The 72,089-nt window shown below is 42.4% G+C and overlaps 1 protein-coding gene across 1 annotated transcript; it reads right to left on the bottom strand.

The window, feature by feature from the left end:
• Positions 1 to 29,438: 29,438 nt before the first annotated feature.
• Positions 29,439 to 71,857, bottom strand: csf1a (colony stimulating factor 1a (macrophage)). Its single transcript, XM_047025990.1, has 5 exons — positions 71,696 to 71,857; positions 57,872 to 57,985; positions 55,899 to 55,961; positions 33,120 to 33,290; positions 29,439 to 29,736 (listed from the first exon to the last, which is right to left on the bottom strand). The coding sequence occupies exons 1-5, from the start codon at positions 71,714 to 71,716 to the stop codon at positions 29,536 to 29,538; spliced, it is 570 nt and encodes a 189-aa protein (XP_046881946.1). The 5' UTR covers positions 71,717 to 71,857; the 3' UTR covers positions 29,439 to 29,535.
• Positions 71,858 to 72,089: the final 232 nt, after the last annotated feature.

Here is a 72,089-nt window from a genome sequence, read left to right as displayed (position 1 = left end):
ACAGCCATATGTTTTGGTGTGTTAAATTAGTCAGCTCTGTACCCAATATGAATGAAGACATTAAAACAAGTGATTTAATGTATGGGAACCGTAACCAACATTATCAGAGAAGTGTGAACAACAGAGTAGGATGAACCAGTGAAATTTGAAACAGTAAATGGTAATGACATACAAGAAATATAACACTTTTGTTATATCTACCACTCAGATCAATGTGCCAATCGATTATTCTGTATTCTAACATATTACATATTACAAGTAGGTAGAATCTTAAATATTTGTAAACTATGTTTTATGTTACAGAAGCTGTAGAAAGACAAACCATAGGGGCCAAATTCATACTGACATGTGTTCTATGGTACGAAGTTATTTGAATTTTGAGTTTAGAGATTTTATATGGAGGTTTATATAGATTTAACCTTTGTATTTGTTCATGTTATGCCATAGAAACAGTGCTTTAATTTAAAATAATGTTACAATTTACAGAGTGAAGTGTCATGTTTTTCTTGGTAACATAATCCAAGTTTGTGTTTATTGGATGGAAAAGGGAATGGACAGTTGAAAAGGATATGGTAAGAGCCTGGTAACACCACGGAAACAATCACAGCTTCCTTTTACAGTACAGTTTCAGCTTATGTACCGAGTAAATTGCCATGTGTTACCTGGTATCACTGTGGAAGTTCATAATAAGGGTAACGTTGACAAAGTAATATTCGGTTACAAAGGATATGGTAAGAGCCTGGTAACACCATGGAAACAAACACAGCTTCCTTTTACAGTACAGTTTTAGCTTACTTACTGAGTAAATAGTCCAAACATAAGCATGAACTTACCGAGTATCCAAGAAGATTTACCATGATAGTAGAGGAAAACTTATCCTGCCGAGGTTGTTACCAGCCAAGTAAATGAGTATGGCCATCCTCGATAAATGTATCTGAAAAGGTATTTTATTGGAAAGCACTATCTTATATTCTAATTAGACATGGACTGTTACCGACATCAACCTTAGGTAACTGCAGGGTAATAGTAGAGCTTTATTCTTTGTAATTCTGCTGGAGCTTGGCCGTCTTTACCTACTTAGTAGCAGTGGTATTTACCCAATAACACATAATAATTTACCATATGTCCTGTAGTTACCAACTTAATACCAGCGGTATTTAAATAATAACATTTATACGTTTCCAGTTTAATACTAAGTTTTGTTTTCTGTCTTTACCTAATTATTACCAGTGAAAATTACCCAGTAATAACCAGCACGTTAGTATTTAGTTAATGGGTAAATACTTCTAATTATCTCTGTATTTACCACCTTGGTACCAATCGGTAATACCCAATAATAAACAAATCATACCCTTTATTTTCTACGTAAATACGTAAAAAACTACGTAAAAAAACCTAGTACTTAAGGGACTGTAAAAAGAAGGGTTACCGTTGCCTGTCCAGTGTTAAGGTGTGTCAAACTAGGTGGAGAAGGATACAAGTTAAATGCCAGACCAAGTTCTTTTTAGTTTATTAATAAGAAATGATGCAATCAACAATGAATACAACACACAAGGACCAGCACAGTAAATCAGTCGATGATGCCAATGCAGTTTCTTAGTTGTTCTGCCCTGTCCAAATTCTGTCTATCTGTCCTGGGAGACAGTAGCCTGACGTTGTCATACTCATAATTCTAGTCAGAATATGAGTCTGAGAACTCTCCGTTGGGCTTTGACTACAGGGCGTGTTTCAAACGAGCCTGGAAAACAAATGCCTCTTCGTTCAATTGGATAGATCTACAACCAATCCGAGCAACAGAGTATGTGACGTATGTTAAGCACCGCATAGTTGTTGTCAACAGAACTACACTACAAGCAGACTTGAAGTATGCTTGAAGAATGAATACAAACAATTTTTGCCGGTGTTGTAAAATTAATTTAAGGGTAGGGAGAGTACTTGTTCACACGGTCAACCTTTTTGAGCGAAACAATAAAGGGTAATGCATATACGAAGTTCTCCGTTTAGAATTACAACTCCATAGGGGCCAGCTGATAAATTAAACTTTTACCGAATCCCGTAGGAAGGACGGCAAAAACATATTTTCCATCGACAAATGCCTTGATTGCGTCTCTCTGTTCCTCTTTCAAAATTAATGCGCTGTCGATGTCTTCTAAAACAGACTCGATGGCAGAATCACAACATCCCAAATCTCCAGCGGTAGCCATGTTTGTTCAAAACGAATTCAACTTAAGCGCTCTTTTGTGACGTGGGTGATTACGTTACTGTTGATCATCTGTCCATCATTGTATAAAGCCCGCCCTGGCAATTTCATTGGTTCGCCCAGATTCTGGTTTTCTGTAGTTGGTCCCCAATTCGAGACCCTCCAGACCCAATTTCCCGAACAAATTTATTTTGGGCGGGGAGAAGTTGGGCTGGCAGCCAGGCTAGGGAGACAGGTCTTGTACCCCTAAAGCTGCGATTTCAACATGTTCAAGCATCCAGAATTACAACCAAGTTAATAACGTTTGTAAGAAACCAAACCATTTGTAAATCTGTCAAGATTTCAGCGAGATAAGAGTAATAGTGTTTGTGCAGATCACTGACCTTACCTCAGGTACCAAAGATCCGGCCATAAAGCTTACCTGTGGCAAGATAGCCACCATGTGCAGACGTTCTAGACTCCGCCGTAAGACATCTAGCCTTTATATATATCTATGGGTGCAACCCCCTACTGTTTCTGTAGATGCTGTTGTTTCAGTTATTCCCCATTCAGTGAAGATGAAACCAGATGGACAGAACACTGTGTTGCTACAAACGGCAAAGGCATGGGTAGAAGGTCCATCGGGCAGGATGCTTACTAGACGGAGGTAGTCAGAGAAGCTTCCTACATTAAAATCTTGTGAAGGGCTTGAAGCTACCAGTAATCAGACAAGAGGCACTCACTCGTCACACGCTCCTCGGCTCCAGCAACGCCCCAACGCAACACAGTGAAAGTCATCTTGGAGAATGTCTGGGACAAACAGCAGAGAATAGAGATAGAGATAGAGGCAATTGAAACTCCATAAGTGTGCACAGCTGTGATGAAGGTTCCTGGTGAACAGATTCAACATGAGCTCAATAGAAAGGGACTGCAGCTCGCAGACTTTCCAGGAGATGACAATGATCCTGAGATCTCTGTTCTGAAAGGAGCAGACTACTACTGTCAGATAGTATCAAGCAGAGTGGAGCGACTGACGGAGATTCTGGTTGCTTTAGAGAGCACTTTTGGATGGTTGGTGCAGGGACCCGTGTCCATATCAAGTGTTGCAGAGGCAACCTGCATGTTCATCCCACTTGATGAAGACACACTAGTCTCCAAACAACTGCATGCATTCTAGGAGCTTGAGTCTCTGGGTATTATAAGTGAGAAAACAAAGTTCCCAGAGGAAAACAAGGTTCTACAGAGGTTCGAGGAAACAACCACCTTCAAAGAGGGGAGATACCACGTGGAGTTGCCATGGAAACAAGAAATGCCAGAACTCCAAGACAACTATAGAATCGCCAAGAAACGATTTGAAGGTCTGAAGAAAAGATTGAAGGATGTGACGTTGTACAGCAAATACAATGAAGTAGTACAGGACTACTTACAACGGGATATGGCTGAGGATGTACCCAAGGACAACACACCAATCGCAGACAATGTAAAATATTACTTACCTCACCATGCAGTACTCCGAGAAGATAAGGTGATGACAAAACTGAGAGTGGTGTTTGATGCCTCGTCCCATGAAGATGGCTGTCTATCCTTCAATGACTGTCTACTCACAGGACCGAACCTGAATGCAGACATCCCTAGCAGAGAGAGACAGAGACACCGTGAGATTTCTATGGCCAAGGGGAGAAAATTAAGAGGAGCTGCCTGTCGATTACAGGCATGGACCTCTGCAAGTGGATGACCAACTCTCTGACCAACTGAATTGAAAACAAAATGGGAGGAGAGCACGACAACTACCACCCGTTGATGCTAGAAACTCAAGGAGTACTGCTGAAGGTTTTAGGTTTAGTAAGGAGACCGGAAACAGATGACTTTGTGTTCGAACTCAGGCCGCTACTGAGCATTCTAAAGCAAAAGGAAAACACAAAGAGAAGTGGTCTGCACATATCTTCGACCCTCTTGGTTTCCTGACCCCCTTCACCATCAGGATGTATGTTCCAGGAAATGTGGGAGAGGGGACTCAACTGGGACGAAGAATTACCACCTGATCTGACACGAGAATGGCAACAGTGGTGTTCAGAACTACCCCAGTTACACCAGCTCACCATACCAAGGTGGTACAGAACAGACATGCTGCCAAAAAATAGCCACACCCTGAAACTACACGTGTTCTGTGATGCAAGTGAAAGGGCTAATAGTGCAGTAGCTTACTTGCTAAGTGAATAACAAGACAGGGAAACAACAAGTCTAGTCGCATCCAAGTCCAGGGTAGCTCCACTCAAGAGAATGAAGCTGCCACAAGACTAGCAAACAATCTAACGACCACACTGAAAATTGAAGTAAAACAGATAAAAATGTGGACAGATTCGATGATCGTGCTGCATTGGATTTGTAGCTCAGCTCAGAAATGTAAACAGTTTGTCGCAAACAGAGTGACGGAGATCCAGTCCTTGACCAATCCAGAGTCATGGTCACATATTGAAGGGAAAACAAATCCAGCTGACAAGAGGACAAACTGTTCTAGTTTGTTGACACAGAGCGAGCTATGGACTTACTTGGAGTAACTTGACCTGTTACTGTACAACTGCAGCAAACAGCACAAACATCACTGAACCTGTGTTGGAGCTTGAAAGATACAGCAAACTGAAGAGTGTTCAGAGTAACCGCCTGGATAAAGAGATTCATAGCCAATGCTCGTACAAACATAAAGATGCAAGGTAAACTGACTGCTGACAAACTGTTCGAAACTGTTCAAAAAGTACTGGATTACGGTAACACAACAACAGAGTTTTGGCCAGGAGATCAAACTACTGAAGGCAGGAAAAAGCCTAAACAATGACTTTAAAGATCAGAGAACTGAAACCGTTCTTAGGCCAACACTAACTACTCAGTGTAGGGGGAAGACTGTCCAACAGTCCAACTTCAAATTCAGAGAGCAGCACCCATGGGTTCTGCCCAACAAGTGCAGCTCAGCATTCAACACCATCATCCCCTCCACCCTTGTGGACCTGGGTCTAAGCACCTCTCTATGCAAGTGGATGTTCCACTTCCTGACGGGGAGGCCACAGGTGGTGACCGCACCTCATCCACACCTCTCATTGGATTTGGATTTGTGGATTTGGCAGGACCACTATGTGAAAGAAAATTGTTCTCTGAAGAAGTCGTACGTTGCAAAATGTTCACTCTAAATTGTGGCGTCAGATGGCTGAGCGGTGAGGGAGTCGGGCTAGTAATCAGAAGGTTGCCGGATCGATTCCCCGCCGTGCCAAATGACGTTGTGTCCTTGGGCAAGGCACTTCACCCTACTTGCCTTGGGGGGAATGTCCCTGTACTTACTGTAAGTCGCTCTGGATAAGAGTGTCTGCTAAATGACTAAATGTTCAGCTGATCGGCCAAATGTGGCGAAGTCTACTTCATACGTTACTTTCTAAAGAACAACGACCCCTGCGCCCAGCTCAAGCTTTGACTAGCATCGAAAATCAGGAAGGTTACCTTTACAGGCGTCTCAAAAAAGGGTCAGTTTTACATTTCAACACGAATGGCTTGATGAAATTGTTCAAAGGGACACACGTGATGGTCCAGGTAGGCTGGTGAAGCTTTCTGATATATTTAGCTACGAAGAAGCTAGCGGGATTCTCTGCAAACTTTGAGTACTGAGTTTTGCACTCAGACAGATTTCTATTTGCTCAGTGCTGATTTTTTTTTGAGGGAACATTGCATTGCACTGTTCACTTGTGCTATAACCAGAGCAGTGCATTTGGAACTGGTCTCAGATCAGTCAACAGGGACAGTCCTGTTAGCTCTAAAAAGATTAATCTCAAGGAGAGGATTATGCAAGGTAATCTATTCAGACAATGCAAAAACGTTCAAGAGAGCTGATCAGGACTTGAAAGAGCTGTGGAAGGCAATCGAAGAGCCCCAACTCTTGGCGTTCTTTTCAGAAAGGGGCATCACCTGGAGGTTTATCGCCGAGCGAGCAGCCTGGTGGGGCGGATTCTGGGAAAGACTCGTCAGGTCAGTGAAAACATGCTTGCGAAAGGTTCTTTGGAGAGCTTCACTGAACTTTAAAGAGATGTGTACAGTCCTGACAGAGGTTTAGCTATCCTTAATTCTAGGCCTCTGACCTTCGTGCACAATGAAGTGGATAAACCACATCCCCTGACACCAGCACACTTCCTGGTGGGTAAAAGAATAACCTCTTTGCCTCCAAAGCCATTTCCAGCTGACACTAAGCACCCAACGCTAAACAAGGAGGAAGGGACACGCAGATGGAAGTACAGGCAGAGACTTGTGACCAGCTTGTGGAACAGTTGGCGAAGAGACTACTTGCTGGATCTAAAGTTAGCACACTGTTGTGACACACCACAGCCCACCCCACTGAAAGCGTGACGTTTTACTCATTGGAGAAGATACCCAGACAAACCTGGAAACTAGGAAAGATTGAGGAACGGTTTCCAGGCCAAGATGGCCTAGTTAGGCCATGTTCAGTTCGTACTGCGGCACCTCCCGGAAATGAGTCTCTGCAGGTTGGGATGTCTGGATATACTGCCTAGATATTTAGATGAACACAGTTGTTCAGGATGTTATAACTTTAATGGATTACAGAGTTCATGTTTAAGTTCATTCATTGAGCTGTATCTAAATATATTTTCTTTACAGTTATTATTAATGATATGTAATTGTATAGACCAATTATCACCCTACGTCACACAACTGTCAAGCAGGCTCAACTGCGCATGTCGGTTGGAGTGTCGATCAGGTCATCTTATATCTCTGGCCACTGGATTGCAGGGCTTGATATTAACTTTTTGAGGCTCTTGGCCTTTGGACAAATACATTTACACGTTTCACTTGTCTATGCACAAAAGTCACTTGACCCCGGATACCCTTAAATAGCCTGACCAAAAGATCAGGCAAAACTAGCCTGGCTAACGGAGGTCGCTTTCTCAGGCAAATGACAAATGAAACAGGCTCGGTTAAAGAAATCCGAGATGCTGGCTATCTTCATCAGGCTTGTATCTACAATAGGCAGTACTCCCTGACTTTTCTGGTGTAGAATGGAGTGAAATACAACATTGTGCACACTGCCAGTGAGCGAGTCTGACTGAAGCTAACGTCAAAACCAGAGAATGTCTAATAAAGAGAGAACTCCCACTCTAGGGAAACTTCCGGGTTCTGAACTGGTTGCAGTTCCACTGAAGTTCCATATGAGGGCGCTAACGGTCGAGTGCAGAATGAATGGAGGTCTATGGAGCTATACCCCTCAAAATCCACTTTTCTCAGGATATAATTTTTTGTCTAGTGATTTGAATTCTGAAATCGAAAGGGGAGGAAAAAAAAATACACACCACTGGGTGTTAGATTTTTTTTAAAGTCGCCTTTCTGTTCTAAAAAGCCTTTGAAAATGGCATTGACGTCACACACATCGTACGACCAGAGCTAGTGCTTGACGGCAAGCTCTGGTTACTTCCACTTTACTCTCGAGGCATCGACAACACAGCTGACAGGTTAGGCTCTCCCTGTCAATACACATGCTAGAAAGAGTTTTGGCTTGCTAATGTTGTTGCTAATGTTGCTAATGCTCTGACATTCTGGTTCTGCTTCGGATGCCATCAAACGGGATCTCTGGTCGTAGTCAGTCCTTCACTAACCAATCAGCATTCGTTAGCAGAATGCTAGCATGTTATGGGCCACAACAACTTACCATGTAAGAAATCAAAAGGACATAAGTACTCGTTCATTCAACTTTTGACCTGTAATCTATGTTGAACATGCAAAAACTACAATCAAATCTGAGATTTATCAACAACAATCAGGCGAAAGAGACAAATTTAGCCGTTTAGCTCCATAGACTCCCATTCATTTTGCACTCGACCGCGATCACTCCCAGTGGAATCCTGGTGGAACTGCTACAAAATTCGGTACAATGGGGCTTAATAGGGAGTGGGCAGGCTCTCCTTAAACAGGCTCTGGTCAAAACAATGTAATGGGGACGCAGCAGCGGCGTAACAAGTACTTGGCGGGCCCGAGTGCAGATCTCACCAACGGGCCCCTTACCGACCTATCGTCAAGCGAAATTATTGACTGTTGACCTTAGCGATGCGCAAGGAAATTTAGGCTACTTATGATGTACAATTAAGGGTAACGACTGCTCCTTCTATGTGAAGATAGATGACGGTTTAAAAAGTGAACGTCTCTGACTCGCGAGTTTCTGGCTCTAGATTATGCTTGCTACAACACGGAATGAGCATAATGGAACAGTCAGTCATGAGCCGACGTATCTGCGACGTTTAAATAGAGCACAGAGATGAAAAGAAAATCTGATCATTTACCGAGGCTTATCCGACGTTATGAATGACGTTTCGATCTGTCATGTGTGCTATCTGGGTACTAGTAAAAAAAAAAACAGTCACTTCGATGGTGAATATTTGATTTTATGTTCGTTAGATATGCTAGTTTACATTTAGTCTATCTAGCTTTAGCTATTTTCCGACTACATCCTGCACATAGTTTACTATATCTAACCTGGCTGCTGCCTGGTATGGCCTCGGCCTATATGTGAATTTTTATGACGTTTAATAGCCATGTCAACTGCATACACCAGACAGTAAACGTTATGTAATTATTAGCCTACCCTGGTGGCTGAGTTTCACACTCATTGCTGTTGCCGGGCTGGGGGTCAGACGTAGTGTCCTCTTCAACACGCTTCGACACAAATCCAAATGAGGATAGTTTTGACAGCTTTGCCACCCTTACATCTTGCTCTTTTCGTTCCTGCCGCTTTCTGGAGCCACTTTTATGTTAAAGGGAATGGCATGGGGTAGCCTAATTCGCTTCAAAACGCTAATGCAACACAACTGTAGTATCCCAACAACAACTGTCTGTGGTATTCCAACAACTGGATGGGAACAATCGTGTGTGGGTGGGCGGGAATCTTTGACAACAATATTACCCAGACATCCTTGCTATTTTTCGAGGGCAATATTACTTAATAAAAACGAGATTTGTGTCATTCAGCAAAAGGCAAATGAGAAAAAATGAATTATTTGCTGTTGTTAACACTGACTGTTTTTAAAATGTTTATTGGGCAGGTGATAGCTCAAAATTCTGAATAACTGACACCATAATTGAGAAATGTTTGCGAATTCATAAGAGTGGATCACATGTGATCTACAACTTGCGGTTTTAGAGCGGTGCAAGGGGCCCGGTCAGATTGCCTTAAGGGGCCCGGTCAGGTTGTCTCACTTTTACATCGAGGACGGGCCCCCTTTCGCCACGGGCCCTAGTGCAGCTGCACTCCTTGCACTCCCTATAGTTACGCCACTGGGACGCAGTCTCACTCAGATTGCTAGTTTAAACAAATCAGAAAAATAATCGGACCAGCTGGCTAAAAGCAGAATTCCCATATCTCTTGAAAGCTGGCCTGCTCAACTTTTTAGATGTACAATTGACTGTTAAACTGTAAAATTATGAACTTTGTGACATGACGTGCATGAAGACATGGTTGGCGCTCGACTATGCGGTCTGTACCGGCCGACATTCTCACTCAAATTTCAAGACTTTTGTGACCCAAATCAAGATTCTGATGCGAGACATCAATGGGTAATCGCTTTCTCTCTTAAAGGCTGTCCTCCTCGACCTATTTGGTCTTTTTAAATCTAACTATGTGTATTATCCGTGTGGTCCTTTTGCCATTTTAAATGCTATCCTTTCCCGTTTTTTTGCAACCACGTTGCGCGCGCATCCCGAATGTTTACAAACAAATAATTGGTCTATTAGAATTGTGTGTTGGAGATTGAGACAACTACATACAATATTTTTTTGCTTTCAAAGCCGCAGCTTGTACCCCGATTTTACAGTTTTCTTCTGGTTGTACGGCTTATATTTAGAAGTTTTAGAACAAACACTGTCCCAATATCTCTACAGACCGTGCAGGTAATTTAATGCTCAACAATTACTTGAAAGATTACTTATTTTTACTGTGTCAGTTACACTTACACTATCAGGGCTTGGAAATACAGTGACTTGCAAATGGATAGTAGAACATAACATTTCATAATTATTTCAGTAAATCCAACAGCTGCAAGACCCAGTGAAATGTTATATTCAACTAGCAAACTAACACTAGCATCGCTAATGACATTGGCTAATTGAACTTCGGTAGTGTAACCAAGCTCTTTGTAGGTTTGTTTTAGATATAATTGTTTATGGTCGTGTGGACAGTAAGACACTGGGGGGTATTCGTCGTAGCTCGCTAAGTGGTTTAGCGAGCTAATTTTCAGGCGAAAAACGCCCTTCTTTTTTGGAAACGTCATATCAATTCCTTTTTATGTCTTGACATGTGAAGAAATTGACAATAAAGCTAATTGAAACTTTTACTGTGCTTCAGACTCTCTGCATAGCCTTGAGGTTTTTCGTGTCAGGTACATTTTTATACAGTATGAGCGATGCAGAAAACTTTGGCAAAGCCACAGCATGCGTTGCTGTAAGAAAAGTGTACTTGGCGTTTAACCAGCTGATGAATCAATTCATCATATTCCCTGGCCATGTCCCAGTCAATGAAATCAAAGAGGGATTTACACATAGGCCTATATGCATATACACCTACATAGAGTGATATCAGGTAAAATGGGCCATCACGTCAAATGGGACATTTAAGGTTTGGGGGTCCTAGCCCTGACAAGTAACAGGGGATTTGATTGCTTTATTGTTGCTATGGTGGGCGGGCCAACAATTCAAACAAGACTGCACCAGAAAGCTACATGGTAAGTACCCTGGCATACCAAATCTAACTAAACTATTATAAGGATGATAAATCTATTATTTTTTTTACATGCGCATTAAAAAACGATGCATAATATCTGTCTTGATGGCATCAATAAAAAATAATGTTGTTAGTTTGGTATATGAACATATTTATTGAAAAAGTGAGGTTTTTCTTGGTGGCCCAATTTACCTTAACCCAGGGCAACATGGTTTCAGCTAAAATGGGCCATCATCTGTGTCACTCACAAACACACATACACATGTGTTGGAGTGTGTGTGTGTGAGGGTGTGTGTGTGTCACACCATGACCCCCCCAACAGTAACAATGGTAGTAGATATTTTATGTACAGTGAGTATGGCGAACGAGAAGGAAGCGAGAGGAGAGGAGACAGGGAGAAGGAAAGGGAGAGAAAAGAGAGGAGGAGCAAGGACCAGAGAGGAAAGGATACAAAGATAAACAGGGATGGAAAGGAAGGCCAAACAATTACAATCTGTGGAAATGGGAGAGGATGAAGGGGGCCTTAGATAAATACATGGAGGGAGAGAAGAAATAAATTACAGTGAGTGTGCACCTCTTATCAAGAGCATGGGGTGTGCCGCGATCCGAACTGCAAAGACGCATCAGTGGAAAGGTGACTGGCAGTGAACATGTGTCAGGGCGGAAGCCCTGCCTTCCACAGGAGGCGGAAAGGGAGCTTGCTGCCACCCTCAAGACATTGGGGCAGAGGGGGTTTCCCTTCACAAAACGTGATGTCCAGCAAGTGGCCTTTGATGTTGCAGCCAAGAACAACATATCTGGTTTCTCCAAGACAGCAGGGAGGGCCAGATATTACTGGTTTAAGAACTTTATAAAGCACAACTCAGAGCTTGGGATGCGAAAGCCAGAGGTGCTGTCTGCAGCACGGGCTAATGGACTCAACAAAGAGGTGGTTAGCCAGTGGTTTAACCAGTATGAGAGCCTTTTGGTCGAGTTGGGTATTGAGGACATATATATGGAACTGTGACGAGTCTGGGCTTCAGGATCATTTTTTAAATTATGGCACATATGAATAGTTTGTTTGATGCAGTTTAAATGTTATGTGGCTGTATAAGCAACTGTGTTTTAAAATAAAAATTGACGATAAATTACTATTTCCCTTTGCAGTTTCACTGGCCCATTTTACCTGAACGGCTGGTCCATTTTACCTGAAACTGCTCTGCAAAAAAAGTTGGCACAGCTAATGTTTCAAGAACTCTACGGCCTAAATAATTATATTTTAATACATAATTTCAACCAAAAATGATCAAAAACAGTCATTAGTAATCATAAAAACACATGGAAAAGGCATATATGGTATTGTATTATTGTCCCAAACGATTTACCAAAAAGTGGACCATTTGACCTGATATCACCCTAGTACCACCCTAGTATCACGCTTTCAGTAGGCCTACATATAACCTCATGTCTATGAATTTGTATCAATTAGATATTCTTTGGCCTTGTTTTTATACTTATTCTGATTTTTGATATCAGTTGAGTTGATATCATTATTTTCGCTAGCAAGATCTCATTCGATTATTAATTTCCATTAAGCCTACTGCCAGCAGGCACATTTAAAGAAATGAGATCTGATTGATTGGGGTAACAAGGCACCTTTTACAAAAATACGCATTTAGTTCATCAGCAATTTTTGTTGCCAAGCTGCCTGTCTTGCTCTGGCAGCGGTGGCGGTGTTTGACTTAGCCATGAAAACATGCTTATTGTCTTCGTAGAGACTCATTATAATTGTTTGCTCAGATGGCGAGAATATCACTGCTCTCTCTTTCGTCTTTTCCGCCATCATACCGTTAGAAAATCACGGTTTTGGTGATCGACCTTTCCTGCCTTTTGAAGTAGGACGTGCTCGTGCACTTGCCCTGATAAGTTTAGCCCGATTGAAATTAACCACATGATTTGGATGCGGATCAGCCGTCCACGAACCGATATTTGCGGTTCTCAGTTAGCTCGCTAATGTTAAGGGGCTAAAGGGACAATTGATTAACTTAGCTTCAACCCTTACGACGAACGGGCCCCTGGTCTCTTCACAACTTGTATTTTCCCACTGCTTACTTGACATCGCCATTCAACAGCCCTCACTGACTTCACGTAATGCTTACATCAGCATCATGCCTACGGCAACTTCTGAGGGACAAAACTTTCTTGTCCGTTGGACATGGAAAGGTCTGCTACAGTAGGCTATCAGGATTTGCAAGCTAGCTAAACTTGGACTATATCTAAAATAATTTTGCAGACATAACAATAGATTTTGCCACTAAATGAGTGACTTGGCTTTATTTCTGGACATACTATCCACAACCTAAGTGTGTTACACAATGCTGTAAGATGGCTTATACTCGTGCATTGCTTGGTATTGTAGCGACAATAGGTGCAATAGGACCGGGAGGAATTAAAAACGCCTCCTTAAACTCGGACATTCCAGCTTCTCGTGGTTTGCTGCGTTGACGTCAGTCATGGCCGATCAAGCGTTTGCTTTATCGCTGATGAACTGCATGGTTGCGAATTAATTGTTTTTGCATTAGAAATTGCACGAACCAGTGCACAGAAATTCAGTGGCGGCTGGTGCATTTATTTCCAGGGGGGGCTACAAGTATATTTAGGCCGAATCCCAATATTCCCCCTTACCCCTTCCCCCTAGCCTAGTATCTCGCCTTTCTGGGGGGGTCCGGGGGCATGCCCCCCCGGGAAAAAAAATGCTATCAACACCAGAAAGCAGTATTTTGGTGCATTCCTAAATGTATTTACTAATTTGTCAATTGAAGTGATGAAAACGACCCGGTGTATTGTCTTCCCCTGGCATTCGACTGTTGGTGAATTAACAGACCAATTTTTGGTTTGTAAACATTCGGGATGCGCGCACAATGTGGCTGCAGAAAACTGGGAACTGATCGAGATGGCGCCGACGATGGCAGCCGCGGTAGCTCGGTGTGCTCTGTTTTGTCTTGTTTTGTCTGTTAATTCAGTGTTCTGCCAAGATTTCCGGGGTTCTCTAACAAGAGAAGCACTTCTTAACATCAGGACTACAACTCCTGTGGATTTATTTCCCACTTTTCTGCTTCCAGCGGCAGACTTAGTGGGAATTATAGTCAAAGCCACTCTCGGCTTTGTCCTAGCAGCGAAGAATCGTAGGAGAGGTAAACGGGCCGGTGCTTTGGTGCGACTTCATCGGCGCGGAGTGCGCACAGCGTTACCGGGGATATTTCTCTCCAACGTTCGTTCGCTGAGTAACAAACTGGATGAATTTCAGCTACTGGTATGGAAAGACAGAGACTTTCGTTCATCTTCCGTTTTATGCTTTACAGAAACATGGCTGAGTGAAATTATCCCAGACTCTGCACTACAGCTAGCAGGTTTCAAACTGCTGAGAGCGGATCGTGACTCCCTGCTTTCTGGCAAAACAAAAGGCGGTGGTATTTGTTTTTTTATTAACAGTGGCTGGTGTGAAGATGTGACAGTGATTCTGCAGCATTGTTCTCCTGATCTGGAAACATTTTTATTAACTGTAAACCTTTTTACTCGCCACGTGAGTTTGCTTCATTCATACTGGTCGGCGTCTACATGCCCCCTCAGGCTAGCGCCAACGAGGCTCAACGTGTACTCGCAAACCAGATATTGTGCGTGGAGCATGAAAATCCAGATTCCTTGGTTATTGTGCTAGGCGACTTTAACAAAGGCAATCTAACTCAAGAACTCCCCAAATACAGACAATTTATCAAATGCCCTACCAGAGAAGAGAACACTTTAGATCATTGCTACTCTACTATCAGTAAAGCATACCATGCGGTTCCCCGAGCAGCACTGGGTCACTCAGACCACGCCATGGTCCACCTGATTCCTGCATACAGGCAGAAGCTTAAACGCTGTAAGCCTGCTGTGAGGACATCAAAACAGTGGACCAGTGAGGCTATGGAGGAACTGCGGGCGTGCTTGGACTGTACTGACTGGGACATGTTCATGACTACTACCAATAGTCTGGATGAGCTTACAGAGGCTGTGACATCATACATCAGCTTCTGTGAGGACTGCTGTATACCAACACGCACCAGGGTGAGCTACAAGAACAACAAACCCTGGTCAAAAAAAAGGCTGGACAAAGAGGCAGCGTTTAGGAGTGGGGACAAGGACAGACTCAAGGAGTCGAAGAACAGGTTTAGCAAGGCGGTGAGAGAGGCTAAACGACTGTACTCGCAGAGACTGGAACACCAATTCTCTGCTAACGACTCTGCTTCTGTCTGGAGAGGCCTCAGGCAGATCACCAACTTCAAGCCCTGAGCCCCCCACTCCACTAACGACTCCCGCCTGGCCAACGACCTGAACGAGTTCTACTGTAGATTTGAAAGACAATTGGACAGTCCTGAACAACCCCTTTCCACCCGTGAGCCCCCCCCCCTTCCCCCATCTACAGTGACGACCCTCTCCATTCAGGAGAGAGAAGTGAACAAACTGTTCAAGAGACAGAACCCCCACAAAGCAGCTGGGCCGGACTCTTGTCTCTCCAGCCACCCTCAAGAACTGCGCTGACCAGCTGTCTCCGGTGTTCACCTACATCTTTAACACCTCCCTGGAGACATGCCATGTGCCAGCCTGTCTCAAATCCTCCACCATCATCCCTGTGCCCAAAAAGCCCAGGCCAACTGGACATAATGACTACAGACCCGTCGCCCTGACCTCTGTGGTAATGAAGTCTTTTAAGCGCCTGGTGCTGGCACACCTTAAATCCATCACTGACCCTCTACTGGACCCCCTGCAGTTTGCCTACAGAGCCAATAGGTCTGTGGACGATGCAGTTAATTTGGCCCTCCACTTCACCCTACAGCACCTTGACTCCCCAGCATCCTACGCCAGGATCCTGTTTGTGGACTTCAGCTCAACACCATCATCCCCGCTCTGCTTCAGGACAAGCTCTCCCAGCTGAACGTGCCTGATTCCACCTGCATGTGGATCACAGACTTCCTGTCTGACAGGAAGCAGTGCGTTAAGCTGGGAACACAAGTCTCTGATTCCCGGTCCATCAGCACTGGATCTCCCCAGGGCTGCGTCCTTTCTCCTCTGCTTTTCTCCCTGTACACCAACAGCTGCACCTCCATCCGTCCGTCAAACTCCTGAAGTTTGCGGACGACACCACCCTCATTGGGCTCATCTCTGGTGGAGACGAGTCCGACTATAGGTGGGAAGCGGACAACCTGGTGACCTGGTGCAGCCAGAACAACCTAGAGCTCAATGCTCTTAAGACAGTGGAGATGGTTGTGGACTTCAGGAAGAACACAGCCCCACTCACCCCCATCACCCTGTGTGACTCCCCAGTCAACACTGTGGAGTCCTTCTGCTTCCTGGGCACTATCCTCTCCCAGGACCTCAAGTGGGAACTGAACATCAGTTCCCCTTACCAAGAAAGCACCACAGAGGATGTACTTCCTGTGGCAGCTGAAGAAATTCAACCTGCCAAAGACAATGATGGTGCACTTCTACACAGCCATCATTGAGTCTATCCTCACCTCCTCCATCACCATCTGGTACTCTGCTGCCACTGCCAAGGACAAGAGCAGGCTGCAGCGTATCATCCGCACTGCAGAGAAGGTGATTGGCTGCAATCTGCCTTCCCTCGAGGACCTGCACACCTCGAGGACCCTGAGACGAGCGAAGAAGATTGTGGCGGACTCCTCCCACCCTGGTCACTCCCTGTTTCAAACACTCCTCTCCGGCAGAAGGCTGCGGTCCATCAGGACCAAAACCTCACGCCACACAAACAGTTTCTTCCCTTCCGCTGTTGGCCTCCTCAACAAGGCCAAGAGCTCACACTGACTCTAATGACTTCATGTCTTAACTTTTTACTTTTGCACTACATTCAATTCCTGTAATATTTGTATTTTATATTGTATTTTATATTGCAATTTGTCAACTTATATTTTATTTTATGCCCACTTTTATTCTATTTTAGTGTATTCCACTTATTACTGCAAGTTTTAGTATAGTTAGACCACATATTTAAATTTAAGATTCCTATATGTTTATGCACCTTCCTGCCAAAGCAAATTCCTTGTCAGTGCAAACTTTCATGGCGAATAAATCCCATTCTGATTCTGATTCGGAAAAGATAGCATTTAAAACGGCAAAAGGACCACACGGATCATACAAATAGTTAGATTTAAAAAGACCAAAAGAGTCGAGGAGGACAGCCTTTAAGAGAGAAAGCGATTCCCCATTGATCTGTCGCATCAAAATTCTGATTTGGGTCACGAAAGTCTTGAAATTTTAGTGACAATGTCGCCCAGTACAGACCGCATAGTCGAGCGGCAGCTTCACGTCATGTCACAGTTCATCATTTTACAGCTTTACAGTCAATTCTACATCTAAAAAGTCGAGCAGGGCAGCTTTCAAGAGATATTGGAATTCTGCTTTTAGCCAGCTGGTCCGATAATTTTTGTGATTTGTTTAAACTGGCAATCTGAGTGAGACTGTGTTCCCGTAACTGTTTTTGACGTTAGCCTCAGTCAGACTAGTCGCTCACTGGCAGTGTACACAATGTTGTACTTCACTCCATTATACACCAGAAACGTCAGGAAGGACTGCCTAATGTAGATACGAGCCTGCTGAAGACAGCCAGTATCTCGGATTTCTTTAACCAAGCCTGTTTCATTCATAATTTGCCTGAGGAAGCGACCTCCGTTAGCCAGGCTAGTTTTGCCCGATCACTTGGTCAGGCTATATAAAGGTATCGGGGTCAAGTGACTTTTGTGCATTGACAAGTGAAACGTAGATATACTTGTCCAAATGACAAGTGCTTCAAAAAGTTAATGTCAAGCCCTGTAATCCAGTGAACAGAGATATATGATGACCTGATTGACACTCCAAGTGTATTATACCCGGTAGAAGTTCGTCTTTTGCAACCGACATGCGAAGCCATGCTTGAGCCAGCTTGACAGTCGTGTGACGTAAGGTGAAAATTGGTCAGGCCAATCAGGTCTCTTCACTTTGAGCTTTTCTTTAACATTTATTTTTTCAAAGGGCATATTTTAAGCGACTTGACTGAATTGCAAGTTTTCATCATGACGTTAGCTAGCTAGCTAGCTTTATAATGTTAGAACTATGGTAGCTACAAGTTCTGTTATGAGAGAACACCATGACAACGTAAATAAACAACTTCTTAAATGTGTTGAGTGATGTGATTGGATGTGACAGACATAACGGGCCCTATCATAATGTATTTGATTAGCCCTCTAGTAAATCAGCAGTTTGGGGCACAGGTGTTCTGCGCCCCGGCGAGGTCCTATCTCTTGCATTGAGAGGAGCGAACTACGCATGTACAACTTATGACGACAGTCAATAGGGCAAGTAACTTGCGCCCAGCCGGAAATACGTAGCCTATCAGCTAACTTTAGACAACGTATATTTTAATCCTTTCACATTTATTTGCAGATTCAATATTCTATTAGCTATATAATGTTGACTTTACTCATTAGACATGTGTTTCTTTCTTTTTAAGTCTTATTAAATCAAGTTTCAGGTCGGAATGTGATGAAGCAGTGGTGGGGCAGCGCCCTAGCGCCCTCTATGAGCCGGCCGCTGCTGCAGACATTTTTCATTTTAGCGCTATGTTAAACTCTTTCTCCAATCTGCAGATTGATAATACAACCAGAACCAGTGCTCGAAGTGGGCCGGTACTCACCGCAGTACCGGCACCTTTACATTTGACTATTAAGCGTACCGGCACCTTTTCTTGCGTACCGCAACGCAAGAAAGGGTGGCGGACAAGGTTTTACGGCAATGTTTATTTTACACAAAGCTCAAAAAACTATTTTGCGCTCAAATAAAAGCCAAAAAAGTTGTGTCGTGCGCGACGCGCCCTCGCATTAAGTATCGAACTCCCGAACTAGCATCACATCAACACAGACTATTCATGCATTAGCAGGGAAGCTGTGGTAGCGTATACGGGCCCCGGTTCTGGTGGGCCGGGCCTGGATCAAAGTCCAGGGGCTATTCGTCCCTGCTGCCCCGCAACATTAAGCCACCACGCTGATAAAATATGTTCCCGCGGCTATGCATTTATGTTGTTAATAAATAACAAAATATTGTTGTTGTACCAGCAATATCTCCAAGTTTTGTTTTTCCCTGTAGGAATCTCAAATTTCATAATGATTTGCCAATGCAAGAGAGTACCGGCACTTTTTTTTCCCCACTTCAAGCACTGACCAGAACTCAATTAAACATGGCCTTTCTGTTAGTGAAGAGGCGGACTAAAACCCTTCCTTCAACAAATATTTAATTAAGAAACAGTTTGGTTTGGATTTGAGCATTGGCAAAACTGAAGGTGTCAGAATAAATACAAAACACGCGTCAAAATTGTCGTGTGTGAGTCTGGCCAATCATGAAGTAGCTGTGTCGTCATTAGAATCCGTGCAGTTGCTCTTGGAAAAATGCGTTCGGCTACACAGCCGGCTGTTCTCGAATCAATCTCACGGTACTTTGATGGATACGTCACAGTGACCTAGCCTTAACGCCGTCTCAAATCGGACAAAAAGTCTAACGAGAATTCACTGCTTCAAGTCAGCGGCTGCGGCGCTGCATGAAGTCGAACACACCTCATGCTCTTGGTACCCAGAATGCCCCGTGGCAAGCTGAAGAGCTATGAAGTTAAGGGCATTAGCTGTTTGGAGTTCTATTGTTATGTTCTTTCTGTTTTGATATGTGTAATGGTATACAGTAGTCTGTAGTTTAGATAATTTGAGTGTTCACCCTGAATTGGAATGTTGTCTAGTTAGATGCCCAAATTGACAGGGAAGGCTTAAGTCTAGTTTGGGGGGTGATAAAGTTTAATCAGTATCTATACGGAAAGCACTTCACATTGATTACAGATCATCAACCCCTGCTGTCAATCTTTAACCCTCATAAGTGTGTCCCAGAGATGACAGCGGCATGCTTACAATGATGGGGTCTGATCCTAGGCACTCACACCTACACCATCGAGTTTAAAGGGACTAAACAGCACGGAAACACTGATGAACTCTTACGCCTCCCACAAAAGACATACTCTGTGGAGAACTCAACGGATACAGCTGACCCGTTCCACATTAACCAACTGGAGCCACTTACAATCACAAGAGCACAGAACAAAACGAGACCAATCGAGACCTATCATATCTAAGGTATGAGTTGACAGTAAACTCATGGCTACCCCCAGCTACCTGAGTACATTCATCGTGATCAGCTGTCAGTGTCTCAAAGCTGTGTTGTGTGGGGTACCTATATCATTGTGCCACCCAAACTACATTCAAGAGTGTTGGAATCACTGGACGATGGGACTCTTGGTGTAGTAAAGATGAAAAGCCTTGCTAGAAGCTATGTCTGGTGGCCGGGCATAAACAGTCAAATAGAAGACCTTGCTACACCTGCTCTGGATGTCAGCAGATACAGTGCAAGCCCCAGATGGGTTCTACAAAAATGTCTGTTTACCATTATACATTTATATGGTTACATAGTATGAGCCTGTATCTAAAATGAGTAACCATAGCAAGTGGGATGCAAACTGGGAACCAAAGTCTCCGTTTACAATAAATTCCAACACTCACAAGCTAACATCTAATTACAACAATGAGGAACTCATTTATTAACATTGCGACCGCAGCTTAATGTGCGCCTTTGCCCAACCGCAAATAGCGCACAGTGTATTTCTGCATTTTGCGTGGTATTTATCAAACCAGATCCTTGTTGGGCAATCAGCGCCTTACTCCGCCCTTTAGTGTTAATAAGCGTGCAGTTAAAAATCGGGAGAAATTGCCTGTATGTTACTGCCACCATGGGTGATTCGAGGAAAAGAAAAAGGTTCAGCGAACAGGAAATATAAATATTGGTTCACGAAATTACAGCTAACATTAACATGTTACAAGGAAGAAATACACCTCTCCTCCCATGTCTTTGCGGCACACACCCACTTTCCCTTATACCCTCCCAGCAGCGGTAATCTGCGTTTTACTCAAGTGCGCTGCCTTTGTAAATATGGTTTTATGTCTTCAGCCGCTATTTTATGCCTGAAATGGGCATCCTGTTGGTAAATGAGGCCCTGAGTGACATTTCTTTTAACCTATTTTGAGAATTCGTTTTTTGGTAACTTACTGTGTCAGTGTCACACCCAGGTGAAAATAAAGTATACTTTAGAGTACTTCAAGCATATTCACATTTTCAATAGTACATTTTAAATATACTAAGAAAAGGTGTACCATCTGTGAATATATAAAAAGTATACTACCATCATGCTTTAACCACTTTTAACGTTAATACTTTGAACACACTTATTTGTTTTTTTTTTTGTTTATTTATTTTTACTACAGTGCACTTTTAGTAAATATGTTATAAAAAATATATACTTTAAGTAATTCGTATATGTAATTTCTAAAGTGTAGAACTGGATTTTAATTTTTTTATATATTATTTGTATATTTTAAAATGCATGCTAAAAATAATCTTTGTAACAACGCACTTAAAGCTTACTTTAAAAATAAACATTTGCTGAAATTTTGGGATATTTAAAGTTACTTTCGAAGTCCCTTCATTAATTCAGCCTTCAGTGTACTGGTATACATTTGCTGTACTGTAGTGTGTAGTAGAGTAAAGTACATTTTTTTAACTGTTTTCTTGTGCTTGTGCGGCTTCTATTTCGAAGCGGCTCATAGTCTGGTTTTAGAACCAAAAAGTGGCTTCTTTCAAGATCTTTATTGCTCAACACTTGAACGGGGGCTTATTACTTGAATGAGGAATACTTTTCTGTGTTGTCTCAGTTACACTATCAGGGCTTGGAAATACAGACTTGCTAAAGTAGGCAAATGGCTAGTAGAACATAACATTTCATAATCATTTCAGTTAATCAAACAGCTGCAAGACCCAGTGAAATGTTATAGGCTAGCTAGTAAGCTAACGCTTGCATCACTAACATTACTAACATTACAACTTTGGTAGTCTAACTGAGCTCTTTGTAAGTTCATTTTAGATATAATTGCATATGATCGTGTGGACAATGAGACACGGACACGGTCTCTTTTCAAAACTTGTATTTTATCGCTGCTCTTATTGACAAAGCCATTCGAACAGCCCTCACTGATTTCACGTAATGGCAGGGTTGCCAGGTCTGCGTGACAAAAGCAGCCCAACGGCCAATCAAAACCAGCCCAATGGCCAATAAAACCAGCCCAAAAACCAGCCCAACATCAGAACTCAAAAAATGCCCCTGCCAAACCATATACACTGCCTTTAAAGTCCATCATTGCTATCATTTGTAATATCTACAAAGTAACACCAAATGTTTAGTATGCCAGCATTAAAAGCAGTTTTCAGGAGGTTTTCTCGGGACACAGAGCAGTAAGGCTGATTTATATTTCTCTGACTTCGTTACGGACAGACGCACGCACGGAGTCGGAAGGATTGGTTGAATTTATACTACTCCGACGGCTCTGCGTGCTGAAAGCAATTCACCGCCAGAATAGTAGATGGCGCTTCACTGCGATGCTAGTTAGGTTATCGAAAAGTCGGAACAAATTTACAAATGAGCCGTTTTATCAATAAGATAAGCACATTTTCAGCAACTACACTGCCCATTTCTCATTACATTTCAATTCAGATGCTGATTTACATGTACTGTTTAGCTGAAATATGAATTGTAAAAACGTACAACAATGGCGGTCAAAGGATTCTGTTCTCTTGTTGGTCACGGCAACCCCGACCCTGACGCAAGCGGTTCTTAATACGCACCAATCAGAGCCAAGGGCTATCCGTGAAATGACGGACTGACGGACGGATAGTCAGGAAAATCAGGAGGTACACGTAAAGCTCTCCGAGGGGTTCGGAGAGGGCACGGAAAGGGAGTTCTTTGACGGAGAGGGCGTTCCCTGTGTGCCTGTCCGAAAAAGAAGTATAAATTGGCCTTTAGGCACGTGTGCACACGCACAGTGCGTGTGTGTATTTGGGCGTGTCCCATGTATGTTTTGATCTGAGTCAGTTTGGTAGAATTTGGGTATAAATAACTTATTTCATTTAAAATATGGATTTTTATTTAAAGGTATTTATATAATTTGCATGCAAAATAGGTCTACCCGAACAAGCGGACAAAAAATTCAACCGCGGCAACACTTCAAAAGTAGCCCAATTCCGCGGGAAAACCGTGGACCTGGCAACACTGCGTAATGGTTTCAGCATCAAGCCTACGGCAACCCCCGAGGGACCGTTGTCCGTTGTCACATAGAAAGGTCTGCTACATTAGGCTATCCTCATGATTTGCAAGCTAGCTAAACTTATACAAAAATGATTTTGTAGACATAACAATGGATTCCGCCACTAAATGAGTGACTTGGCTTTATTTCTGGAAATACTTTCCACAACCGAAGTGTGTTACACAATGCTGTAAGATCGCATATACTCTTGCTGCTCTTGGTACCCAGAATGCCCGGTGGCAAACTGAAAAGCTACGAAGTTAAGGGCATTACCTTAGTTAAATAAGCATTGTTTGGAGTTTTATTGTTGTGTTAGTTTTGTTTTGATATGTGTAATGCTATGGTCTATAGTTTAGATAATTTGTGTTCACCCTGATTGGGAATGTTGTCTAGTTAAATACGTATCCAAGCTGTCCGCTATACACAGTGCATATTTATAAGTAATCCATGATGAGTATGATATTGCTCATTGTTGGCTACGCAATGGTAACGGATGCATTGAAAGTGCAACTTGTATTTCAATGCGGCTTGTACTCCAATTTAGACAAAGTGTCCACTTTGGGGGTCCAGGTAAAAAAAAAAGTTTTAGTATTAGGCGGCAGCAATGTCTACACGTCATGTCACAAAGTTCATAATTTTACAGTTTTAGAGTCAAATCTACCTAAAATACAAACGTGAGCAAAGGCAGCAATCGCTATCGAATCAACAGACGTGGAAATTTACTGTAGCTAGCAGGGGAAGAATACAAACATCAAAAATCACCAGTTAACTTAATTTAAATTAACAAGAACTATGGACTAATGCAATAACAGGCTTAAATGAACTGACAACCTAGGTTGTACGATATACAGTTCTCAAGGACGCACACACGCAATCTCAACTGCGGTGTGAAGCGCGTGTCCGTGCTATTCTCCGACATGCACTCGAACAATCACTGCTGATAGACCAGCTGTGTCTCCCTCTGCTGGGGGAGTTGAGAGCTCCATCCCTCCCTCATAGCGGGGCGTTCCCGCGCACCTGGGACTGATGAGACCCTGATGACCTGAGGGGTTTTGTTAAAGAGGGAGAGCCTGAGTTAGGTGGTGTGTGAGGTTTTGAGAGGCGAGCTGCAGGTTGGGCCCCCTACAACGGACCTGGCCGCCCCAGTAGGGATACCGCGAGGGGCACGGAAGGCTGGAGCTCCGGTTTACGTAAGATTGAGAAGTTTACTTACCTGAGAGAATCGGGACTATGATTTTACTGCCAAGAAGATGCATTGTTTAAGTTTTGTCGGTTGAAGACCCATCTGAGCCTAGGTTACCCTTTTTTGTGTTTGGAACGCAGTTTTGCTAAATCCGAAGAACTTTAATAAAACCTTTGTTTACGTTTTGAACCTAGTGTCCTCGCACTACTTGAGCTGTCCCGCTGAGGGCTGTGTAGCCTTGTGGCGTCACACCACCAAACGGCAGCACAGAGTACCCACCCTTTTTGGAGTCTCTGGGGGGGTTGCTGGAAAGCGCTCCTCCCGGAGATGCCTTCGTCCTCCTGGGGGAATTCAATGCTCAAGTGGGAAATGACAGTGAGACCTGGAGGGGCGTGATTGGGAGGAACGGCCCCCCGATCTGAACCTGAGTGGTGTTTTGTTGTTGGACTTCTGTGCTAGACACGGCTTGTCCATAACAAACACCATGTCCAAGCATGTGCACTTGGCACCAGGACACCCGAGGTCTCAGTTCGATAATAGACTTTGTAGTCGTGTCATCGGATCTGAGGCCGAATGTCTTGGACACTCGGGTGAGGAGAGGGGCGGAGCTATCAACTGATCACCACCTGGTGGTGAGTTGGCTTCGATGATGGGGGAAGACGCCGGTCAGGCCTGGCAGGCCCAAACGTAATGTGAGGGTCTGCTGGGAACGGCTGGCAGAATCAGTCAGAAGGAGCTTCAACTCCCACTTCCGGGAGAGCTTCGATCATGTCTCGGGGGGGGACATTGAGTCCAAATGGGCCATGTTCCGGGCCTCCATTGTTGAGGCGGCAGACCGGAGCTGCGGACGCAAGGTGGTCGGTGCATGTCGCGACGGTAACCCTCGGACCCGGTGGTGGACGCCGGAGGTGAGGGATGCCGTCAAGCTGAAGAAGGAGGCCTATCGGACTTTATTGGCTGGACGAGGGGTTCAACAAAGTTTTGCGAGTTGCAAAACTTTGTTGAACCCCTCGTCCTCAACAATATCAATCGGTCTACAGCTTTTTGCAAAAACATTTGGCAACTGTGCTAGTCACCTTGTCACAGGCAGACTTAGTGAGGGCCCTACGCTGTTCAGTGAGGGTGGTTTGGCGCATTCTACTTGAACTCCCCTCGCCTACCAACGCATGCTTTGCGTTGAGGTGGTATAGGTTACTTTAGGCTGGTATTGCTTCGGTGAAACGATAAGATTCAGTCATTCAGCATTTAGTCATTTATAAGAAGTTGCAGATTGGGTGGAATTGTGGGTATATTACGTTAAATGCGTTAAACAAAAATAACGAATTAATCCTGTAATTTAATCATAACGCGTTATTTTTCACAGCCCTACTTTGAAGACCTCCTTAATTCCACCAACACGCTTTCCGACGTGGAGGTAGAGTCTGGGTACGGGGTGGCCGAGGTGGTTGAAAAGCTCCGCGGTGGCAGGGCCCCCTGGGGTGGATGAGGTCTGCCCGGAGTTTCTGAAAGCTCTGGATGTTGTAGGACTGTCTTGGTTGACACGACTCTGCAACATCGCGTGGACATCGGAGACAGTGCCTCTGGACTCGCAGCCCGGGGTAGTGGTTCCCCTCTTAAAAAATGGGACCGGAGGGTGTGCTCCAACTTTAGGGGGATCACACTCCTCAGCCTCCCTGGGAAAGTCTATTCAGGGGTTCTGGAGAGGAGGGTCCGTCGGATTGTCGAACCTCGGATTCAGGAGGAGCAATGTGGTTTTCGTCCTGGCCGTGGAACTGTGGACCAGCTCTACACCCTCTGCAGGGTCCTGGAGGGTGCATGGGAGTTCGCCCAACCAGTCTACACACGTTTTGTGGATTTGGAAAAGGCGTACGACTGTGTCCCTCGGGGGCTCATGTGGGGGGTGCTCCGGGAGAACAAGGTATGGGAATCAGCACCTCCAAATCTGAGGCCATGATTATTGACCGGAAAAGGGTGGAGTGCAATCTCCGGGTCCGGAAGGAGATCTTGACCCAAGCGGAGGAGTTCAAGTATCTCGGGGTCTTGTTCACGAGTGAGGGAAGAAGGGAGCGCGAGATCAACAGGCAGATCGGTGCGGCGTCCGCAGCGATGCGGGCTCTGTATTCGTCCGTCGTGGTGAAGAAGGAGCTGAGTCTAAAGGCGAAGCTCTTTATTTACCAGTCGATCTACGTTCCTACCCTCATCTATGGTCACAAGCTGTGGGTAGTGACCGAAAGAACGAGATCGCGAATACAAGTGGCCAAAATGAGTTTTCTCCGCAGGGTGTCCGGGCTCTCCCTTAGAGATAGGTTGAAAAGCTTGGTCATCCAGGAGGGGCTCAGAGTAGAACCGCTGCTCCTTCGCGTCGAGATGGGCCAGTTGAGGTGGCTCGGGAATCTGATAAAAATGCCTCCTGGACGCTTTCCTGGTGAGGTGTTCTGGGCATGTCCCACTGGGAAGAGGCCCCGGGGAAGATCCAGGACACGCTGGAGGGACTATGTTTCCTGGCTGGCCTGGGAACGCCTCGGGGTCCCCCAAGAAGAGCTAGTGGAAGTGGTCGGGAAGAGGGAAGTCTGGGCCTCCCTGCTTAGGTGGCTGCCCCCGTGACCCGACCCCAGGAAAAGTGGCAGATGATGGATGGATGGATAGATAGTGCAGTGTTTCTCATAAGAAAGGAAAAGTCAAGGTCTCTTTTTATCTGATGTTGTTCTCCTAGACACAAATGAGTTCTACTTAACACCAATTTCAGATTTAATGTATTTTCTTATGTTTCTGAAATGTAGCTCCTAAGAAACAACCTCAAATGTAGCTACATACATAAGAAATAATTCAGATCTATTACATTTCTGAAGTAAGTTGAAAATAAGAAATTAAAATGAACTTTTTTATCTCAGGTTTGAGTCTGTGCAATGTCTAAAATAGGGTTCAGTTGTCTCTCACAAGTCTATTTGAAATAATATAATAACTTCTCCTGCAACACCCTTTACCAGGGAAAACGAAGCAGCAAATTCTATGCCCTCTATTGGTCACGTTCTCATTCGCCTTCTGTGATTGGTAGTTGGAGATGAACGCATGAGAGGATTTACAGAGGTTACATTTGAAAACCTATCTGTTCCCACATTTTAAGCTAACAGCACGTAGCAGGCAGATGGGCAGAACAATTAAGTTTATTTGTGATATTATAGAAGTTTAACCAAAATATATATCTAATTAAAGTTCTCCAGCCATCATGTTTTGCGAGACATAGCTATCTCGCTAACTCACCTTGTTAGTTAAACCTGAAGAGTAATATTGGATTTGCTATCTATTGGCTGAGCTTGCTAACAAAGTTAGGCAACTAACATTAGTTACAAAAAAAATTATAGCTAAGATTTTTATTGACTGATACGTTAACATTACATTGAGTTAAGCAGTTATAATTTTTGGATTACAGTTAGCTAACTTTAGCTCAGCAGTAGAGTAATATATCAGCTAGCCACATCTGCTAAAGTTAGCTAGCTAGCTAGTTTACAGTTACTCCGTCATGCCAGAGAGATGAATGGGTGGGTTGTGTGTGCTTTCGTCCTCGCTCTAACAAATTATGTGTACCAGTTAGACTGAGCAGTCTCCCCAGTACTCCCCCTCATGTACTAACGCTTTTGCGCCCACATCAGGCGTATTTGTTTCGCAACGTGCGCGTAAAAGCATGGCGAGGTATGTTCAAACATGCCGCACTGAGATAAAAGCGCAGACTGCCTGTCCCGGGAACCGTTCCCATAAAGAGATGGGAGGGGATGCGTAAAAATTGTATATGCAATTTTATATATTTTTTATTATGTGTTATTGTAGAAAGGTCCATCCAGGGACGGTAGTTGAAAATTAGCACTTGCTATAAACTCTATGTGCATTACAGCTGCAAACTTTGCTCTGCAGCTATGTTTAACTGCATTGTCCTTGTCAAATAAATGTAATTAATAATGAAGGTCTGCCTTATTATGTATTCCGCGGTATGTACAAAAACCGTCCATGAAAGCGCGCCTCTTTCGCAGTGAACATTTTCCGCCTCTTAAAAGCAGGTGTAAACCAGGATGCAGGTTTCATCGCATATGCCTCCTGGTGAAATGGCAGCAGTAATCTGAGCAAGATGAAGACATAGGCCAAGGAGACAAGCTGAAAGGATTTTTGCCACAAGGATCACACTTTTTTAGTTGAGGGAACACGAAAACATTACGCATTACAGATTAATTGCTACGTTTGCAAATGTACGTACATGAGGGCCTCAGAGGCCTTAAGTTAAAACCTATTTCGAAGTGTATGTCTATAACCAGTATTAGCCGTATCAACCCAACTAGATCAAGGTTTTCACCGCCTTAGTGTGATAGATACGTACAAGGATAACCAGTAACTTAAAATGCACAATGATAGTTTATTATCTAAATAGTAAGATAATCAATACAATAATATTGAAACATAATCAAATACAAAACATACCTTTAGAGCAATCATTAACGAAGGTAATCACAATGATACTAGGCGCCTAACGCATCAGAGCTCGTATAGTAAACAAAATTCAAAGTGATTGGTATATCTTGTCCATATATACACCCGAACCTTCATACTAATATAGGGACACCGGCCATATGAAAGAAAGGTTGTCTAACGCATACAAATTAAAATTGGACCATTGTGATGCCTTCGAAAGACAAGGGAATATGTAAACACATGTTGGACTGCATGCACAAACTCTTTACATCCTGTAAATATACATGTTACAACATTACAAGTATTACTAGAATGTAATACATAAAAAAAGAAACAATCATATTGAACATGACATTAAAAGCTGTTTAGAACTATATTTACAAGAACCCAACTTTTAATGTTAATTTCAGTCTTCCTCGGTTCATCTTCAACTGTTGAGGCCACCTCTCCAGAGGTGTGTCATTAAAGTGTGATTGTCATTTTAACATTACAGTCCCTTTTGTGCAAATCAACGACTGTCCCAGACATGTGTCTGAGTGAACAGTGACAAAGGGGCTGTATCATTCAGGTGTCTGCCAATACAGCCCTACAATATGTACATTTAATGTACTGGATCTTGGCATTGAAATTTGTATATCATCGGCCTCGGTGAGGGAGAAGCACCTCCCTAGCCGACAGTACAGAAAAGAGTCTGACAGGCATGAACCTTTAGTTTCAACCTCTAAATGACATCACTAAATACATTCCTCATACCTGTGGTGGATTGTGGGTAGTCTTCAGCATACTCTTCCTCACAGTTCCAGTCCACGGCCCTGTGGCTCTCCTTCAGCACTGCCATGTACATCTGGAACACGCCCTTTACTGTCCGCAGAGCCTCTTTGGGGGAGGTGCTGTGCACCCTAACAAACTTCACTGGGCTATCCTGCCAACGAGAGGAGACCAACTGGAGATACTTAACGCTCTTATGGGGAGCAAGGATGATCAGACCATCAATTGCCAGGATTCAATCAGTAAATGTAACAATTATTAACTGGTTCTCTGAAACATTAGCGGCATTTGCACAAATCTAATCAGTGACACTGAGTAAACCAATTTCATTTGAATCAACTTCATAAGGAGCAGTTGCAAATCAATGTGAGCAGTTGGTAATCTGCAAGTAGAAAGCAACCACTTACAAAATAACATTAATTTAAAGTGGCGTAAGGGGTCCCATTGTCGTCCACCTAGCTCTCAACGCTCGTTAGAAATTTTACGAAAATGTTGATATAATACAAATTTAAAAAGTAATGTCCCAGCATTGTACTTTAATATATAGATACACAACTATATTATAACATTCCGGTTTGAAAATCCAAAATAGATATGCCTAGAAATGTTATTTTCCTAATTTTAGCCAGGGGGTCCCATTATTGTCCACCCAACCATTTTCAATGGAGAAATGTCAAATTTGACGCTGCGGAAGGCAGATGCTACACATACGGTTTGAGAGCGTATTTACATGCAGCAATATAAGGCGTGTACATATCAATGAGTTACTTTCTTTTGTTGCTGCTGCATATCTTCTTTAAAGAATGAACAGAATAATGGACAATAATGGGGCTGCTTACTCTACAGATAATAGCACCAGAGTATTTAAGCTGTGCAAGTTCCAATACAACTTATCTAAAAGAGACCAACTTCTGAACAGGGGCCATCATAAAATTAACAACCAATGTCACAAGGATCTCTTTGCAGAGACCATCAAGGCACCAGCCTGATTTCTGACCTTTACCAACTCTAATCTAATTTAAGCACCATCTTAAATTCCATCTTAAATTGCGTAGACTCTTGGGCAATTAAACGGTTTAAAGGAGACCAGCAGAGGAATATATGGGTGAGCTAATACGAATAAACAGAAGGATTCATGAGGATGCATTCAGGCTGTATGCATCCCCTGACTGGCAAGACACTAAACCCAAATCTGCCCTAAGGGTGGTATTTTATGGCATACTAATAGATGTTTTATGGACACCATTGGGTTGCAAAGCGTGGACACGTTTTGCACTACCTAGGCATGCCTAGGACTACTGTTTATAATGTTTATATTATATATAGGGCTGTGAAATGATTAAAATGTTTAATCGAATTAATCACAGGTTTCTGTGGATTAATCATGATTAATTACATATTACCGATTTACCGAATTTTTGTCATTGGTGTGCATCTTTGATTTTGCAGTACTTTGATGCTCGAGTCACCCATTTTTCTGACTAGCACAGTTGCCAAATGTATTGCAAAAAGCTGTAGACCGATTAATATTGTTGAGGACGAGGGGTTCAACAAAATGTTGATATTGTTGAGGACGAGGGGTTCAACAAAGTTTTGCGAGTTGCGGTCCACAGCTTTTTGCAATACATTTGGCAACTGTGCTAGTCATCTTGTCACAGGCAGACTTAGTGAGGGCCCTATGCTGTTCAGTGACGGTGGTTTGGCGCATTCAACTTGAACTCCCCTCGCCGACCAATGCATGCTTCGCGTTGAGGTGGTATAGGTTACTTTAGGCTGGTATTGCTTTGGTGAAACGATAACATTCAGTCATTTAGCATTCAGTCATTTAGCAGACGCTCTTTTCCAGAGCGATAACGTCTTCCCGCTGAGTGTGCATATCACTTTGGTTTTATTGGATGTTCCATCTTAGTTTTTTTGGAACACCAACTTCTTATCCAGAAGTTGCAGATTGGGTGGAATTGTGGGTATATTACGTTAAATGCATTAACAAAAATAACGAATTAATCCTGTAATTTAATCATAACGTTTTATTTTTCACAGCCCTAATTATATAACAACTTTATTTGTACCATTGTGCATGGTATTGTTTTGAGATGCATCGACATGAAAATTATTGGCTGAAACTGAACATAATGAAACACTTGGCAAAAGCTTGAATACTGTTTTTCTTTATGCCAATATTTTTTACATTGCATTAATTTATAGCCTAAATGTGCTTTTTACCTTTTGTCTTTTTTTTCAAAGAAAAATTCCATTATTAAATGTTTTACATTCCAGCAGACATACCAACAAAGCACATATTAGCACATATTAGTTCACCCATGTATATACTTAAAATAAATGCATATTTAATATAAGTAAAATAAACTGTGCCCCCCTTCTTGAGTAGCCTATAACTGACTGCTGAAAGAATGTAACATACTCTGTACGCCTACAATAAAAAAGTTAATAAAAAAGTGCATTGAAAAGAGTGGAGAATAGTGTATGAACCCACAACAAATGATAATCATCTGAGACATAAGCCTACTTAGCCTACATCTGCAGTAGTTTACTGATGGTCCCTAAATATTTGCATTGGCTAGATGGCTGGTTGTAAAGGCTGATGCATAGTAAAGTTGACAAGATAAGACAAGACAGCACTGGCAATCCAAATATCTGTTGAATATCAAACTTCAAACTAACTTTACCACAGTAATTTTTTTGCATCTTTCTTGGACACTTTGAAATGCTTCTTCATGCCTTACATTTCATTTCTTTTAATTGTATTCAATGAGATGCTTTTAATGACATAAAACATTCCCCCCAGGGATAAATAAAGTACTCAATTCTATATTAGAAATAAAACCTGTTATCTTCTAGCTGTTGCAAATTCATATTTACTGAGGCGGAACATAGCCCTTACTTAGCCTGTTAAGGCCCTGTAACACCATAACGTTCTGGTTAACGTTCCATGATAGAGGAAACATTGGTAATCGTCCATGGTCACATAGCGCCAGAAGAGCGTTGTGTGGACGCTGGTGACGCTGGTAATCGTTGGTGATCGGCGGAGAACGCTGGTCCCCCAAAAAGGTTTTGAACATGCACAAAAGTTTCATGGAGCCCAGCGTTCTTCAACGTTTAATTTTAAATGCTGGATAACGCTGAAGAGTGTTTGTGGAACGTTTGACTAACGCTGCTCGTGTTTGGCTATCGTTAATCAGTCGTTACCCTAGCGTTACTTGGTTGTTGTTACACGCTCCTCATGCGTCAGTTCCACGCTAGTCATGCGTCAGTCCCACGCTAGTTATGCGTTAGTCACACGTTAGTCACACGCCAGATGTGTCCACCTCGCCCTAGAACGCTCGAAATTGAACGATTAAAATGTTCAAAGAACGTTGACCAGAACGTTATGGTGTGACGGGGCCTTAAGCAACGTTCAGTAGGCATTTACAAACAAATACAGAGAAACAAAAAAAATGTAACTAGTAACTATTATTGCTTATCAAATTAGTTTATGACCAATGTTCATGTCTCACGTTGGACAGTAACTGTGCTCACCTCAAACTCTTCATTGATCTCCGGTATACATCGTTGAGAATAGAGGTCAAAGATGATGTTCTTAAGGACGTTGACATAGCGTCTATTGTCTGACCTCTTGCCATACTGGAACTGGGTATTAAGAAGCTCCAGGATTTGTGGAAAGACTGCTTTGATGTAACAGACTTTACTCTGGAACAGAGATAAATGCAAATACTACTTCCATAGCTTCTATAACATTATCAGAAAGACTATAAACATAAAATGTGTACAGAAGAATATACACATTGACCAACCATATGTAAGACCATTAACATCTAAATTATATTACAGTAATTGAGATTAATAGAACCAAAATGCATACTTATTTAATTGTATGTATAAAAGGCTCTAACCTCTACAATTAATGCAATATGAATACAATACAAATATAAATAAAAGTGTGGATCACATGTGTCATTGATGGTGTCAGTAATTATCACTTGGCTTATAGGATGCAATAGGAAGATGATTTTATATGGAATTGGAATGTTCATGCATGGAAAGGAGGTGTCATGTTGGTTCTCTAACCAAATAGCAGTCCTACACAAACTTATTTACGAGGACAGAGAATATGTGTGACATCACAAGGACTGTGGTTCTAGTCTAGTTCCCATTAGTTAGGGTACATAAAGGTTACATTCCTTTGGTCAGAGGGTCAGAAATCTGCATCCTTTCAACCCCCAAACCTAAATAGTTCAGAGAAGTCCTTAACCTTCATGTTAACCTTCATGTTACTTGGAGTAAGAGAAGAGATTTTATATTTTCCCAAAATGGTAAGCACGGAGTGGCTGATCGGGAGAAAGATGAAAGAAGATTCCCAGTGGGCTGGGCCGGTGACATGGTCGATAAAAAAGGCTACACTTGCAGAAGTATTGGGTGGGCTCTGAGTTTACCAGGTCATCTTGAAACACAAAAAATCAAGGATACTTTCTATTCAATTGCAGGTATGTGACAGTCATTGTTTAAAGTTGCCTACAGGTTGATAAGCCTCTGTATGACTTAATCCTCTCCTTAATCCTCTCCTTCAGGCTTCACCATGTTGTAGGTGCAATAGACTGTTGTCTACATGTGTGTATCCAGGCCCACTGGAAGACAGGGGTTGACTGCCTGCCCCCATGGTTTCAAAAGTGTTTCTAAAATGCCCTGTAGAGTGGCAAAAATGAGATCAAGAGCCCTATTGGCTGTCATTTACATTGGGAAATATGCTTGAGTGAACAGGATGTCCCCTTAATGTAATAAATGGTTTGCCTTCTGTACAAAAAAATATAAAAAATGTCTTAATGAATGCCCTTTTAGTGGAGAAAATCTGATGCAGTGCTCTATAAGGTGCCCTAATAATTGTCCAAACTTGGATGTGCCCATGCCCTTCATTCCAATGGAAAGGGTGCTGTTTTGAAGTGCTCTTTCTGCTGCCCCTACATAAGTGTCCTCAAATGTTGGCCTTTCCAGAAGAGAAAATTAGATGCTGTGCCCTACAGTCTCCCCTACAATGTGCCCACTAGGGCATGCTTTCCCAAAGTGAGGCTTTGACGGCACTAGGGGTTTTGACCCATTCCCATTGTTACACTGGTGGGGCCCCATGCAGTAATTTTTCTGCCCCTGCCCTTCAAACAGCCACTGGACCTGTGGAGAAGACTATATTTATTGGCATGGTCGTTCGACAATGGTGTGGAGTAGGGATGTGCATCTCCATCACTGAGGACGATGCGATACACATCTCGATGCACTGCCAATGATCCAATACATTAAAGATGCATAAAAGCAACTACTAATGCGATACATTCATTTCTTTGTCAGACAGCAAATCATGAATTAACTAAAAAAGTGAAGGTTTTACTTCACATATTAAACTAAGTCTCTGACAAAAGATAAAATCAAATCAGGCCTGGACCTTGCCTTAAACCAGTCTTTTTTTCCTGTTGTATGTGTTCTCTGAATGTAAAAAGGGTCAACTATTACTGACAGTCACAAGCTGCTGTAAACACTGTCATAACACCTCACACACTAAATTTAACTCATACCTCCTACTTTAAGGTTTTTCTCAATGACTCAGCTATCTCTCATCTTACTGTGTCGTACACAACAGGGATTTGTTTCTCGGAGAATAGCTTCCTATTCTTGCTAGGGGTACCGGTGGCGCTAGCCACTGACTGTAGCCATAGCTGAATCTGAGGGGGAGGTAGACGTCTCCACCACAAATTCCATTCCACTCCATTTTCCCCGATACAACAATGTTAAAAAGTTCGACTACTGGGTTATGTATTGTTTAATAGTGGGTTATTTATTTAAAACAATGTCAAAAAAAGTAAATTTACATGTGTTTATGGGTGTCTGTTTTTTAATCAATGAAGTAACTAAAGGTCTAAAAAAGGACCTCGACCTACGTAGCCTATCGTTCACGTCAATCATGGCGTGTCTACAATGTACATTTTTTCTATATTTTGCGGAAGAACCCGCATCGCTGCTTGCAGCTAAATTTAGGGTTCCTCCGGTGGGAGGGAACCTATTGTTTTTGTTAGTATTCCTATTATTATTATTTTTCTTCTTCTCCGTTTTATGGCTCAATAGCTCAAAATGTCCTGGACCCGATTTTTTCCAATTTGGCCCAATGATACAACAGGTCACTCATTACTCCCAGACGGCTAGTGGCCCATGTACGCCCATATGTGGCGCTATAAAACACGCCCAAGGTCTACGTGATTTCCCCAGCGCCCCATTACTCCAAAATGCCTGAAAATTGGTATAAATGCCTTATTTCTCATGGGGAACAAAAAAGCCTCAAGAACCCATAAGGTCCGCCGTGATAGATTTTGCTGTACTGTCCAAATTTTGTACAACCTTCAAAACCCTTCTCCTCCCTTCTAGATCTAATCGACTTGAAATTTATTACAGATGTGTAGAATACATGTTTTTATAAATGGTCAAATTAGTCAAATTGGGGAGTCAGGTGGCTGAGCGGTTAGGGAATTGGGCTAGTAATCTGAAGGTTGCTGGTTTGATTCCCGGCCGTGCAAAATGACGTTGTGTCCTTGGGCAAGGCACTTCACCCTACTTGCCTCGGGGGAATGTCCCTGTACTTACTGTCACTCTGGATAAGAGTGTCTGCTAAATGACTAAATGTAAATGTCATAAGAAATGCTATACAAAATGGCTGAACGGGGTGTATTTATGTAAATGTCCACATTGCCTCAATATCTTTGTGTCACTAAATCAACTAGAGAGGGTCCAATTTCTGGGGAAATTGTAGGGTGTGCTTGCTTAGGTCGGTTGCAGGTGGGTCCGTTTTCCCTTCTAGTGATATTTTCAAGCATTTAGCCTACTCATATTGCATAATTCATAAAGAACACCCTTTAAAAAAAGCGAACCGCCTTTGAAACAAGCGAACCCCCTGTGGAACAAGCTACTGTAACAACGTCACTATTTTAGTATTTCAGATGGAATTGCTATTCAAACAGTACCATCTGTTAACTGAAAACATGCCCCCCAAAATGTAAATACGTTTGACATTAATTTAGGGCGACACGGATAATTCAAAAGAAGTTTGCTAGAGGCAAGCTAGCTGCTGTTGCTAGCCACACTTCACTGATTGTTTGAAAGCAAGCAACCAAACAAGGTCTGCCACAAGGATCGGTATTAGGTCCACTTTTATTTACTATTTATATAAATAATCTGGGCCAAAATGTGGTGGACGCTAACTGTCACTTTTATGCGGATGACACTGTGATATATTGCTGTGCGTCAACTCTCGTGCAGGCAATCGATCTCCTGCAAAATGCTTTTAAAGTTGTTCAAGATACCCTTTTTCAACTGAAACTTGTTTTAAATGCAGATAAGACTAAACTTGTGTTGTTTTCAAACAGTCAGAGTAGGCCACAGAATATCCCTTTGGTGGTCACTCTTGAAGGGAGTGAAATAGAGGTCGTTGACTCTTATAAATATTTGGGTATTCTGATTGATGACTCCCTCACCTTTCAGCCACATGTACAGTACCTGGTGAAAAAAGTTGAGGTTAAAACTGGGTTTTTATTTTCGAAATAAGATGTGCTTTTCCAATAATGTAAAAAAGCGACTATGGTGATTTTCTTTATATGCATGCCTCTGCTAACTGTCTTCGTAGGGTGGACGCAGCTTACCATGCTTCATTGCGGTTCATTACAAACTGTAAGGCTCTGACTCACCACTGTGAGTTATACTCTCGGGTAGGATGGCCTGCTTTGGCCACCCGTAGGCTCTCTCATTGGTACACCCTTATTTATAAGGCAATCCTTGGTCTGCTCCCTAACTACCTGTGTGTTTGCATCAACCAGAGAAGTGTTGGACAATATTCTTTGCGATCTCTGGACTTTTTTATGCTCACTGTTCCAAATTCCAGAACGGAAATGGGAAAAGGGGCTTTAGGGTACTCTGCCCCCTCATCATGGAATGTGTTGCAGAATGTTTTAAAGCTCAGGGAACTAATATCACTGACTACTTTTAAATCTCGAATGAAAGAAATAGAGGCAGATTCCCAAAAATGTAAATGTTTCTTAAATTAATTCTACGTCACTGTTTCTTAGCTCTTAGCTTCTTTTAACTTGTCTTGTTCTGTGTTTTCTGTCTGTAACACTGTGTTTTTTTATGCTGCTGCCTGTCTTGGCCAGGTCTCCCTCAAAAAATAGATTTTTAATCTCAATGGGACTTTCTGGTTAAATAAAGGTTGAATTAAAAAAAGCGCCGAAAATGAGAACGTTTTTTTTTACATAATAAAGTTTAGCCATAGCTGTGGCATTGAAGGCAGTAGCCTACAACTACATACGGCCAGTGGGCGATTCCACAAATCACAAAAAAATGCTGACCCGCTGGCAGGCGCGGATTAATGCACAGGCTTGCCTAGGCTGCAGCCTAGGGGCCCCACGTGTGCAGGGGGCCCCGGATTGGCCGGATACATTTTTAATATTTTAAATGTACTTCAGCGGGAACAAAATAAAGACCCTAATTGGCCCCTAAGAAACTTTTTCTTTTTTAATAAGCAAGTGATTGGGTAGATGTGATTTGGGTCACATCTGTCCAATCAGCTGCTGCTTACTCACTGCTATTGCTAGATGGCATAGTGGCAGAATGACCGAAAAAAAGTATTAAAGTGGAGCACAAAAACGCAAAATACAAAGGTTAAAAGAACAACGTGACCAAGATATCCTGAAACAAATCCTGAAATTGAATGGATACTTCAGGTCTGCTGAATCTTCATCCAGTCGAAGACCAGATCCACAGCAGGAGGACTGCAAGCTAGCATCGGCCATCGATAATATTTCAGTAAATTTGGGAGAGTTGGATTAGTACTTTTAATGATCTGAATATTTCTTCCACCACTAATGTTGTGATTTTGCCTCAGTAAAACATGGTGTTCTGCACTGATGCAGATGCTGTTGCCTACCTTTTGGTTAATAAAGCTAAAAGCGATTACCAGCTTGCAGTTGAACTCTGAATGCAGGGTATTCTGTTGCTTTGCTGTTCATAGTTACATTCCGTTCATAGTAATTGTTTTGAGGCTGTGGAGGCCAAGGGTTATATCTGGTATTCTTTCCACTTAGGTATATTGAATATATACGTTCTTTGCATATATTTCACTCTGGTGGACGCGTCGGAAATATTTAGAATTCACGCGTTAGGGCTGATTCTAGCACTGTATGAATGTAAAGAAAACATTGTAGAGTTGACTGTCTCAATGTATGTGTATGTCGGTTCACCTTACTTGCATGTGGACCATTTCTAGTAAAGCACAATATTTAAGAGGGGGGGAGGGCTCACTCAAAGAGCAGCCTAGGGGCCCCTGACAACCTTAATCCGCCCCTGCCCGCTGGCTGTCTTCGCAATCGCCATATCTTTAAAACACTGCTCTCCATTTTGATGTAGAATTGACCCTGGTACAAAATTAAGAAAATAATCATCAGACGCAGATTGACAACACTGTTGTCGACGAGTGTCAACACTCGTTGACAACTCTCACACTGTTGTTTCTGCCGCAATCGTCAATGGAGGCTGACTGGGCTCTCACGTTGCAAACAACATTTTTACAGCAACCTACATTCAAATCTCACCACCTGGCTGTTTTCACAATAGTCATATCGTCATAACATTTCCCTCTTTCAGTTTTTTTTCGTGTAAAATTGAACTATAAAATTACGAAAATACTACTATGACGCTTTCTAGCATGGCTGCCCCCTAAAAGACTAGGCGGTCTCACGGGCAACCCGCACTCGGTCAAATTACAAAGACTTTCACAACCTAAATTTAAAAAAAATCTGAGATCGCAGTTCCACTCGAAATCGCTTTCTCAACAAAGTCCTATGGTTGGAAATTTTTGGGGGTGGTATTTTTCACTTATAATCCAAGCTCCAATTTGCATGCTAGAACGTCTCTATCACGTTGTTTATCTATGCGTCGTTGCCTTGGTCTTTAGCTCCTGTTTCATTTCGCTTCCAATCGCAGCTCGCCGTTACGAATATAAATTATTTTTCGGCGGCCATTATTGTTTTCAACTAGAATCGCCTGATAGCCGTGTTGGAGGCAGCCACGCTCGGTAAGTCCTATTTTTACACATTTTAAGCTAGAATCAATGATTGGGTTCGTGAAAGTACACTACTCTTGAATTATGGTGAAGGTTTGAGCACTTTGAGACCTTTAGAGTTTGAAGTGACGGAAAACCGAACTCGAAAAGTAGCTAGCTTTTTCCCTCTGTGAAATTAGTGAATCATGTAGCATCTCGGCTGATTCATCAAAAAGGTAGAGGAGAGAAGCTTTTAGGAGAACCAGCAATTTCCCAAAGACCTGTCGGCTCAGAATTTAGATTTGGGTCGTGAAAGTCTTTGTAATAAGCCCATGCACCAGGGAGACCGCATAGGCTTAGGTGGCAGCCATGTTTTGGTTGCGTCATGTTCATAAGTTCACCATTTCACAGTTCGGTCGACACCAAAAATTTCGAAGAGGGCAGCCTTTAGGAGATGTGGGACTGGTGCTGTTAGCCAGATGCTCTGATTATTTTTGTGATTTGTGGAAAACTTGCAAGTGGAGTGAGACTGCATCCCGGGGGTACATTGTTTTGACTTAGCCTCAGTGACAGACTCGGCTCGCTCACTGGCAGTGTGTAAACAATATCGTAATTCACTAAATTCTAGTCCTAAAACGTCAGGGAGGGCTGCTTTTTGTAGACAAGAGTCTGCTGAAGATAGCCAGTATATAGGATCTTTCAAAACAAGCCTATTTCATTTGTTATTTTCCTAATAAAGCAACCTACGTTAGCCAGGCTTATTTCACTCGGTCAGCCTGTTTAAAAGTCTCTGACAGTCAGAATCACTGTTTACAGGCAACGGTCGAGCAGGGGGGTATTCCAGGTAGCGGGTTTAACAAACTCTAAGATTAACCCTGAACTCAGAGTTGAGTTAGTCTAACATGGGAAACTCCGAAAATTCGGTTCCAAAAAAGCTGATATGAGTTTGTTAACTCAACTCGGAGTACGTCAACTCAGAGTTAAGCGCGGGCATGAGAACTATTGAAAGCCAACATCAATGGAGCTCCGATTCTAGGATCCACCATGGCACACGACAAAAAAAACGTAGCATACTCCACCAAACTTTAGATAAAAGTTGTATTTCGTGTTTATGGTCGAGCACATATTCCAGGAAAAAAGCAACACGGCTGTAGCAGCATAAACAAGTGGCGTGGGAGACAATTGCTGCCGAGTCAATGCATATATTTGAAGGCAATAGCCAGTCCATAAATTGAACATTTAACCTCACTGTTTGTTAATATTACACGATAAAAAGTGTTCAATGTTTTATTAAATGTAAAAACATACTACGAACCGGTAACGCATTTTGCTTAGGCTATACGCTTGTGATTGTAGCCTCGACGTCACCTTAGTTTTAATCATATTCGACATGATACTAAGTAAATATCAATTGGTGCCTATTTCAATTTGTAGTAGCAGTTTCCCCCAACAGAATGTTTTTCATCAAAAGATGATGATGATGATTAAGATGACGAAGAGACATTGACTGCTGCCGCAGAAATGGATGCAGAGAATTATTTATGTAGCTACTGGTACAACATCTACTTTTATTTACAGGCTTGTACAGAATTGTCAGTTACACTGACATTGTGAGAATAATTAATATTCAAAAAACGATTTGCACATTCTGATCCTGTTGAACAGAGCATGGATGCTGTATACAGTGAGATGTTCATTTAATGGCAAGTGAATTTTGCATGTGGAACTGTGAAATGTAGCTAATGTAATCTCATGTATACCCAGTTACAAGTAAATGAGTTGTACAAATTGCACCTTGTGAAGAAAGTGCCAAAAACTGACCAAGAGATGGTGTAGGCCTACTTAAGGTAGAAGAATAAAGGCTAATCTCCAAAAAGATTTACTGGAACAATAGTTACGGGAGGATGCATTTTCCTAGTTACAGGTGATTTTAATTGTAGGAACAATTACCTACATTAATATTAATTGTTGAATTTGTTGAATTTTCTATTTTGACCAAGAGATGTTGTACATATATCCACCTGCCCCCACCTCTCATATGGTAAAATATGGAGTTACTGGATGGAGTCTCAACTTGATGGCTCTCACATCTTTGTAACTTACTGTAGCATTGCTAGACATGTTGATGAGTAAGGGTCAAGATTCTGGTGTGATTGTAGTTGTTCTTGAATTGTTAAGCATTGTTCTGTGGATTCTTGATCTCCTGAGACCTTCTCTTCAGCTCTGGCTTGGCCTAGGCCTACTCCTTCTTCCTCACCTCATGCTTTCTATCTCTGGTTTACAATAATCATGGTAGAGTAGGCATAAGAGTTGATTGCATTCATTTGCAATATGATCAAATGATTATATTATTTAACCTTCATTTGACCATTCTTGCTCTGATTTAACCCAAAGAGTCAAATACCTGTAATTCCATTGGTATTGGCATTATTTGGTTAATGTTAATACACTGTTCAGTTTCCCATCTTCCTTCAAACCATAGGGGAATTAGTTTCGGTTGTTTGGCCAATATATCGACCCCCAACAATGTTGAAATAGATTTTCTGAAATAACAGTTACAGGACGGTAGCCTACATCATGTAAATTGTAGGAATCATATGAATCATGTAAATTGTAGGAACAATAGTCGATAGAAATAGGCTAGTCATTGTTGGATTTCTATTTGTAGGCAATAAAGAAGACCAAATATAATTTCAATTATTTTTCTTTATTTCAGTGGCAAAAGGTATGTGGTCAATTCTGAGTGCAAATCCACGGCGAGTAACACTATCGATGAAGACCCAAAGGCTGAGAATGTTGCTAAAATAAATTACAGATTGTGACAGGAAACGGTGACGTTAACTTAGGTATTTATCAGGGAATTAAAGTACATCAAACCGCAGTCTTAAAATCATCTCCCGGCGTATAACTAAGCGATTTAATTTTTGTTCGAGATCGCTCGGCTGAACCAGGAAATGATATGCCGTGTCTGCCAACGCTATCAGGCTAAGAAAGTGGGGGCGGATCGGTTGAAACCAGAGTTTGGCATGGATAACCTGCTATCGAGCAGGTTAGTTTCAAGGAGTAAGATACCATTGAAACTTACCAAAAGGTTTCGTTACCTCTCTTTCTGGAACGCGGAACTCGGAGTATGCCTATTTTCAGGGTTAAACAACTCAAAGTTTTCATTAAACCCGCTACTTGGAATACCCCCCTGGTCTTTGATCAGATGTGTATATTGACCAGTTTAGAGCTAAATACTCTTGCCAGAGCCTGGAATCGAGCAAAATGTTTTGAGTGACTTTGCATGGCCGGGTCTCCATCAGTTCAACACATTTGGATTCAAGTTCAAGTAATGCCTCTGCATTTCACTGTCAACTGTAGTTTATGTCAAGTGTAGATGTAAAAAGCTTCATTTTTCACAACTGACATGGATCCTTTCTTCACTTTTACAGGTCTGGAGGGTCATGCAGAGGCCCGCTCAACAGAGTTCAACAGAGGATGCTGAGAGAAAAACAGATCCCTTGCTGGACTACCCCCCTCTAACTGGACAGCTTCTCTTCAGCCCTGACCCCAGGACAGCTTCATCCAGCAGGCCTGGCCTGACTGCCTGCAGGCTCTGCTTGGCCCTGCCTGCCAGCAGCCCAGAGACAGACAGTCACCCCACAGACACAGTAGCTCTGCAGACTGCTTTTTTGAGGACATTGATGAAAAAGGACAAACCAGCATTTTTTACATTGATGAAACTCTAAATGTTTAATCCTTTCCATGTCTCAGCATGCCAAGCTGCTGACTTTTAGTGTCTCAAGTGATGAAACCAGTTCAAGTAATAGACCTTTGACCTGAGTCCAATGATTATTCATCTGAATAAAAGACTGCTTCTTGGATGATTTCAGTTCATCTCACACATTTGCCTTTGTTTCCATGGGATTCATGGAATTGCTAGTTTCTGCTCCACCATTGTGTAATAACAAATATAATTTAGGACAGCAATTCATTTTTGTGTTATCCTTTTGAATTACACACATTGGGACCTATCTTGCACCCAGCGCAAATGACTTAGTCAACGACGCAAGTGTCATTCCTAGTTTGCACTCGACGCAAAGCCGACTTTTCCGTCCACAGACGCACGTCGAAATGACTTTGCGCTCCCGTGGGCGGTTCAGCGAAAAAGGAGGCGTGTTCTGGCGCAAACGTTCCCTGGTGCTATCTTGCAGTTTCCGAAAAACAATTCCACTACTGACCAGGATAAACGTGGTCTAAAGTCAATGGCGCATTATTGAGATGCTATTTTAAGGGCGCAAGCTTGGTCCGTGCCCACTGCTGGTGAGGCCAGGGTCTTCTATCTGCGAAGCTACGTTACATTGTTTTGATTTATGGTGTGTTATATTTCTTCAATGATTATAAAAATATTTTCATAAGAAATGTCTATGTATAGGCCTATGTGAACTTGATTTGTAACAACTGTGGCAATTTCCTCCCATAAATGTTTAACCAAAGCTAATTTAGTTAGGTTTCTTCTCCCATGCCCATCAGAATCAGAATTCGGTTTATTCGCCATCTAGCCTATGTTACAAAAATACGCAATTTACTGTGGCAGGAAGGTGCAAACAATAAACATATACAGGTACACATTAAGTACAAAAGTACATTAGTTAAACTAATTCTAAGAACTAAAAAATTTAAAAATTAAATATATGTAAAAATAAGAATAATTATTTGAATGAGCACCATGAGTGGGCAACTTAGTGCTATGAGAAAACTGCTCTACCTTTCCCATACAATGTCACTTCTCTATCTTTAACGGCCCTGACGAGAATGTCGGTCTCCTCGGCTGTGAACCGCTGGCGTGCGCCTGGCAAATCCGCCGTTATAATAGCAATTTGCCATGGAACAAGCGCTGCTCTTAAAGGGAATGCGAGATGATGCTCTGATTGGTTTATTGCACGTTACACCCAAACCACACCCATTAGTAATGTAGTTACTTCAGACCAACCCTTTTTAGATTTGCGCCAGGCGCAAAGTCATTTATCCCGCCGGCAAAATAACAACCAAGCTGAAGTCACGCCCACAAAGTTACTTGCGCTTTGCGTTTAGATACTTGTGTTTCAGATCGTCAAAATAGGGGGGATTTAGTCTATGTTCTTAAACTCAACCGATTGTTGTCATTTTACAATACTGTTCATATTGAACAGACATCAGTGTTTGGAAAGATTACTGTATATTTCCACTTTTGATTTGTATTTCCATCGTAGTTTGGTCTTTAATTTCATTTGGAAGTGGTATTAAAAGGTCTTAAGAGGTTACGGTCTTAAATTTAACCTGTTTACACCTGTAGACACCCTATGAAGCCCCCACCCCCCACTCCAGAGACAGTTGGTGACAGAGAGGTGCAGACATTAAGTCAAACATAGTTATACCTTAAGAGTAGAGTAAAAAATAGAGACTAAATGTGTAAATGGATGTTGAAACTCTGTTCTCTAAGTTGGTGCATGTCAGTTAGGCAAAGGTTGTCTTTTAAACCTTGGATGTTATCTTGACATATACATGGGGTCTTGATGATGATACGCACGCAGCTTCAAGGCAGAAAGACGCGTTCCATTTCAGGAGACTCCGAGACCGTAGCGCGTCACTAGCATCTCGTCATATTACGCAGTCGGAACACAGCTAGATAATCAGCGTCAGCGCTCCTGGGTACCCAGCATCCAGTGCGGCATTTCAAAAAACGCCAAGACTTGTGGAAAATAGTTTGGTTACAACAACTATGCAAGGGATTTAAGTTGTTGCATTTGTTCAGTTAGATGATTGTAATATTGTTGTTTGTTAGTTAAAATAATCTTGTTGGTCACCCTGAGAGTGCATGTTGTGTGGTTTAATCGGAAGTGAAAGTCGGCCATTGTATATTAATACTTGCAAGGAGTTGATCGTGGGCTGTGCAATAGACCTATTGCCAATGAGGCTATTCTTGATTGTAAATTGACTGTGGTTCTGGAGAGCAGTTTTAAAGCCATCTTTGAGAAATTCTGGAAACAGTGTTGTGATCAACGTGTTTTGATTGAGGGAGGCAATTTTTGGTCGACATCTAAACCACATGCGTCCGCTACAGCATTTCTGCTTTGGCGTCACTTGCGCTGGGAGAGAGGGAAACAGCATGGATGGAAGTTGTGTGTGGGCAGATGTGTCTTTGTATAGGGTGAAATGGAATATGAAATGCAATACAGAATGGCTGAAAGGGGTGTATTTATGTAAATGTACTCATTGCCTCAATATCTTTGTGTCAATAAATACAATATCATTTTGACTGATGGTTTTCAAACCTTATCGGGTTCAAGATGACATCACTCTTAAGTACCATCAACAATTTCACCTTGGTATGTCAAAATATGATTGAATTGAGTAGTTTAAACTTTGGCTGAATCTAAAAACTCTTAAGAAAGAGCTTACTTTTGTATACAATAACTGAACATGACAATATTCAACACTGAGATTAGCTCAATGGACTGGGACAGTGACCTGCAAAGTATAAGTTTGTAGGTTTGAATCCAGCCACAGTCTTTTAGCCTGTCTTAAATTTGAATATCTTTTTAGTTAAACAGGATGACATCATTATGAAATACCATGCGCAATTTCATGCAATTCCACTTTAAAATGTCAACCGCTTCTTAACCTTTGTCCCAAAGCTGACCAAAGCTAAAATTCTGCCCTTTATACTCATATATTCTCAACAGTTGGTGTGTAGCAGAGAGGATAGAGAAGCTGCCTTCAAACCTTATGCTCATGAGTTCAAATCCCCATTCAGCCTATTGTAGTTGGCCATACATGGAGTAGTTTTGCTCTCTTGTTGTCCAACTCTTGACCTTCTACAATGTACATTTTTATAATATTTTGCACTTTTTCCGGAGGAACCCGCATCGCTGCTTGCAGCTATATTTTAACTACAATATTTGTGTCCAAGATGCAGTGGACTACAAGTATAAAACAGCAGACAATACTCAAGAAGGCCAGAGGCCTTCTTCAAGCGCTGTTTGCTTACTTTACTTTATATTTTAAATTAGTCTTTCCGTTAATGAAGAGGCTGACTAAAACCCTTTCTTCAACACATTTTTAAGGAAAGACTAAGCTAAATTATAAAATAAAGTAAGCAAACAGCGCTTTTTAGAAGTAGGGAAGGGAAGTAGGAAAGCGGGAAAATGGATGAGACGGAGACAGGAGGGTTCAGCCAGTGGCGATATTCTCATTATTTTAACTTTGTTGCTCGAAAGGACAAAAATATTACAGTAAAATGCACTTTATGTCCAGATGAGTCCAGACTGCTGTCAACTCAATGAGATTCTAAAGTGAGGCATATTTCTTTGGTCAGATAGTGTGGACAGGCTTAATATTCGTTAAAGTGAATGGCTGAGTTTTATATGCCATTTTGTTTTACATGTTTACAATTACAATACACTATGTGTCTGCTGCGCGTCGGGCCTAACAACACCCTGGAACCCGTACCTTATGGACGATTAAGTACTGCCTCTCGTACCTTATTGCTTAATTGAAAAATGAAGTGATGAAAGGGCCATGATGTTTGTCCATGTATCTTTGCGGTAAATTTTGACATTTGCTTAAAACATTTGACAGTAAAGTAACTAGTAGTGAAGTTACTTTTCAAATGCAGTAACTAGTAAAGTAATCTAGTTACAATTTTCAGAAGTAACTAGTAACTTGTAACTAGTTACTTTTTCTGAGTAACTACCCCAACACTGCTCGGGAGTAACGAGTAGTCTCAGAGAGCGATTCGTTCATGTTCTCGTGGCCGATAATAAAAAAAAAAAAAGTTAAAATAACTAAACCTATCACTTGGAAACAAATGTCATTCACGTCTTACTAATCTAGTCACGCAAAAGTGAACGAGGTAAACAAATCCTTTATTTTTCCTCTTCTGAGCCTATGCAGGTCATGTGAAAAATAATCCACAGATCCGTATCCGAAGACCCAGTCAAAATGAACAATTTTTTTTCTGTTTCCTCTGGTTACTAGTACTGAGCCTATGCAGGTCACGTGAAAATGTATCCAAAGACTCATACCCGGCAGAAGAACGAATCATTAATCCCAAGATGCTCTATGCTCCCCCAAGCGAATCATTAATCCCAAGACCCGGTTGTCAGAAGAACGAAACATTGATCCGAAGACACATTTGGGAGGTGAACGATCGGACTGCCATTGGAGTTGGCAGTGGGGAGGGAGTTTGTGTGGGGTGCGCCAGCTGTAGGTAGCCAGAGTGGGAGCTTGCTAATAACAAGAGTGGCAGTGGGCACCAATGCTGGCCTGGAGAAATCGGCATGGGCATCTGAGCTGATGGAACGGATACGGGCTATGTCTACCCAGTCAACCCGTACCCTGCACACAGGGTGTATTGGGGGTGTGGCCAGCCTGGTCATCTCCTCAGGCAGTGCCCAAAAGCACCCAAGGGCCCGGGAAACGATGCACGGTCCGCAAAGGGGAGGCTGTGCGGACCCCAGCTGCAGCCTCTTGCTCTTCGTCGTCTGCAGGAAGGGCCAGACAGCACTGACGGGGGAGTCGGGGCCCACTCCCCCCAGAAGCAGACGACAACATCCCCACAGAGACTTGTGTTGGGGACTTTTGTGACGTCTCAGTGACTGTAGAGGGGGTTCCCTGCTCTGCTCTGGTGGACACGGGGTCCACTGTGACGCTGGTAAGACCTGATGTGGTGCCAGGCTGGACCCAGTTAGACGCCACCACTGTGCAGCTGCGCACAGTCATGGGCGGGCTGGCACCCATGAAAGGCAGGGGCACAATGACACTGACTGGGGGGAAAATCTGTCTGCCGCCCAGTGTGGGTGGCAAGCGTGCAGGACCCGTGCATACTGGGAGTGGATTTCTTGAAGGCCACGGGCTGTCAGCTGGACCTGGGCAGAGGCACGCTGAGGTTTCAGGACTGGCCTGTCATCGCGTTGTCGGCCGTGACACCACAAGTTGCTGCACCCACTACTTTGCCGGCACGAGAAGTTGGCACCGCAGAGCGGGCCACACCCACTTTCCCCAAGACCCCTCACGGCATCAGGGTGTGTGTTTCCCTAACAGACCACCACTCCACACCCACAGCATTGATGTTCAGTTGCCTCCCTCTCAGCTGGAGACAGAGGTGACAGCACCCAACTCCTCTCCCCCCTGCTGGCAGTGCCAGCCCCCAACAGCATGGGCTGCTCGTCTCCGGCCCTGCTGCCCCAGACGGAGGAGAAGGCAACGCGGTCTGCCATCTCGAAAATCTGGATGGAGAACTGTGATGACCTGGACTCACAACAGCAGGAGCTGTTGCGGCGGCTGTGAGTGGAGTTTAAAGACAGCTTTGCACTGAGGGAGGATGACGTTCTGCGAACACAGCTGGTGGAGCATGAGATTGACACCGGAGACGCCTGCCCAATAAAGTGCCATCCCCGCCAGCTTCCGCTGGCACGGCAAGGGGCGTGTGACAAAGCTGTCGGGAGCATGCTGCAAGCAGGCATCATCGAGCCATCAGATAGCCCCTGGGCAGCTGCAGTGGTCATGGTCCCCAAAAAGAATGGTGAATGGCACCTCTGCTCTGATTACAGGCCACTGAATGGGGTAACTAGGAAAGACTCATATCCACTACCCCACATGGATGAGTCTCTGAACTGGCCTAGTTTTCCTCACTGGACCTCCGCTCTGGCTATTACCAGATGCCTCTCCATCTGCCCGAACAAAGACTGCCATTTGCACTGGAAGTGGGCTCTGGCAGTTTAAGGTCCTCAGTTTTGGCTTGTGCAATGCCCCTGCATCCTTCGCCAGACTGATGGATCAGGTGTTGACTGGTATCCCACACCAGGAGTGCCTGGTTTATCTGGACGACATCTTGATGTGGCTCTGTTGTCGTTATGGCGCGTGCTGGGGCCCGTTCTCTTTACGTCGCTAACTTAGTTAGCTGGATTTGATTGTTGATGATTTGTCATTATCTTCGGTTCTTCGAAACTCATCCTGGACTTGCTGTCATAGCAACAGGTCCGTAAGCTTAAACCTGCTCGGGAGCAGGTTTATTTTATGTAAACACGATTAGATTGAGGCTTTACAAGCAGAGGTGATACAGGAAGTCTGTCACAGACATGTCTTGTCCGTTATTACTACAGGAACCTGATGCCGAAGGTGCAAGAATAATTAGCAGAATTTAACATGAAACCAAATTAATTGCTCATTGCGTGATAGATAGGCTATACTTTTTGAGAGGATAGCCTACCATTTTTTTGTGAGGGTGTCATTTACATAATTAATTTGTTGAAACCACATCATATGATTTAAAGATGATAAATGAAAATAAAAAACATAGGCCTAGCTTAAAGATTAAACGTGTGGTCAGTAGGCTACTCTACATTAATTTGGTTTGCTACTTTTTGCCAGCCTTCTTTCTTGGATTTTGCCTCATACTACCGGAGGTTTGTACAGGGTTTTTGTGCATAACTGCTCCTCTATTCCAGTTGTTGCATAAAGACAGAGAGTTTGTCTGAACAGATGCATGCCAGGGGGCGTTCGACCAGCTGCGCCGGGCCCTCAGCGATGCCCATGTGCTGGCTCCAGCTGACCCCTCTCTCCCTTTTATGATGGACAGTGATGCCAGTGGGGTGGGTGCTGGAGGAGTGCTGTCTCAGGTGGGTGCAGACAGGGAGAGGGTGGTGGCGTATTTCAGCCGGGTGTTCAACAAGGCTGAGAAGCGCTACTGCGTGACCCGGCGAGAGCTCTTGGAAGTTGGCAGTGGTGCCAATATTACCTCATTCAGGGAGCCGGAGGGGCAGGTCGCTAGGTGGTTGGAGGAGCTCCAGGCCTATAACTTCACAGTGGTGCACAGGGCAGGAGCTCAACACAGCAATGCAGACACCCTCTCCCGTCACCCGTGTGCTGCAGACGGGTGCCACCACTGTGAACGGAGGGAGAGTCGAGAGCATGAACTGTGTGAGGAGGAGCAGCAGCAGAAGGCAGTGCGGCTGGCAGGAGTGGTTGACTGCCGAGAGCTGCAGATGGTGAGCATGGGGGAATGGAGGCAACAGCAGGAACTCGACCCCGACCTACACCCTGTCCATCAGTGGGTGGAGTCACAGCAGAGGCCGCCATGGGAAGATGTGGCAAGACTCTCAAAGGCCACCAAGGGACTGTGGTCAAAGTTCGCCTCGCTGCGTCTGATCGATGGGGTGCTGCAGAGGGTGTGGAAAGAGCCTGCTACAGGGGAGGAGCTTGGCAGCTGGGGGTCCCCAAGGGCTTGAGGACAGCTGTACTGCAGGGCATGCACGGAGCCTCGGGGTCAGGCCACTTTGGTGTGACAAAAACGCTCCGCCGCCTCCATCAAGGATTCTATTGGGGCCACTTTCGGCGGGACGTAGAAGACTTCTGCAGCTGTTGTAACTTACGCACTGTGCGGAAAGGCCCAACAGGTCGGTCACATGGCCAGCTGCAGCAGCATCTAGTGGGGGCCCACATGGACAGAGTGGCTGTAAATGTGATACGCCCGCTTCCCCGCACAAACAAGGGTAATGTCTACATCCTCTCTGTTATTGACTATTTCACAAAGTGGCCTGAGGCCTATGCCCTCCCAGACCAGGAAGCAGAGACTGTGGCAGATGCCCTGCTTGGAGGCATACTCAGCCGGTTTGGGATGCCTGACACAATGCACAGTGACCAGGGGAGAAATGTTGTGTCCCGAGTATTTGCTGCCATGTGCAGCCGCCTGGGCATACAGAAGACACACACCACCCCGTTATGGTCTCAAAGTGACGAACTCATGGAGAGGCTTCACCGCACACTGGGTCAGCAGCTGGCCATACTGACATCGGAGCATCAGCGAGACTGGGATGAGCATCTGCCGCTGGTGCTCATGGCGTGCCGGTCTGCAGTCCAGGAGTCGACCAGGTGTTCCCCAGCACTCCTCGTGCCAGGGAGGGAGCTCCGCACACCAGCAGAGCTGGCGTTTGGGCGGCCTCCAGACGCCCCTGTTGTTTCTCCAGGCCCTGAATATGCTAGGAGGCTCCAGGACAGGCTTGAGTCTGCCCATGCGTTTGCCCGGGTGCAGTAGGAAAGTGCTGGTTTAAGGCAAAAGTGCAATTATGACGTGCGGGCACGGGGTAGGCATTTCCAGACTGGAGAGCTTGTTTGGGTGTACAGCCCACAAAAAAAGAAGGGGCGGTGTCCAAACCCTGACTCTGTCCCTGTGTCACCCGGGTCTCCGGCCACTTCCCCTGTCCTTGGGTTAAGCCTGTTACCCCCCATCTCACGTCCACAAAGGCCTAGGAGACGGTCCCAGCGTTATGCAGACTTTGTTTGTTCCCTCGGAACGAGGGACTTTTTAGTGGGGGGGTAATGTAGCGTCCTGTATGTGTTGATTTGTTCAGGGTGTCAAAGGATCCTTAAGGCTCCTTCGTTTGAATGCACCTTGGAGAAATAATGAATAGAAATGCTTACTAGATAAAATGTTTATTTGCATAGGAGTTGCATAGAACTTGCTTCCATATGTGTATTAAGACAGGATGGATTAGCAAAAGCTTGCAATATTTTTAAGAACTCTTTTCCATTTTGTTGTGAATTAGCAACTGCTTGCTGATGTGCATCTAAGATAAGATGTGTTAAAACGTCTTTCGGAAAGTTTCAGGAGGCCTCTGTATGACAGCTAGACACTGTTTGCGTATGACTTCTTAAAACTGCCTGCAGTCAAAAGTTAAATTTGTCATCAGTATTGAAGCATATAAAATGATTTGTATGTCTATTTGAACAAGAGAACACGAGACTTCAGAGACGAGAGCAAGAGAAGAGAGCACTTCGAGTGCTGCCCCATATGGGGGGCTCACAGATTAATTCAGTCCGATAGTCAGGATATAGCTCTCGAAGTCTTACTCTATTAACAGTTTTAGTGAATTATTTTCATATATCCTGACAAAAATAAATAAATAAATAAAAGACAAGTCGTTGTCCGTCCTCCCTTGTGTGCCCCTCGCCGGATCCGGGAGATTCGCAAAGTGCCACACGCCTGGAACCGTGGTGAGTCCCCGGGAAGTGTTCAGCTGTTTAGGCTCACTCTCTCTCAAAAACCAATAGGTGCGTTGTTCTGTCCTAGAGATAACGAGTGGAATAGAGCGAGAGCGAGAAGAGAGCTCTTGATCGTTTTGTCTGTAAGGAACTGTTAACTGGGAGATAAATATAACAAAGGAATAAGTGATCGACAAAGAGTGATGTTTGCCATGGAAGGCCAAAAACATTTACTGTAATAAAGATCTCTTGATGTTGTATTCAAAGCCCAGCGCAACACCGCGCGAGATAGGTGAGGGCGTCGGAAGGGCGCCGTGCATGCATGCTCGCAGTGAGCCCGGGCCTCGTTCGTTCGAAAAGGGTAATGTTCATTGTGATGTCTGTGTGACGCGTTTCCGGTTGATGAGCTTCTTCATTTGTGATAAGCAGTCACAGTGATTCACTTGCCATTGATGTTAAGCAATAAAGTTATCATGACAGAAAACCTCTCTGCGTAGTGACTGAGATCGCTACAGTATTCTCACGCCGGTGCACTGCGAGTGCAGCTCGAGAGGGAAACCCTTCCACTTTAACGTGACTTTTTGAAGTAATGGACATAATGACAAATGCCTTGTGAATAGTAAAACATATATCCACTTGTGTCTCCAACAGTGTTGGGGGTAACGCGTTACAAAGTTAAAGTAACGTGTTACTGTAATCAGATTACATTTGTCTGTAACACAGTAATGTAACGCATTACTGTTGATGGTAACTGTAATGCGATTACTGAAGTTAACACAAAAAGGTCTTGCGTTACTTGCATTACTGCAATCTGCTAACCTGGCTGCCAGCCCAATTTAGCCCCGCCCACATTTTTTTTAAATCAACCACGTCACCAAAGAGCGCTTGGGTTGAATTCATCTTCAACAACATATTACGTTGCTACGTTGAGCCGCTTAGGACGTCTTTTGAGTGATGGAGGTATGCACATTACTTCGTATTAGTTGCATGAAAGGACAAAAACGTACATTGTGCCCAGGCCAAAAACACCTCTCCACCGCTGCAACACAACCTCTAATCTGTTAAAGCATCTTCAACGGCAACATGCTAACTCAAGACGAGTAGCTAAAGATCCCCAGACCCTGACTGACACCACTGATGCTGATAAAAGGTTGCAGTTGCCGTTGTTGCCGACACAACCCAAGCAGCCACGACTTGACGTTCAACAGCAGGTTACCAAAGCAGAGATGTTGCCATTTAAAGTTTTAAGCATTATTTTATCTTGAGACATTTTGCTTACTGCCAGTGCTGTAGCCTTGTTATGCTTGACAACTTTTAGGCTGATGTTCACAACTTTTTTGTCAGCTTTGTGCTATTAAAAAGCATGAAAGAGAGATATTGTGTATGTCCTCATTATAATAAGAATTAGAGTTGATTTGGGCATACAAATGGTACATATAGTTATTTGGCAAGTGCATCTCAGGTGATGTTATGGAGTAATCCAAAAGTAATGTAACTAGTAATGTAACTAGTTACTTTCAGCAATGAGTAATCTAGTAAATAAAGCATTACTAAAAAAGTAACAAGTAAAGTGTAATCTATTACTTTTTTTGAGTAACTACCCCAACACTGGTCTCCAATAATGTGCAGCATCAGCTTGTAACGTTTGCATCACGTCGCGCTACATTGCCTTATATTGACATATAATCATGCTACGTTACATGAACCAAAGCTAACCTATGTAGCAGCAGCAGGCTAACGTCGCTACATTATGTCTAGTCTTACATTATTGTGTGCTCTGTAGAGAAGAGAGAGGCTCAGGGATGGGATGGCTGTGCACGTCCCTGCCATGTTATCTTTTGTTGATCTACACACGCACTGACGTCGCACCAATACGTGATTGTCATGAGACACTCACAAACAAAATCACGGTTTAGTAACACAGTGTGCTTTTGGGAAAGTAACAGTAATCTAATTAGTGTTTTTGCAATTGTAATCCCTTACTCGTTACTTGAAAAAAGTAATTGGATTCATTACTGCCCATCACTGTTTATTTGTTACCAAAGCATTTATCAGTAATACATTTCAAATGGGATGTGAATTATTTTTATTTATCTGACAAATAAAAGACTTGAACTTGAAATTATTATTGCTTTGCAGGTTGATTTGAGGTGTCCGCCCCTAAACTTTCTGCCTGTGCCCCTAAGATTTTCAGTTAGGGGCTACAGTGCTCCTAGTAAAAAATGTTAGTCTGGAGCCCTGTGAATCATTGTGCAGCTCAAAGAATAATGCTAAGAATGTCTTACATGCCATAAGAGTACACACAAGTAACACATTAATTTAATGGAATACACAATTGTAATTATGGTCAAGTCTAGGCCTACTAATGCCTTAATGATGGGCAATGATACATTCACTCATGCATTCACAGTCTGCTATTATTTCAGCTATCCACCCTGCCTTTGGCAGTGCCAACATTGTTGCTTTTAGCCTGGATAATATTTAATATTTTTTTACTATATATATAAAATATACAAGTTTTCTCATCTTGTGCAAAATATGTGTCTCTCGTAGACTTACTACATAAGACGCAAACACTGCGCCTTATATGTGAATATGCACCTTGCCGCTAGCTATCTTAAGGATAAGGAAAACAATTAAATAAATACGGAATTAAATGATGAAGGATGCATATGCATAAACACTTCTATGTAACAATATTTAAAGATACATTTATTTCTGTATTTATTAATTTCTGTATGTATTTATGCCTGTATTTCCTTGTCCTTAAGTGCAAATATTCAGCCATAGTAATCAAGTCAATCAAGTGTTAGATAATCTGATTCATCAATTTATTATCTTAAGCACAAAGAAAGAAAGAAATGTTGAAGGAAATTAATACAAATATAAATTAATCAATACATAAGTAACATTGATTAATGCATAATGAACTTATTTGTATGTATAAATATATTTAGTGATATATTTAGTTAATTTTAATTTTCTAAATATGGCAGGCTTGGTCTTCCAGTCTAGAGCTCCTCTCAAACAGACTTCCTGTTTATTCAGGTGTCCTTATTTATGTGAACTAATTAACAAACTATGAGTTTTGTCTGTGGGTTTAGGCTGAATAAACATCTGATTGGTGGACCTGAGGGACACTGTAAAATCCATGTTGACACTTGTTGTAAAATGTTTGCTTAATTTAATTTATATAGAAGGACTAAAGGACAATGTTAACTACTTACCAAACTCTGACGCTCTGTGAATAGATATCTTATTCGACAACCATTTTCCAACTGGTTATCAATCTAAATAACATGAGACATAATCCAGGAATTACTTTAATGCTACTGTCAGCATGTTGAATATCTGACATGAAATGCAATACAATGTACCCATAATTCTTATCTCCAGTTTTTTGTTGAAACCCAATTTCTCATGAACAGAATAATCTACTTAACAGCCATTTTTCACTGTCAGAGATACAGTGCCCTCCAAAAGTATTGGAACAGTGAGGCCAATTCCTTTATTTTTGCTGTAGACTGAAAACATTTGGGCTTGACATCAAACGATGAATGTGAAACCAGAGATCAACGTTTCAGCTTTTATTTCCAGGTATTTACATCAGGATCTGATGCACAAATTAGAAAATATCACCTTTTTGTTCGAACCCACCCATTTGTCACATGAGCAAAAGTATTGGAACATGTGACTGACAGGTGTGTTTTGTTGCCCAGGTGTGTCCTATTACATACATTATTCAATCAATAAATACCACTGAATGTCAAAACTCAGGTTCAGATTGGGTAAGATAGGTTTTGTCTATGCAGACTGTATTCAGAGGTGAAAACAACATGAAAACCAGAGCGCTGTCTTTGGGTGAAAAACAAGCAAATGTGAGTCTTAGAGAAGATGGAAAATCAATCAGAGCCATTGCAGAAACATTGGCCATAGCCAGTACAACCATTTGGAATGTCCTGAAGAAGAAGAAAACTACTGGTGCATAAAGTAACAGACGTCGAACAGGTAGACCAAGGAAAACATCAGCAGTTGATGACAGAAACATTGTGAGAGCTGTAAAGAAAGACCCTAAAACAACTGTTAGTGAGATCAGCAACAACCTCCAGATGGCAGGAGTGAAGGTATCACTATCTACTGTTCGCAGAAGACTTCATGAACAAAAAAACAAGGGCTACACCAGAAGATGCAAACCACTCATTAGCAAGAAGAATAGGAAGGCCAGGCTGGAATTTGCCAAAAAGTACAGAGATGAACCTCAAAAATTCTGGGACAAAGTTTTATGGACTGATGAGACAAAGATTAACTTTTACCAAAGTGATGGAAAGGCTAAAGTTTGGAGAAAGAAAGGAACTGCTCATGATCCCAAACACACAAGCTCATCTGTGAAACACGGTGGAGGTAATGTCATGGCTTGGGCTTGCATGGCTTCTTCTGGGACAGGCTCATTAATCTTCATTGAGGATGTAACACATGATGGCAGCAGCAAAATGAACTCGGAAGTCTACAGAAACATTTTGTCTGCCAATTTAAGGAAAGATGCAACCAAACTGATTGGCAGAGCCTTCATCATGCAGCAAGATAACGACCCAAAACACACTGCCAAAACAACAAAGGAGTTCATCAGGGGCAAGAAATGGAAGGTATTAGACTGGCCAAGTCAATCTCCAGACTTAAACCCTATAGAGCATGCATTTTACCTGCTTAAGAGGAGACTGAAGGGAGGAACCCCACAAAACAAACAACAACTGAAAGAGGCTGCAGTGAAAGCCTGGGAAAGCATCAAAAAGGAAGAATGCAAAAGTTTGGTGACGTCAATGGGTCACAGACTTGCTGCAGTTATTGAAAGCAAAGGATTTGCAACTAAATATTAAGTCTTATTCACTTAAATATGTTTTAAGTATATCTGTTCCAATACTTTTGCTCACATGACAAATGGGTGGATTCAAACAAAATGTGATATTTTCTTAGTTGTGCATCAGATCCTGATGTAAATACCTGGAAATAAAAGCTGAAACGTTGATCTCTGGTCTCACGTTCATTATTTGATGTCAAGCCCAAATGTTTTCAGTCTACAGCAAAAATAAAGGAATTCGCCTCACTGTTCCAATACTTTTGGAGGGCACTGTATGTAGCCTAGACTGGAGTGTTGATGAAAGGAGAAAAGGCCAGTGCATGGGGACATGTGGGATGTCCTTACCAGGTGATTGATGTTCAGAAGGTGATCTTTTGTCACAGAGTGCCGACATGGACCAGGGACGCCACTCCACGCCAGGGTTAAGCACAGGAGCAGCAGGAAGCACAGATGCCTAGCCTGGAAGTACATGGGAGTTACTGGGACTTTATGACGACAAGACACAAGTTTTGATCCTTGCAACCATTTTCTAACCACTTATGTTGAACACAGTAGCAAAACTTAATGACCCCATTGTTAAAATAGAGGCCTTGTCAAGGAGTAATTGTCAAGTGACTGACATTTTGCACATAGACTCTGGGATCTGCAAGACTGCCAAACAAGTCAAAATACAGATTAATAGAATTATAATACTGTATATTTAGACACTTCTGGTGTGCCAAACTAAATAAGGTGACATAATTAATAAAATAAGTGTTAAAAGCCTATAATTCCAACTATACCTGGCTAGAATTCTCACATTTCCATCTCTGGTTTAATGTACAATGTACCGTTTATACATTATAAAGTCCATTGTACATAACTGTGAAATATACGTTTCATCGTCTACAGTAGTAGGGTGATCATATTAAGTTTTTCCAAAAAGAGGGGGTGTAGTGACTTTAGTGGTATAGCCTAGCCTGACGTTGTCATACTCTTAATTCTAGTCAGAATATGAGTCTTATAACTCTCCGTTGGGCTGTCACTATGGGGCGTGTTTCAACCAAACTCGTACAACAAATGCCTCTTCGCTTGATTGGATAGACCTACAACCAATCAGAGCAACATAATATGTTGTTTGCTGAAAACGAATTCAACCCAAGCCCTCTTTTGTGACGTTGTTGATTACGTTACTGTTGATCATCTGTCCATCATCGTATAAAGCCCGCCCTGATAATTTCATTGGTCCGAACAGCTCCTGTTCGGACATAGTTTTTCCCCCAAACGTGCCCCCCCCCAGACCTAGCCTGGCTCTGCCCTCCTACGTAATTCCGCTCAATTTGGATTTTGCTTCTGTACTAGGTCTGGGAGCTAGGCTCTGAAGTCGGTTTCCAGAAACAAATAGTTTGTAGGTCCAATCAGCGAACAGAGGGAGTAGCTGAGAACAATGACGTTAATGTTGTACACTTGTTTGAGCAGTTCAGTAATGGCGGCGGAGAAAGATGCGAGCGAAACTATTCTGCGGTTGTGGCAACGCTGCCGAATATATGTTAAAGCCGGAGGAAGAACATTCCTTGCTGAGTTTTTTTGGTGGCCATGATGTTGTGGCCCTCCTCCACACGGGGTTCGGGAAAAGTTTGATTTTCCAGCTAGGCAGCTAGCTCCGTTACAGTAGTGGTGAAAGAGTTGGCTAAGGCAAACGCTTGCGATAGGTTATGGCAAATCAGAGTGGCTCTGGGCGGATCCAATAGTTTTAAACTTCAACAGAGGACCCGCCTTCAAGGAAGTTAACGTTTGTCGAGAGATCCCAGACCCTCTGTACAAATGAAATGTACGAGGGTCTGGTTAGGACCAGGCTACCCCAGACCCAACTTCCCGACCAAATTTTTGGTGGGCGGGGATAAGTTGGGCTGGCAGCCAGGCTAGTTTTAGCCACCACCCAAGCTAGAAACGGGTTTTGGACGCACACAGTTTGAATTGAATTGACACTGTTTCCTTGGCATAATAAGCATTCTCCGATCCAGGAATCTTGTGCAACAACTTATATTTATTGTTCATTCAATTTACAAACTGAAAAATCCACACTACCTCTATGTGAAACTCAGGCCCGGCGGAAAAACGCATATATTTGCATGCGGTTTGGCCTTTCATTTAAACGAAAGCTGAGGTTTTATCACGCAAAACGATCATTTCTAAAAATTCCGGCCAAAGTGGAGATTTCTGAAAACTCAGTTGTTGTGTTTGCGTGTGCACTTGCTTAAACTGAGTTTTGGTTCTCAAACGTCACAGTATGCGATTAAAAATGCATCACGTCATGTGAGCGTCCTGTTTGTAGTAATGTTCTGTAATGGGGTCATTTATTTGTGAATTGCGTTACATTTGTGAATCACGAAATACATTTGTGAATCACAAAATACATTTGTGCATCGCGTTACATTTATTTGTGAATCATTCAAACAAATGAACCTCGCGCCTGAAAGGTAAAGGAACTCGATCGTGTTATTCGTAGTTGTTGTTGATTTTGAGGAACAGCACCCTTTTCTTAACAGCCGTCAACCTGTTTCTGATGCAGGTTCACGGAAGTCCTCTGTTTTGAAGTGTCGGCTACACACCCGGGTATGAGGCGTTACCGTGAATTTGTCCCAGCTGTGGATAGCGACGATCCACTTATGCTTCAGCTCCTCATCGACAGGAAAAGTAAAACAAAGTTGCATGGCACTGTGGCACACAGCAGTGTTCGGAAGTTGTACCAGACACTCTCTGGTATTTACACTTTGACTTGTTCATGTCAACTAGCGTAGCAGCTAACGTTATTTTTTATTTTTTTGCAATCACAAAACTAAGGAATCAGGTAAAAAGTAGTAGCACATGAACATCAAGTGAACTAACTTACATACAAATTATACAACATACGAAGCAGCATCTTTACATAGGACTCTACCATTTCCACAATTTTTATACTTTTTTTGTTATCCAAAGATCTAAGAGACTTCAGTAGAGATTTAAATTCTATGAGAAAAGGCACAAAATTAGGTGAATTTGAGAATTTCTGTTTGTGAATATAGAATTTGGCATACAGAATGACTAAATCAATTAGAGGTCACCATTACCTGAATTATTGTAGAAACATATTATATCTTTAAGGTTAAAGGTATAGATAGAGTTGGTTGGTTAAAAAAAGTAAGACTCCAAGTCTGTCCAAAACCTTTTGGATATTTCACACTCAAAAAACAGATGACATTTTAAAAGTGTCGGCGACATAAGCATAAATTAGGCTTAACTATGCCAAACCTGTAGGCGGCACATTGTGGGACCTTACGCGAGCGTCAACGCCCGGTTTCATTGAAAATGAATTGGAAGCCGATGCTCCGTACTGCGCTGCTCCTCTGTAGTGCACACGCACCGTTAGTGTCAACTACAGCGGAGCGGAGTGGCGCAGAGCGTCGGCACACCAAGTTTAAAAGGATTGGAGCAATGGTGTGGAAGTGCATTCACTCGGAAAAGTTGACATTTGGGCGTGGCCTGTGGTCTGATGTAGGCCAGTCTGTGTTTGGGCCGTAGTTGTGGCATGTTGTATCAATTTGCCAAATTTAAAAACTTTTTACCAATGTGTTTATGAGATAAATTACAAGAATAATAATAAATATAGCTGCAAGCAGCGATGCGGGTTCCTCCGCAAAATGGCAAAATATTATAAACATGTACACTGTAGAAGATCGGGACTTGGACAACAAGAGAGCAAAACTACTTCATGTTTGGTCAACAACAATAGGCTGAATGGGGATTTGAACTCATGAGCATAAGGTACTTGTCTCTAGCCTCTCTGCTACACACCAGCCACTGAGATTTTATAATTAACAAGAGCACATTATTAACTTTCCATAGAATGTTGAAACTCTTCTTAATTGATTTCTTTCCAGACTCTCACTCAACTAATATTAGTCATGTGGGCAACTGTGCTGGGGCAGTGCTCATATTCAGCTCCTTGCAAGAATAGTCTACGACTGTTTAGCAGCCGATTCTCTGGTGCGATTAAACTACACAACATACTCAATCAGGGTGACCAACAAGATTATTATAACTAACCAACAATAACATTACAAACATCCAACTGAACGAACACTACAACTGAAATCCCTCGCACGGCTTTTGAAACCAAACTATTTTCCACAAGTCTTTGCGTTTTTTGACATGCCGCACTGCATGCTGGGTACCCAAGGGTGCCGACTGCATGATATGAGTATTAGTGTTTGGTCAGCTTTGGGACAAAGGTTAAGAAACGGTTGACATTTCAAGGTGAAAATGCATGAAATTGCGCATGGTATTTCAGAAAGATGTCTGCCTGTTTAATTAAACAAGTAATCAAAATTATGACAGGCCAAAAGGCTGTGCCTGGATGCGAACCTGTGACCTTGCGCTTTGCAGGACAGCATTTCAACCCATTGAGCTACCCACAGAACTGGGAAATGGAGGTCAATTTCTGTATAAAAAAAGAAAGCTGTTTCTCCTGTAGCGTGGTTTGTTCGATTTGGCCAAAGTTTAAACAGCTGTAATTCAATAGTCTTTTGACATATCAAGGTGAAATTGCACATGGTACTTCAGAACGATGTCATCCTGTTTAACTAAACATATTTTCAATTTAAGACAGACTCAAACAGTGTGGCTGGATTCGAACCTACGACCTTATATTTTGCAGATCACCGTTCCAGCTCGTTAAGCTATTCTCAGTGTTTAATACTGTCACGTTCAGTTACTTTACAAAAAAGTAAGCTGTTTCTCCTGTGGTAAGCGTTGTTAGATTCAGCCAAGGTTGAAACAGCTCTAATTCAATCATATTTTGACATACCAAGGTGAAATTGTTTATGCTACTTCAGAGAGATGTCTGATGATCAATATACTTCATTCGAGCTAATTCAGTTGTAAATCTGACACTACCATACATAGACTCCAAGTAGCTAGCTACTGTTGTAAACCTGGCTTGTTTTGCAGTGGTTTACACAGTCTCACTTAACATATGATCGGAGTGTTGTTATGGGCTCAAATAAACACCCATTGCTATGTTTTACAACCGGAGGTTTGACTGGAACACTACAAACCGTTCTGTCCAAAAAAATAAACAATGTCCTCTGACTGGTTTCGAACCTACAACCCTTTGTTTATCAGCACAACATCTCAGCCAATTGAGCCATTGCCAGATCTGGAATCTGCCATGTTCAGTCATCAACTGGATAATAAAATAAGATGTTTCTCCGATGGGAAGCATTGTCAGATTTGGTCCAAGCTCAAACAGTTGTAATTCAGTCATATTTTTACATATCAAGGTGAAACTTTGCAGGGTACTTCAGGATGGTGTCATCTTAAAGCGATTTAGCAGTACAACGCTTCAACCCATTGAGCTACCCGCAAGGCTGAGAAATTCAGATCAGTTTCTGTCCCCCCCCCCAAAAAAGATGTATATCCTGTAGCATGGCTTGTTCGATTCGGCCAAAGCTTAAACAGCTGTGATTCAATGATTTTTTGACATATCAAGGTGAAATTGCGCATGGTACTTCAGAACGATGTCATCCTGTTTAACTAAACATGTATTCAAATTTAAGACAGATTCAGTGTTGCTGGATTTGAACCTACGACCTTGTACTTTGCAGGTCACCGTTCCAGCTCGTTGAGCTATTCTCAGTGTTGAGTATTGGCATGTTCAGTTACTGAACAAAAAAAAGCTGTTTCTCCAATGGCAAGCATTGTCAGATTTGGTCCAAGTTCAAACAGCTGTAATTCAGTCATATTTTGACATATGAAGGTGAAATTGTTTATGGTACTTCATGGGCGTGTCACCTTAAAGCCTATTAGGTTTGAAAACCCATCATTCAAAATGAACTTTGATTTAGTGACACAAACATATTGAGGCAATGTGGAAATTTACATAAATACACCCCTTTTAGCTATTTAGTATTTTATTCAATTGCTATAAGTAACGTTTTTAAATACGTCAATGATACATATCTGTACAAAATCTCAAGTTAATTAGACCTTTGGTTCAAGAGAAGAGGAATTTTGAAGGTTTTCCCAAATTATCACTGTACAGGAAAATCGATCAGGCGGACCTTATGGCTCCTTGAGGCTTTTTTGTTCGCTGACGGAGGAACCCTAATAAGAATACCAACAATAACAATAGGTTACATTTACATTTATTCATTTAGCAGATGCTTTTATCCAAAGCGGTTCCAAGAGAGAGCTTTACAAAGTGCATTGGTCACTGATAATAACAAGATAGCCCCAAAGCATTGCGGGTAGCCAAAACAAGAAGCACACATTGTGAACAACCAAAAAATAAGGGCCAAAGGGAAGAACCATAAGAGCATGTAGATAAGCAAGGTACAATTAAACAACATGAATCTCTAAGTGCAAGTGTACCTGTAGAAAAAGCAAGCAACAGTAAAAATAAAAATAAGATTTAGTAAAATAGAATATTTCGCAGCGAATACAACAGTTTAAATCAGTTACCACTAACCAATAAGAGCAACAAGTCTCTAAGCAAGAGTCATTGTGATCCTTCAGGAAACTAGCATTGGGTTCAGCAAACCATTCCTAAGTACCGTTGTACTCCTGGAACAAGTGCGTCTTGAGCCTTCTCTTGAAGGTGGAGAGACAGTCTGTGTCTCTGATGGAGGTGGGGAGTTGATTCCACCACTAGGGGGCCAGACAGGAGAAGAGCTTGTGTTGGGACTGGGCGGTCTCGAGCGGTGGGACCACCAGGCGGTTGTCTGAAGAAGACCGTAGGTGGAGGGTGGGGGTGTAAGAGAGACTTGATGTAGTCGGGTGCAGTCCTGTTCACTGCTCGGAAGGTCAGTACCAGGGTCTTGAATCTGATGCGGGCCGTGATGGGTAGCCAGTGGAGGGAAATGAGGAGCGGAGTAATGTGGGAGCGTCTGGGTAGATTGTAGACCAGGCGTGCCGCTGCGTTCTGAATCCTCTGAAGAGGGCGGGTTGCACATGCTGGGAGGCCGGCGAGCAGCGAGTTGCAGTAGTCTAACTTGGAGAGGACAAGTGCTTGGACAATCCTAATAAAGTTTCTAAATGATAGGCCTACCGATCATCTTATTTTGACTAAAACATAAAAACAATATTACAAGAAGCTAAAAAAAACATTATTGCGCTCAAATGAATGCAAAATAAATGTGTGCGCTTGCAACTATTGATGTCCCTTTCAAAGCTGATATCAAACTCGAGTTCCTCAAATGTTGTTAAGCAAGGGGAGTTTCTATAGCCGAGTAGTGCATTGTGCGCAGCACGCTTGGAAGAAGAAAAAAGGGATATGAAGTAGAGTTTTATGTCTAACAACGCCCCTGGCACAACAGCACAAAATAAAACAGTGTGGAGACTGTGGACTGAGTGTAGACATCACAACTCAGCAGATGACTTGGAAATAATTTGTAGAGCTCAAAAACAAAAGAAAATACATCTTGACTTGGAACATAATTTATAAGAAGTAGAAATAGTGGATTCACGGGGCTCTTTAAATTGTGGTCGCGCTCAAAACTTGAATATAGGCCTACATCCCAAACTCCAAAACCCAAATTTCGGCAAACATGTCATCTAAAAGCCTCTGTAAAAATGTGTTAGGCCTGTTGTGCCCTCTCTTTTCGTGTCCCCCAAATGTATTGTATTCGCAGTCTGCTGCAAACTATAAAGGACATGTGAATGGTCAGGGCTCTCAAGTGTCACGCATTCGCCGCGAGAGTCAGACCATGGTAATCTCACGCTAAACTTAATGAAACTTGATAAAACTTGAGAGCCCTGAACGGTGATGTTTGTAAATGTTTTTTTCTGGTGATCAATGATGTTCTCATTGTTATCTGCCTCACACTGAAGCTGTTTCCATACGTGGTTTTTCCACTTTACTTGTCGACAACTTTTAGTGGAGCCTGCTGCAGCATTACCTGCTTGTCTAAATTTAACGACTTTTCCCCTTTCCTGGTGACAAAAAATCAAATCTAGCGTCAAATCTACTAGCAACCTTTAGCGACTTCTGGTGAGATTTTTTGGGGCAACACTGTGCTTGTCAGTGTCAGACTCTGCAACCCGGTACTTCAGAAATTCTGGTATCATACAGTTTTTTTTGTTTGAGTACCGACTTGGTACTGGAGTACCGGTTTTTGTCTTAACACTAGGGAAATTCAGTTTCGTTATTTAGAAGCAAATTTGCTTTTATAACCGATATTAAGCTGCTTTCAAAGGACAACATTATAACAGAACAACCATGAAGTGGATATACTTTCAGATCAGCTAATTTTGTTGCATAAATGTATGTGTTTACTGATGTCAACACTACCTGCACATTGTAAAAGTACAAGCGCTGAATGGTGTATTAGGCCTACAATTATGACAACTGGCTTGTTAACGAGTAGCTATGCAGGAAGTAATAGGTAGTACTACATTAATAACAGACTTAATACTATTAACTAAGATGGAACCAAGATTAACCATGCATTAAGTAATAGCTAATTTAGTATAAAGGTAGTTCCTTGGTAGGTATTTGATGACTAAATATATCCTAATTTAGAACTACTTGTGAACTATGACCAATTAAGACAGAATAACCAATTAATTACTAATCATAGAAGTAACATGTCTAAAAAGTGAACAATTGTGTTTTTTTTACTCTTAACATGGTCATAATATTTCAGAAGCTTGTGCCTCAAATTAGTTCTTTGTGGAACTAAGTCTTTCTGCAGCTCCGAAAATGTCAAATACCGGCCAGTCCATTTTCCAAATCCAGTCGACTTGCCTACACTATACATTAACGAAACCTATTTGTCCTGAAATCAATGTCATGTTTAATCATTGTGCCAAACAAAGAATGTTTAATTCAGACATATTTTACACAGTGCTTTATTCTTTCATGTGTAGCAGTGAAATCCCTAGATTACACACTGGATTGTACACAAGGACCAGGTCAAGTAGGTCAAATGAAGAGGGTGAGGTTGATTATTTGATGTCAAGGTCAAAAATTCTATGTGTTTTAGTTTAGTACATTACAGACGTAAATCCAATTGTTGTTGCACAGACATTTTAACATATTTATGTTTATGTCTTTGTAAAAATGTATGTTTGTCAAAAATGTATGCGTGTTTTGGTTTGACCCATCGCGCGTTATCTGTGTTCTCGCAGTTGGATTGTTCTTTTTGACCTGACCTCCAGCTAGCGAGGTACGTTGTCTTCGGGTCTGAAAATTGTTAGAGAACTGTGGTGAAATGTCGGGTTAATATTCATGTTTTGTAACCAAGTCAATATTGTAAAATGTATAGTAATGTATAATTATTAGTGTAAATATTAGAGCTTGTTAACAAGCATGCCTGTTGTGACTTGTGGGGACGGCGGTTGATGAGGTTCCCATGTGCTCACTCAGGTGGCCGGGAGCTACTAGCGAGGTACATGGAAGGGCTAATTCTACTGTCCCTTCATGTATAGACCAATTATCACCCTACGTCACACAACTGTCAAGCAGGCTCAACTGCGCATGTGGGTTGCAAAAGACAAACTTCTCCCCGTTAGGAGTCAGTTGGCTGAGCGGTGAGGGAGTTGGGCTAGTAATCAGAAGGTTGCCGGATCGATTCCCCGCTGAGCTACATGATGTTGTGTCCTTGGGCAAGGCACTTCACCCGACTTGACTCGGGGGGAATGTCCCTGTGCTTACTGTAAGTCGCTCTGGATAAGAGCGTCTGCTAAATGTAATGTAAATGTTCTATTACTCTTGGAGTGTCGTTCAGGTCATCATATATCTCTGGCCACTGGATTGCAGGTATACTTGATATTAACTTTTTGAGGCTCTTGGCCTTTGGACAAATACATTTACGTTCACTTGTCTATGCACAAAAGTCAATTGACCCCGATACCCTTAAATAGCCTGTCCAAGTGATTGGGCAAAACTAGCCTGGCTAACGGAGGTCGCTTTCTCAGGCAAATGACGAATGAAAGAGACAGGTTAAAGAAATCCGAGGTTCTGGCTATCTTCACCAGACTCGTATCTACATTAGGCAGTCCTCCCTGACGTTTCTGGTGTAGAATGGAGTGAAATACAACATTGTGCCCACTGCCAGTGAGCGAGTCTGACTGAGGCTAACGTCAAAACAGTGTAACTGGGATGTAGTCTCACTCAGATTGCCAGTTTAAACAAATCAGAAAAATAATAGGACCAGCTGACTAAAAGCAGAATTCCCATAACTCTTGAAAGCTGCCCTGCTCGACTTTTTAAATGTAGAATTGACTGTAAAAGTGTAAAATTATGAACTTTGTGACATGAAGTGAAGACATGGTTGCCGCTCGACTATGCGGTCTGTACCGGGCGACATTCTCACTCAAATTTCAAGACTTTCGTGACCCAAATCAAAATTCTGATGCGACAGATCATTGGGTAATCGCTTTCTCTCCTACAGGCATGACATCCTCGACGCTTTTGGTCTTTTTAAATCTAACTATTTGTATTATCCGTGTGGTCCTTTTGCCATTTAAAATGCTATCCTTTCCCGGTTTTCTGCAGCCACATTGTGCGCGCATCCCGATTGTTTACAAACAAATAATTGGTCTATAGGTATGTCTTTTATTTTTGTCCGAATTGTGTTTTATTGGATCGTGTAGTGTGCTGTTGTGCACTGAATGTGTGTGCACAGCACCGGTCGTTATTGATGCATTTATCTGTTAGATTGTTCTTTTTCGACCTGACATCCAGCTAGCGAGGTGGCCGAAAGCTAGCAGCGAGGTACATGGAAGAGCTAATTGTACTGACTCTTCATGTATAGGAAGATAAACCGACTCCTGCAAATCGACCATTGTGGCAGTGTCTTCAATCAAATGACTGTACACAAATTACGTAGGATTTTCTTTTTTACGATTTCATGGAAATCTTCCAGTGCATATAATTTTATAAAGGTTAGACCCAATCATTGCACTTGTTTTATGTTGTATATAGTTCTTGCAGGATGACATGTGGGTAAGGTATTAACATGTTTTTCACTTTGAAATAATGGTCCAAATCACTAGTAGTTACTGCGGGATGACAAGGTAACGCTTGAGTAATTAGTGAGGAGTTAACAGGTTTTTACAAGTAATATAATAACTCATTTAATTTTATATTTGACACATACTGTACAGCAGTCGTTCTCAAAGTGGGGTCCGCGATGGCCACAAGTAAATTATTGCGACATTTCTAACATACAACTCAGAAAGAAGAAAACAGTCAGTAGTTGCTTATTAAAATGGACTACACACGTTCCGCATTCAGACATCGCAGCCTCTGTATGGGTTGCACCAGAGCCTCTCTGGTTGTACAATGTGAAGGAGTTCTTCCCTCCCAAATAAAGGTGGTTGGGTCCATAGGCCGTCTTTTCTAAAAAGTTTTCTCAGATAGGCTACCGATTGCTGGGCCGAGCGGCCCAACCGTAAAGATACGCGTCAGGGAGGATGGATGGGAGCAGGGCCGGAGTGATGGCATCACTAGACAAAGTTTTACCAATTGAAAAACGGCTGTTTATTTTAAGTTCGGTGTTAATGTAGTACTACCTATTACTTCCTTTGACTTTTGGGCGTTGCCTGTGGCTGATGCGCCCCATATTTGGACGTAGTATCAATGCGTAAATTTGAAAATGTGTGACGAATAACATGTTGAGTTATTGTTAAATATTGTTATTTTTGTTATTAATAATAATAATACAAAACTAAAACAATAGGTTTCCTCCTACCGGAGGAACCCTAAATATATATGAGAGAGAACAAAGGTTGTGGCGCCCAAAGGCAAGGCACACCCAATTACAAAAAGCTCATAAATAAACGCCTTTTAAATCATGTTTATTGCACTGAAAAAAGGTCAAGCTTAGGGCTGCTAGAACATGGAGGCATTTAGAAGAAGCAACAGTAGTGACTCATGGTGTCATGCCCTCCACCTATGCCCCCTAGTGGCAGCTTTTTGTCTCTCACTGTTTGTTTTACTGTGTATGCTTGTGGTGGGTGTGGCTTTGGTCTCCGGCCCCGCTGACATCACTCCACACTCAGCACACTCCGCACCTGTCTCCCATCAACTCATCAGCCTCGCAGTATATCAACCCTGGTTTTCCTATCGTTCATCGCCAGATTGTTGTTTTGCCTACAGAAGTCAGTTTTTGGCTGCAGTAAACTCTGACGCTAACCCAGACTCATACAAGTTTTTTATCGCTAACTTTTGTCTTGCCTGTTTCCAGTCTCTGTTCATCTGCCAACCTGCCCGACCCACCCTGCCCATGCCTGACTGGACATTGCCTTACCATTTGCACTATGTGCAATAAATAAATACTCTGGAACTTACCTCCCCATCCAGTATATGTGTTGGCTATAGCGTTTGGGTGCACTATAACCACCCCCGTAACACATGGATTATAAATTTAGCTCCATTCTTCACCCTCAGCCTTCAACTTTTTATGTGCTATTGAGAACAATGCTTCTCTCAAGGAACCGATTTGAAATAAATAATACACACCACTCATAATGGTATGTGTAGAAATCTGTTCTTTTCACATTGTAACCAACAGCCTGCAATCTCATGTAGAACTGTTACGATTAGAAGTCTTGACAACACTTGCCTTTAAGATTACATTAACAATACAACATAACAATAGCTATAGTAACACCATTGTAGTTACAAAGGATCTGCTATTACACTTCATAATGGTTTAGCAGAAACTTGGTGGGTTGGACTTTCTAGAGGTAAGTGAATGTTATAGCTTCTTGGTAACACAATCTTCAATTGCCCCTTTTTAACATCCACTTAGCCCCTTGCACCCTTTCCCCAAATGTGGGCCTTATTACACTTTTGTAATAAATTGTACTTTTAAGACTATAACATGTAATAACAATTCCGATGTACCTACCAAATCGTTTACCACTGCTATGTTTTAAATGGTAGTCCATTTAAACTTTCTGTATTGCAAAAGTCTTCTCTTGGCACCAGACCCACAATTCCTAAATATAAGATTATCACCGCAGATCTGGATTGCGTCTCAAATAACAGTCTCCGGTCTCAGATATTATAGGAAGATTATATAGGAAGTATTTACCAACTGAACCATATAGTAGGCTGTTTTGTCAAGTATGAAAAGGAAAACATTTCACAGGCTTGTCATCTGTCCACTGAAACTCAATAAAATGAAACAATGTTTGTTGTGTGTTTGGACAGATGAGAGGGTGGAACTACCATGTACCATGTATTACAAAAATACATACACTCGTTCTAGCCCAAAAAGGCTGAATCCATAGTGGGAGACTCAGCTCCAACAGGGGGAAATCAAACCGTGATCCATGAAACAGAAAACTGTCTTTGGGACTCTCTTTCTTTCTTTGACATGTCCCCCTAAAGCCTGTATCTTAGCTTCTATGTTCTCTCTTCACTGTAAATGTGTACTTTAAATGTCACACAAGCTGCTCTGCTCACTTTGCGAAATACATTTTTTAACATAACTGCAAATGAGACTCAAAAGAGTCTGTTTGAGAATGGAACGTACATAGATCATGTTTCTTGGCAGGCACAGTTTGGTCCTCGCCCCATCACACGTTTCATAATGCATAACTTGAAAGGTTTCGTTGTATAAATCAACAATGGTTTCAGTTCTTTCAAGCTTTCTTGGACCTACTAGCTTATTAAGGATCTATGTCTGTACAGATGTTAGAGACAAGGAAAACAATTCCATTCTCTCCTGTACCCAAAGTCATCCAAGAGAGCTCTCAGGATGTCATATATACTGCAAAGCTTTGGGACTGTTTCTTTGAGGGAAGTTTGTGTTTCAACCTTTTGACAATCCCATTTAAAAATGTTCCATGTCTGCCACAAAAATATGAAACCAGAGAGAAGCATCAGAAAGAAAATGTCATAATATAACTTAGGTAAAACCAAATAAAACCAAAAAAAACAAAAATATGTTTGAGCTTCAGCATTATGTGGGTAGCACAGTAGGATGTAATATTGTAGTCCTGTCTTGAACATGACTTTTGATTAATTTGGTTTCCCCCGAAGAATATACAGTATCTACAAAGAATATTGCAAAATGTGGGTGTTTTTATGCACACACTTCCTTTAGGATGTCGACACTTTAAAATGTTTGTGAGTATATTGCACTACCCTCCAAGAAGAAAACATAGTTGAAGTGCACATTAAATACTCACTCTTACCTTGGGTTTGTGTGTGTTCATCTGGCTGACCTGGGCAAATTGAAAATAGAGTCCACTTTTAGAGTCATTGAAGCAGAGGTCCAGTCTTTGGCGAATATCAGATTATATTACATTCAATGTGCCTGCCTATACAAAGTAAAGAAAAGTTGGGAGGGAACTCTGTGCATGGCCATCTTTTCGTCTGAGAATGCTAGAGTGGATAAAGGGGTGTGTGTGTGAGATAGTGTAGTGCCATAGTGTATTCATACTTTGTAGAGGGGCTGTCTTAAACCCCTCCTAGGCTTTCTTTCTTCTCTCTTCTTTTCAAATGTTGTCACCCAAGCTATATAGGGGGGGAAAGTTAAGACGATTCTAAGGGCCCCTGAAAAATTGAAAAACTAATAGAAATTATACT

This window comes from Hypomesus transpacificus, chromosome 9, assembly GCF_021917145.1.
Source record: "Hypomesus transpacificus isolate Combined female chromosome 9, fHypTra1, whole genome shotgun sequence".
Lineage (NCBI taxonomy): Eukaryota > Metazoa > Chordata > Actinopteri > Osmeriformes > Osmeridae > Hypomesus > Hypomesus transpacificus.
Note: the sequence above shows the minus strand (reverse complement) of the source record. Positions and strands in the feature narration are given on the sequence as shown.

Coding starts and splice junctions, on each gene's coding strand:
- csf1a (XM_047025990.1), bottom strand. CDS start 71,716: ATGAACACACACAAACCCAAG. Junction 55,962..57,871: donor TTCTGAACATCAATCACCTG/GTAAGGACATCC, acceptor CATGTTATTTAG/ATTGATAACCAGTTGGAAAA. Junction 29,737..33,119: donor AGATCAATGAAGAGTTTGAG/GTGAGCACAGTT, acceptor TCTCGTTGGCAG/GATAGCCCAGTGAAGTTTGT.